Here is a 72,089-nt window from a genome sequence, read left to right as displayed (position 1 = left end):
TAGAAATTTATGTTGTACATACAGGATCATGAATTTATATTATACCGGAAAATAGAGGAACAATGCAGTAGCAAGAAAATATAAAATATGGCCGAATTTATTTATTTATTTTTTAAAACAAAAAACATTAGAGAACTGTTATCTAACTTGACAGTTCTCTATTGTAATGCAATATAGAACAGTGAAGTAGCCTAAATCATTCTTTTTCCTTCCTTAGTTTACATTTTAAAAGGGAAAAGAGAACAGTTGTGACTAACAACCATTCTCTATTAGTTGGTATATAAAACGCCTCACTAACCCATTCTCTATACTTAATAGATCGCTTAGCAGAAGAACGCCTTTAAGGTGATCTATAAAGCCTATTATAACAGTTCTCTAAGGCCTTTTTTGTAGTAGTGATAATTCGCAAAGAACAGAGATCAAAGGTTGAAGATGCCCATAAACTGGCAAAGATGGCTGCTACAAGTGTTATAGTCTCAAGACCTGCTACACCTTTGTTCCTTAGTAATATAGATTACGTTAGTTTATTTTATCTGCTTTAGCCTGTGTCAAATATATATATATATATATATATATTTATATATAGCTCAATCTAAATGTTATGTCTTGCTATTCAATTTCATATGTTCAACATGAGAGAGCGTCAGCACATTATTTCTTTCATATCAAATTAAACTTCAGGTTTCCATAACGGGAATTTATTAAACCCCAGGTGGCCTAATTTTTAATTATCACATTCAATCACTTTTCCTTTAGTATTTAAATTATGGTCAGTTTTATAATACTGGTGATCACCTTATTAGATATACTTTGTGCATGGCCATGAGTATGATGTGATATAAATACACCAATATGTTTCTTTCGACAATTGGCAAGACAATTAACTAATACTCAATTTATTGTAATCTTGATACATGCTAATCTTGTTGGACAATACTTTATACTCTTTTGGAGTACTTTATATAATCATAACATATTTTAATGTACTAGAAATGATCTCATCAAGAGATCCATCAAAATGTGTCACTTTCTCAAATTTGTCATTGTCAATTATTGCTCCTTTCCTCTTATAAGGATTCTTATTGTTGTAACCCTTTGGATTACCACATTTTAGGTGTACTAGTTTCATTAGCAACTGCTCTTGTCCTTCTCAGACATCAACTTAATATGTACATTTATAGCTAGTTGTAGACACCCATTTGTGTCTCCCCAAAACCAAACCCAGTGATGAGTACCTTTCACGTCGAATCATAATCGAATGAAGTGAAAGTGTGGAAATTTTAGTGTTGCGGATAGTTTTAATTTCTTTTCTCTTCTCTCTGTTTTTGAAAACCTATTTTTAGAAAACAGCCAATCCAGTTTTGTTGGTCCATGATATGGGTCCAATAGTAGTGTAGTTGGATAGGGCTTGAAAAGAGCTTTCCAACGATATATTATAAGCCCAATTTCGATGAATATTGAGGAAGTTATGGCCACATTACTGAACTGGGTCCGGTTTGAGCCTTATATGCGGCCCAATGATCTAGAGGAGGGCCTAATATGGATTTATCATTCCTAATGCAATTAGGAATGGTTTTAGTCTTCTAGATTCTTCTAGAAGGTTCTTTTCATTTCTAATTCAATTAGCATTTATAAATTGACTTTTTGTTGACTTTTTAGAGTTTTAATCAGAATCAAAGAACGTTTTTTTAGGAAAATACGATTTTATCCTCCTGTACATACGGCAATTTCTATCTGATTTTTAGAAAACGCGTGAATTTCTGAGTCAACGCCAAACGCCAGCTGTAGCGCATGACGCTACGCTTGGCGCCTGGCGCTCTGGCGCTAAGGTCAGCGTTTGGCGCTAACCTGGCTTTATGCATCAGAACTCTGTTTTTGATGTTTTATCTTTTTGGCTGATTTTCTCTATAAATAACGTGCTAAAAACCCCGTTTTCATTCACCAACTCTCATCAAGATTCTTCTTGATTACTCTCTCTCTCTCTTTTCTAAACTAGCCTTCTGTCAAATATAAAAATTCCGCATTCATTAGATTTAGATACACCTAGCCATATTCGAAGTTGCCTTCGCCCTAGACGTGAAAGGTTTAATTTATGAGGTTTGGTCCCAAATCTCTCTTGTAATTATTTAATTTAATTTTTATTTATTATTTTCCTTGAAGTTACTAACATGTGTATTTTGTTATTAGAAAGAGGTACGAGGCATCAAAGTAAGTACTTTAATGGTTTTTATTGATGTTGTGATATAGAGTTCATGCTTAGGTTGTTATTATGATATTCCTAGTATCATGTCTAGGGTAAATTCAATACTAAGTATGATTGTTATGATGCCTTTTATGTTCTTCCTAATATTTATGATTGTTAGTATCATGTTAGGGCTAAATATATGATCTTTATTGTTTAGTGACATGCTAGGGTTTGTAATCACTACAAGAAAATAACCTTTTCGTAGCGATTATTTTAACCTTTAGTATCGATTGTAATTACAACAAAAAAGCTTTCCCAACGAATGGTCATTCGATACAATATCCCCCGTTGCATTAGCCTTTAGTAGTGGTTTTCAATATCGGTGGGGTTGGCCTCAATAATCGATACGAAAAACTACATCCAATCGTGGTGATTATTGTAGCGATTACAATCGCTATAAATGTTTAACTCATTTTCTTCAAAAAAAAAAAAAAAAAAAAAAAACATGCGTATGATCTTTAGAAGATTCGAACATGCAACCTCAAACTCTTATATTAAATATTTCACCAATAAGTTGTATTCTTTATCAAATAATATTTATTTATCTAGTGTTGAAAAGTCTTTTCGTATCGATTTTTAGGATTTAGTGGCGATTGTAAATGATACGATTTCTCAAAATTATATAAATGTGTAAAAATATTGTTGATATGTATTATTATGTTTTCCGTATCGATTTTATATGGGAAACCCATGGCGATTGTAAAAATGATACGACATCCTTAATTATTTCACAAACATACTTGCATATTGTAGCGAATGTACAATAGCTACGAAATAATCGCTACGAAAGTGATTTTTCTTGTAGTGTATTAATCTTGTTAGTATCATGCCTAGGATCTTACTATTATTATGCTTTAACATTATTATGATTATTTTTATGATTTATGATTATAATTTTATTATTATTTTGTTTATTATGTTGCTTGATATTTATTTTTATTGCTTGATCACGCCTTTATGCATGTTTAAAGGGAATTTGTACTTGTAATCACGCTTAATAAGATAATTAATAATCTTGTTAGGGTTAATTTGATTATAATTCAAGTGATCGCCAATAATAGATTTGTTTGTGCATTAATATTCAACCAACATAGATAAACAGGTTTAGGGTAATCCTATTGGTTGCATGTTAGTCAGAAAGCGCACATGAATACGATCTGAATAAAGTAGAGGCCTATTATTAGGGCAGGTTTAATCTCTTTTAGGTTGGATTAGTACCTTCATCCCCGAACCCTATTTGGTTCAAGACCTTATGGAGTTGACGATCTCTTGGATCGTTAAGGGGTGTAACCTTCACCTCGTGAACGGTTTACAAGATCCTAAAAAAACTTGTTGGCGACTCTTTTGCTCTATCTTCTTTCCCTTTGGACGTCACCATGCTTTAGTGTATGATCACAGTGGGGTTCAAGCTAGAGGTTAACGCTTAAAATATTCCCCACAATTTTTGGCGACTCCACTGGGGAGGATTTCTATTTTAATTCCTAAAATTTATTTTGGCAATGATTTAGAATGAGTAGATGAGACTCGAAACGTTCTAAGTATTTCATGTGCGTAATTTTGATTAACATTATTGTCATATGCATAAAAAAGATCTCATTGGAAAGACCATCCGTAGTGAGTTAAAACATAGGATTTTACACGTAGGAAATTTGAGAAATATCTTTCACAACTAGGACCAAAATAACACTGCGCGAAACTGGAAAATTTTATCGAGCACAGAAAGCTGCTGACGCATGTAGGAATTAGCGTTAGCGAACAGAATATTAGCGCCAGAATTTTAACTGTAGCGCCAGACAAAAGCTCTGTCTCCGGGCGCTACAGCTAAAACCTGGCGCCAATCTCTGTTTGCTGGCGCAAAATTCTTCCAATACCGAGCCAGAAATATGCGTTCTAATTTCGACCAGTTTTTCGCATTGTTTGCTCGATCCTACTTCCTGATTGAGTTTTTCTTACTTTTCTGAAACCCATATGTGTTCTACATATGGACTTAACCCTCTGGGAATTCATGCTCCATCTACCTGATTGAACGCTCTGAGCAACAAAGGGTACATCCGAGATTGTTGAATTCACCAAATCATGGAAGCGAGTTTTTTCTAAAACTCGCGGTGTCCCATCCACTCGCACCAACCCTTCACGGTTAGACTTCCGCGCGGTGCATCCGGACAATTAACCATGGACCCTCTATTGACTAAACCATATCCCGAACTTTAGAGAACTAGAGCCATGGTTAGGTTGCAAACTCATTGCATCATATCGTGCCTACTTGACTAATTGTGCATTATTTGTTGTGCATATACTATGTTTTCTTAACTGTTTGTTTGACTTGTGTTGAGATTAAATAAATTAATGACTTAAAGAACTTTGCCTAATTAATTAATTAATTTGAGTAAATAAAGTCTAATATTTTAATCAGAATTGACCTAGTACGACTTTAGGCATACCCCTGTTGATTAATAACACCGAAAACATTCTCAGATTGAAGCTCCAGTGATGGCGCCAAAATCTGAACTGTAGCGCCACTCTATGGAGTGTGGCGCCCGGCGACAGCTCTGTCGTCTGGCGCTACACTACAAAGAGAGGCGCCAGTCCTGTCGTTTTGACGACAGTTCGGATTATTGATCGAGTCATCATCTAGTGTCTAATTAACCAATTTGCTAATTAATTTGGTTAAATTTTGCTGTCAATAATACTTTGTTAAGTCATTAATTGAGTTTAGGCACTAAGTCCCATGGTCTTATACAAGAGTCCAAACATGTCACTTACACTCAACGCACACACCAATACACACACTTTGACCATGTCTAAGAGAGTCTTGTATGCGCATTTTTTCCGTCATTTTTTTTAGGGGGGTAAGTCGGATATTAATCCTCCAATTTAACAACTATACTTATTTCCCTAAAAATATATACATTATTTTTGCCAAAAATATGCACCCATTTTTTTTATTTTTAATTTTTCATCTTTAAAACCGTAAAGTCAAGGTCGATTTGAGTCAAGTAACTAAAACACAAAATGGTTTAAATTACAGCGCGTGGTCAAGAAAGGAAGGACGGTTAATCAAAGACAACCTTTTCGTACAAGTCTAAATTTTCGACAAACCCATAGCTCGTAAGTGGAAAGCTAGGACAGTAATGGCAACACAAGAAGAAGTCAATGAGCTTAGGAACCAACAAGTTACCGTGACTGAGGCACTGAAGCTCCTAATGCTTAAGATTGATGATCCCGTGAAACAACAACAGATGGACCTCATGCAAGAGAGTCTAAGCAAGCTATCTAGTGACTACAAGTTTCAAGGGATTAGTTCACAAGGGGTCTCGGTGGACAAAGATCTTCTTCCGTAGAAGTTCAATGCCAACGACATCCCGAAATTCAAAGCAACCGACAACCTTTATTTTCATTTAAGAGCCTTCAAGACAATAATGATTATTAAGGGTATCGATAAGAAGGTTTTCCCCTCTCTGTTCTCACTATCTCTCGAGATCGCTTGCCAACAATGGTTCTTTTCTCTCGAGAAAGAAAAAGACCTCCACCTGGGAGTCCATAGCAAACGCTTTCGTTGATAGATACAAGTGCAACATTCAAGTTGAGACTGACCATAGGGAGCTTGAAATCCTCAAGCAGAAAGAAAACGAAGGCTTCACCTCTTTCTTTAACAAATGGAGAGAAACCTCAGCTAAGATGATCGAGGTGCTGAGTGAAAAAGTGTTTGTAAGGTTAATCATAAAAAACCTTCAAGAAAAATATTCCAAGCATCTCAAGTATCAAAACAATCTCCATACCTTCAAGGCCGTCTACGACATTGGAATCAATATTGAAGACGACCTGGCTAAGTTAAAAGCTGCCAACAATAACTCCAACAGTGGCTAGAAAGGCAAGAAGAACGACAATCCTTCTTCTTCCAAAACCACCCACTCAAACAATGTTAGCACTTTTAACCTAGGGGAAGTCCTTGCTATGAATAATCAAGGACAAAAGAAACCATTTAGGAGGAACTTTACTCCTATTGGCATGAGTTATGACACCGCATTCGATTGATTAAATGCAAAAGGTCTTATAATTCCTATTGGACCATTTGGGGACCCACCAGTCGAAAAGAGGTCGGCTAATTGGAACCCCAATACACACTGCAAGTATCACCAAGGTAGGGGCCATCTTACCGAAAACTGTTGGAAGCTTAAGGAAGCTATCCAAGACTTAATCGAAAACAACAAGTTGTCGTTGCCCCCTACCAGTAAGAAGCCAAGTATTGATAATGCACCTCTCGCTCATGCCTTGGCTATCTCTGATGAGGAAAACGAGGTTGACCCCTCGTCTTTCATTAAACCTGTCAAAGAAATCCATGCCATCAAAGAAGAGGAGGAGATCTTCTTCGACGCCATGGATAGCCTTCCAGAACCAGCAAGTAAAGAAGACATACAATCACTCACACTGTCTATGATGGAAGGATCGCATTTGCTACGTGAAACTTTCAAGGCAATAAAGGAACTTTAGCAGAAATATGACGAGGTTCCACCCTCGAAAAGTAAACCCAAGAGAGAATTCACACCCATGGGAACGACTTATAAGGCAAAGCGTTTTCCTCTACAAGTCACCGAAAAGCCCAAGAAGAGTAATAGACTCTACACTCCAATTGGGATCCCATATGTACAAATGTTCGAAATTCTCTCCAAGAGTGGCGAGATCAAACCTCTCGAACCGAGACCATTGGAATCATTGAAAAGGACAGATAGATATTACTGTCAATATCATCAATCAGGGGGTCACACTATCGAAAACTGTTTTAAATTTAAGGATTTAATTCAGAAAATGATTGATGAAAAGAAACTAGTCCAAGTTCCACAAGAAGAGGATGCAAATATTAATAGAGTTTAAGACAGTGATGAAGAAGACGTCTACTTAAAAGACATAGTAGGATCTCCACCTTCCGTGTCATACGTCATGGATGACTTTTGGGCTGAAGAAGATTCATCGATAGACTTCCTCACAAGATTCGGGAGAATGCAACCTCCCGTTTCAACACAACCCATGCCAACCACACAGCAAGTTCCCATACCTATCATTGAAGACAATGATATCGTCAAGCAGTTTAAGAAAACAAAAGTTGAAATGAACGTATGGAAACTTTTGGCGACATCTCGAGAACATAGGTTGGCTGTAATGAATGCCTTAGACAAAATAGGGATAGATTCTGACACCACTCCTAAGGGGTTGGCTAACTTCCTCACGAGTGATCTTCCTAGTCCAATCAATTTGATCACCTTTTCTGACAAGGATTTACCTTCAGAAGGTGACAAACATTACAAGGCATTAAACCTCACAGTAGTTTGCAAGAGAATGAGCGTCCCTATGACTCTTGTAGACAATGGATCGGCCATTAATGTCTGTCCACTTAGAACTGCGAGGATGCTAGGCATAAGGGATGAAGATTTAACTCCGCCAACACAAGGAATAAGGGCCTACGACAACACTGGTCGTCAAGCTCTTGGTAAAATTACCATGAATATAACGGCGGGAGCAATAGAACATGCTACTACTTTCCAAGTAGTAGACATTAAAGCTTCATTCAATTTGCTGTTAGGACGCCCTTGGCTTCATGACCTAAAGGTCGTCCCCTCATCTCTCCACCAACAAGTAAAAGCTATAGTTGGGGGAATTCCTATCACCATCGATGCTGATTTATGGGGCACGGCGAGGATGATGAAGATTTATGGGGCTTTAACGAAGAGGTCTCCTTAATCCAGGAGGATGAAAGGACCCCTCTTTGCCATGACCCCATTCCAACATGATTGTAAACGCTATTCTAAAGAAACAAGGACATTTTCCTGGGATGACCCTAGGAAAGAAGAAGGGAATAGCAAAATCGCTGGAGTCACCTGACCTTCCTAAGTTAGACACTTTCGGACTTGGTTTCGAACCGACTAGGAAAGATCTCAAGCGAGCCCAGGAAAAATCAAAGGCACGTAGAGACGCTCACACTCAAAAGAAAGCAATCCCAATGGATCAGTACTCTCTTACACTTAATGGTCAATTTATAAAAGAAGGAGAGGACTATCCATGCCATGAATTTCCCGAGCCATTTGTTGTAAACGGCATAAGGCAACCGGGATTTGAGATTTTCTTGGATTGTTATTTCACAGATGAAATCCCACCTCCTGTCCATAAGGAGAAAGCACCCCTGTGCTTTGACTTTAACGTCATGGGATTATTATTTGGGCGAGAAAAGAATGATCCAACTTACAAAGAAGATAACTCCTCGCTCATTCAAATAGTCCTACAAAGCAAAAGCTTCGATCCCTCGAAGCTAATCACTCCAGCGGAAGGATCACTACAAGGGTGGCGCAAGACTGTCAAGGTGACAACTCCAAGTGCAAGGAAGATATCTATCACGACAGGGCAAGGACCAATGTTTGAAGAGTCGTCTGAGTCAGAGTCTGAGTCGGAGTCTCTCCCTATAGAGTCATCTAGGTCTTTAGTAGTAGCACCTTCCGCTTCTATTTCTTCTCCTAGAATAGTTAGTGATTAAGTCCCAGAGGACATATCACTCTTTTATGTAATGATCTCAGAATACAATAATATTTCTTATTCTCCTTATTTCTTGTGTTCTTCTCTAACCCAAGATGACGAGCATTGCTTAACTAACAATGAAAAAGACAAAGAACTTATTAAAGCAATGGAAACACTCGAAAAGAAAACACCGGTAATTGAAGAAACTGAGACGGTTGATATCTCAAAAGATTCAACCAATAAAAGAGAAGTTAAAATCGGACTAACACTTAATGAACAAGAAAGAACCAATTTAATTAACTTACTTAAACAGTTTATCGATGTATTTGTTTGGTCATACGAAGATACGCCAGGCATTAATAGAGAAATAGCTCAACACACTATACCACTAATTCCAGGAATGAAACTTGTAAAACAAAAGTTACGTCGAATGAAACCCGACGTAGCTCTTAAAATAAAAGAAGAAGTTTAAAAACAAATAACTGCAGGTTTCATCAAGGTATCCAAATACCCTGAATGGGTCGCCAACGCCATCCCAGTTCCGAAAAAAGATGGAAGGGTAAGAATGTGTGTCGACTATCGAGATCTAAATAAGGAAAGTCCAAAGGAAGACTTCCCTTTACCACACATCGATATTCTGGTAGATAACACAGTAAATCACGTGCTTCTCTCGTTCATGGACGGATACGCAGGTTACAATTAGATTCTCATGGCAGAAGAAGACATGGAGAAAACAACCTTTATAACACCATGGGGCACTTACTGCTACACGGTAATGCCATTCGGGTTGAAAAACGCGGGTGCTACTTACCAACGTGCAGCAACAGCCTTACTCTATGACATGATGCATAAAGAGGTCGAAGTATATGTCGACGACATGATTGTAAAATCAAAAGACAGTCCAGGCCATCAAGTAGCCTTAAGGAAATTCTCCGAGAGGCTAAGAAAATATAATATGAGGTTGAACCCCTCTAAGTGTGCTTTTGGAGTCAACTCAGGCAAGATTTTGGGTTATGTCATAAGCTCTAGAGGAATAGAGATAGACCCAAACAAGATCAAAGCAATCATGTCAATGCCACCGCCCAAAACCGAGAAACAGATTCGAGGATTTATTGGCGGGTTGCAATACATAAGTAGGTTCATATCAAAGTTGACGACGATATGTGAACCAATCTTCAAAAATCTCAAGAAGAATGTACCAGTGATATGGGATGACGAGTGTCAAAAAGCCTTTGAAAAGATCAAAGCCTATCTCGCAAATCATCCCGTATTAGCACCAGCACTTCCCGGAGTACCTCTTAGGTTGTATTTGACAGTCACCAAAGAGACATTGGGAGCTATGCTAGCACAACAAGTAGAAGGCAAAGAAAACGCAATCTACTATCTAAGTAAGAAAATGCTCGAATATGAAGCACGTTACACACCACTTGAGAAATTGTGCCTTGCCTTAGTGTGGGCCACAACCAAGCTAAGACATTACATGCTAGTGCATACCGTCTTCATAGTCTCCCGATTAGATCCACTCAAGTATCTATTCAAGAAATTTACACTCAATGGACGCATATCGAGATGGATAGTCAATTTAGCCCAGTTTGGTGTAAGGTTTATACCGCAAAGAGCTATCAAAGGATTTGTGGTGTCAGACTTTCTAGCAGACTTTCCAATAGAAGACTCGACGCCAATACAAGACAATGAATTTCCAGATGAAGACTTAATGGTTACTGAAGATGATACTTGGACCTTGTACTTCGACGAAGCCTCAAACCAAAAGGGATGTGGCGTTGGAGTATTACTAGTGTCACCTAAAGAAGAGCATGTCCCAATCTCCATAAAGCTTGACTTCGACGTTACCAACAACGCTGCTGAATACGAAGCATGCGTGGTAGGCCTTGAAACAGCTTTGGCATTGGGAGTAAAAAAGTTAAGGATATTCGGAGACTCTTCATTAATCATCAATCAAATATCTAAAAGGTGGAAAGTAAGGAGTGAAAGTCTAGCCCCTTACCAAACCTATCTGGAAACTCTTACTGATCAGTTAGAGAAGGTAGAATATTTATATCTACCTAGGGAAGAAAATCAATTTGCTGATGCCTTGGCAAGACTAGCCTCGATGGTTAGGATTCCCACGAAAATCGAGCAAAGGCCTCTAACTATTGAGAAAAGGCAAAAACCAGCATACATCCAGGCTATAGAAGATGACGAAGTAGTCCAAGACGAAGAAGAAGAAGAAGAATTGTGGTACACGGATATACTCAATTATGTCACCAAAGGAGAATACCCTCCCCATGCTGACAAAAAAGCTAAACGAGCATTAAGACTCTTGGCTTCCCAATATGTACTCATAGACAACGAGCTACATAAAAGGGTACCTAAGGGTCGAGCTCTCTTATGTGTAGGAAAAAAGGATGCACAAAGAGCAATGAGGATAGTCCACAAAGGAATTTGTGGCACTCACATAAATGGCAAAATGTTAGTCCAAAAAATAATGCGAGAAGGATATTATTGGACTACAATGAATAGGGATTGCCATCAATACGTAAAAAGATGCCCTAAATGCCAAATCTAAGCCAATTTACAACATGTTCCTCCATCCTTGCTCTACACCTACACGTCGCCATGGCCATTCTCTACATGGGGAATTGACATCATCGGCAAAATCACTCCCCCAGGAATAGGAGGCCACGAATATATCCTAGTAGCAATTGATTACTTCACAAAGTGGGTCGAAGCGCAATCATACGCTAAACTCATTGCAAAACATGTAGCACTCTTTATCGAGAGAAATATTATTTGTCGATACGGAGTCCCACATGAAATGATAAGTGACAATGGAACTCACTTTCAAGCCGAATGTGAAGAATTGCTACAAAAATATGGCATTTAACACCATCATTCTTCCCCTTATAGTTCTCAAGCAAATGGAGCAGTCGAGGCAGCTAATAAAAATCTAAAGACTATCATCGAGAAAATGACGGAAAATTATAAGGATTGGCCTAACAAACTTCACTTCGCATTGTGGGGTTACCGCACGTCAATTCGCACATCGACAGGTTATACGCCATTTTCCTTGGTATATGGAATGGATGTCGTACAACCTGTCGAATTAGAGATTCCGTATCTACGCATTGCATTAGAGAGCAAACTCGATGAAGTTGAATGGACTAGGGCAAGATACGAAGAGCTAATTCTACTCGATGAAAAACGACTAGAAGCTCTACATCACACTCAGTGTTACCAAACTCGTATGGATAAACATTTTAATAAGAAGGTCAAGACAAGAAACATCAAAGTAGGAGATTTAGTGTTAAAAGCATTAAGGAAAAATGTTTTAGATCCAAGGGGAAAATTTAGACCTAACTGGTCTGGACCCTACATTGTCAAAACAATCCTGTCATGAGGTGCAGCAAAATTAACTGATATGGATGGCAATGAGTTTTCAAACATGACAAATCTTAACCAACTTAAGAAATACTACCCATAACTACTTGAGTAGGATACTCAAGAGAGCTATGTTCGGCCTGATTCCTTAAGAAAGGATACGTAGGCAACCCTTTACGGCTGCGGCCACTTTATTTTTTAAAATCTCGCATCCCAGAAATAATTAAAAATTCGACAGAAGATCGACAGAACATCGGCGTCACAGAAAAAACCCTGGCGCCAGACGATGACCATCAGCGCCAGACGACAGCGTCCGTCGCCTGACGCCAGACTGCCGCAGACGGCGCCAGTCTCGCAACCGTGGTGCCAATTAACAGTTTAAGTTCTAGGAATGTTTTGGTGTTTTTCGGAAAATTTTCGACTTCCCTACTCGAAAAATTTTTGGAAAATTAATTTTTTTTTTTTTTGTTTTCATTGCTTTAATAAAATAAATTTAAAGTACATAATTTAATTAAAAGCTGAAATTTCATTAATAAAATAACATTACATTATTGATGGAATTTAAATAAAGCTTAAATAAATTAACTTTAAATAAAAAAAATAAACGAAGTCTAATAATTGAAAATTAAGCAATGCTCTTAATCTTCTTTTTCTTTCTTAGCCCTTTTCCAATTTCTGTCTGCTTCTTCCTCCTCATCCATAACCTTAGCTAGTAGGCATCCTTTAGAGGACCTACATTCAATTTTGGAGTAGATAGTTTCCCCTTCAGCTAGGACTCCATGCTTCTTTTCTACCCAAGCTTTTTTCTCTGTGGTGTCAGCTTTCCTTTTTCCCTTATCTTTTGTAGTACTTTTCTTCCTAGGCATTGCAGGTGTTTTGAACTCAATTCTTTCACCTAAGCGTTCCCTAACAGGAACCACCTTGTCACCTAGACAACTCTTCACATTAGTTTTACCCTGATTTTTCTTCAAGTCCTTTGAAGGTTTCTTCAGCAGCCACTTCTTCACATCATTGGGAAAGGAAGGAGGAACCTTTTGGGTAATTACTTCCCACAAAGGTCTGGCACTCCAATAAGCATCAAATTTGTCTACTTCCTAGGAGACAGGGAACACGTAGGGAGGACGAAGATCTTTGGAAGGAATAGTCTGAAGTAGGTCGTATTGTCTTTTTACCCTGCAGGGATAATAATAGGTCATACGGCACAAGCTGGGAAGACGGCAGAATGGTTGCTTGTTGACACCAACCATCCTTTCTATTTTCCACCAAGGGATGACCCACTTGATGGCAAAATTGCGAGATTCGAAGACCCTCTTCCATTCGTGGCGCCCCATCTTAGAGAAGCGTTTCTTCCTCCTCACAAAGAAATTTGGAGTATACTTCTCAATGTTGTCTGGAGGGGCTAATTAATTCCAGCCTTTTCATTAGCCACATCTGTAAAAAAAAAAAAACAAAAAAAAATACAATGCAAATAAATTATTATTACTATACAAAAATATATTTTTGATTTCTGTAATAAAAAATATTATTTTTCTACCTGTAATAAAATTGGAGAGCCCCGAAAAGGTGCTTTTGGATTCCTCTTCAATTCATCTAGACTAATCATAGTCTCTCCAACTATCAATGGCATTGGATTTCTCCCTGATTCAATTTGTTCTAACACGGTGGTTATAATTGATTGACCCTCATTATTTTTACCACTAGTGAGAAAAAATTGATTAAGCATACAAAATAAGAAAGCCCTTCTTCTATAAATATGAAAAGATTCGGAGTAAGGTTTATCAAAATAATGGCGAGCAAATTCTTTCAAATTAACTATGTTGCCATCTACTATTTTTGCCGGAGGAATTTCATCATACCCTATTCTAAAGCAATGAGTATCTACATCCCAATATTCTAGAGCGGTATGAATAAAATCTAAGTCAAGATCTACCCCTTTGATACCATAAATACCCCCCAAGTGAAACACATCTAATTCTTTTCTTTCTTTGGCATTAAGAGACCGACACCATTCATGGGTGTAGTTGGTAAAAGTCTTGGTGACTAGAGACATGATATTATTTTATTATTTTTCCAAAGCTAAGAATTATTTTAGTTGCTGAAATTATGAAGAGAATCGGCTGGACAGGGGGCTATTTATGCACGAAATCGGAGCAGTTTTAATCTGGGAAGGATACGGAGTCAGCGCTCTTTAGCGCCAGACGCTACTATTGGCGCCTGATGCCAGAGCCTTGCGCCAAACGCTAAGTGTAGCGCCTGGCGCTACACCAAAACGCGTGGCGCCAGCTAGCGCCAATTTGCCTCGTCGTACGCGCTTTCTAAAACCGCGTTTTTGACTTAATTCGAGTCTGCTAATGACTTTACGGCTTCCTTATCTTTTTCTAAATATTCATTTATTTCTTTTTTTAATTAATATACCTATTATATTAATTATATTATTTTTGGATTTTATTTAGAAAAAATCCCAAGTTTTTATAAATCCAATTTTTTATTTGGCTTTTTCCTTTTTTCATTTTTTCTTTTTGGGGGAGAAAGTCGAATACCCTCCATCAATAATAAAAATGACGGAATTTTTGCGCAAAATTATTTGTTACATTTTCTTGCACACACAAACATACACATAATAATAATAATAATAATAATAATAATAATAATAATAATAATAATAATAATAATAATAATAATAAATGAAAAATAAAACATGATAAATAAAATAAACTCATAATAGTATGTATATACACAATATGTCTAAAAAATGAGTCTAAACTAAAAGACAAAGTTCTATACAAAGTCAAATAAATAAATAAAAAGCACAGGTATAAGCTACGGCGCCGGGGAACGTAAACCCATCATCGCGTAAAACTCCGTGGTACGAGGAGTAACCTCTCCACCAGCTCCGGCTCCAGCTCCAGTCTCCGCAGGAGGAGGAAAGCTCAATGTAGGACCAGTCCACCCGAGATCAACCTGAGGCTGAGGCTGCGGAGGCTGCTGCGATGACGAGCCAACCTCGTACATCCCACCACCTCTAAGAGTCGAGGTAGCCTCTCCCTGGCCTACCGGCGCAGCATGTGCACCCTCAGAGGAAGAACCTGATCCCTCTACCACATCAGTACGGGCAGCCTCAGAGCGACCGCCTCTACCTCCTGAAGTAGTGCGGCGACGTCTCGAGCTAGACCTCGCCGGATCCCTTCGCACCTTAGGTCTCGTGCGGGTACGAGAAGGAATGGGATGACCCTGCAAAAGAAATCAAAATCAGAAACAGGCAAACTCGATGCGGTAATACAAAGACATATGAAAGGAAGACTACCTCCTGAACGGCGTCGTCCCGACGGCAGGTAGCCACGTTCCTCATCCGGACAAGCTGGCTCCGGAAGGCATCTATACATCGTGCCATCGCCGAAACCACCTCGCGCGAGAACTGTCAAAGAAATCAGTCAGTAAACATGCATAATATATATGGACAAAAGTTGCAAATAAACAAGCTTACCCGAGTCTGGTGGCGAGGAATCGACCGCTCTACGAAGCGCTCGTCCTCAGGAGCCGGAGGAATCATCTCCTCAATCGGCCCATATGTCCCCTGGTAATGGATAAACATACGGGGTGGCACGAACTCAGCAGCATTGTCCTGATAAACCAAAACAAAGTCAGTGAAGCATCACTCGGGGGCTACTTAACGAAAGGTAAAAGCTGAAAAATCATACCGCCACATCCTCAACCGGTACAGGAACAGGAGCTAACAACGGCAATAGCTCCTCCGCATAACATCGCCCAGGGAACGTGTAAGATCGCCAAGGGGTACCAGATCCCTCTGACATGCTCAACAACCTCGCGGCGTTAAACATATGGCGTGGGGGAGGAGGAGGAACGACAAAAATATCAGAGGAATGCTGTCTAGCAACCCTTTCTCCAAGATATGCAATCGCTCCATAGGCCCCAAGAAATAGCGACGCTCAGCAGAATACTGCGCGGCTAACCCAGGGACTGCCAAATCGACCCATGGTCGGTACAGCACCTCAGGCTCCTGCAAAGAGCGTCAATCAGGCAAGAGTCTATCTAAAGCATCTCAAAATGTCAAATAAGACTAGAATCATACCGAGATAATCCAACTCGGACATATGCAGTGGACATCCCCACACGGCGGCTGCCCAAGGAAGCACTAACTGGAAACCTGCGCGGCGACGGTCTCGCCGGCGCAGCAGAAGGGAAGTACTCGTAGAACCAGATCTACAAGAAGCTAAAATTATCAGTAAATGCTAGCTAAAATGTAGAGCTAAACTTTATAGGGAATAAGGTTTACCTCTACGACCCTCCAAAAGCTGGACAAAGCCACATTCGTCCCAAAGGACCGATGTCGACACGAGTCCCTCGGCGCTCGAATGAAATCAGCATAGGTCAGGCTGGCCCAGTCATAAGTCCCGATCCGGTGCAGATCACGGACGGCAGGAAGGTAGTAAAGCAGCGCCCTACTACCCTTGTCAGGGGAGAACGTCCCTGACAACAAGATGAGTGCAAAGATGCGCACCCGCTGCTCTCGGGCACCATCGTCCAAAGCCGCTGCTAGAGTCGAGCGGCGAATCCCCCTAGCGTTGAACTGAGACGACTCTACCTCAGCTCGAGCCCGAATAGCAATCGGACCCAACAGCTCCTTCACCTTAGGGGAAAAGACGTCAATCCCGCTGTCGAACGGCAGTGGCACGGAACTAAATCCAGTCCTGTGATGAGACTGAAGTCGATAGGAGTGACCATCATCTCACCCCAAGGGAAGTGGAAAGTGTTGGTGGTGTCCCAAAAGAACTCCACCAGGGCACGAACTACATGGTGACCCCCGTTGGAGGCAACCATTGCCTCGGAGGTCTCGTACAGCGCAGTAAGACCGCAAGACTCCCATAGAAGTCTCGTCTGATCATTTCTGGCGATGTACATCTTGTACAAATCGCCCAAGCCGTCACAGCCGAAACCATGACAGCGCGTCCTCCCAACAGTGATGCCCCGTCTCACCCTCTCAGAAATGTGGTGGAGGGGAGAAAAGTACAGGGTCCGCTCATCCCACTCGGGGAGTCGACCAAGCGAAGTGGACGGCTCGGCATCGTCCTCCACGGGCTCATGCTCCCGTCGAACATCTCGGGACCGTGAACCAAAACCTCGCTGTTTAGCCATGCTACATTGTACAAAATTATCATAAATTAAGGTTCTATAGTATCTAAGGTTCGCCTAGCCCATGATACTATGTTCATAATAAACAGAGTACGTAGTACTAAAACAAAGCACAAGTTCAAATTGAGCATAACGGCATTTTTCAAGCAATCAAACAATTTCTTGCAATACTATAGTAATTATTGTGACAAATTGAACAAGAATTGCTAGCAAAAACATCATGAACGAGCCACATTGTATTCCCGACCTTAAGAGGTTCAACAATGGCAATTCGTTCATTTCTTCACCAAATTGAGTCAAACAAGTCTCAAATTACTCCCAAGGAAATATATAAACATAATCAAGCAATTTCATGGCATAAAATTTGATAAACAAAGAGAATTAAGCATTCTAAATTTCGAATTTTCATGAAATCCGAGACTATGCACATGCAAAATTCATAAAAACCGGTGTGAGTTTGAAGAAAACTTACATAGATCGGGAAAATGGATGAAATAAGCTTTGATTTGCAACAAATTTGAGCGAACTTGGTTGAGAAACGAGCAAGAACGAAGCAAATGAATTTCTGGGAATTTTCGAGCAACAAGCGCGACGAGCAGCAGCGAAAATGAGGAAGAGAAGGGTATTTAAGGAAAACCCGAATCTAGCGCCAAGCGCTAGACCTTGGCGTCAACGGATAGGCTTGGCGCCTGGCGCTAATTCCAGCGTCTGGCGCTACAGCCAGTTAATTGGCGCTGATGTTTTTTCAGCGGCGCCAGAACAGTCAGCTTTTCAGTACGGTTGTTCTAACCTTTTGCGATATATTTTGGGTTCCTTGGTACGCCAGTTAGCCCCTCTAAGCAATTTGACACGATTTTCAGTAATTGGATTGATTGCATAAAGTGATCGACCTGATAAAAGATCGTCTCACTTAGCTTAAAGCGCCTAAGAATTGGCTCATTAACAAAAAGCACCGACATACTGGTTCATTCGGAAAGTCACCGACGTATTGGTTCATTCATTCAGCAAAGGGCACCGACATACAGGTTCAAAGCAGCAAAAGCGCCGATGTATAGGCATAGCAGAAGCAAAGTTCAAGCGAACTTTTAAAGATCGACAAGCGGAGACCTTCGGTAATTTCCTTTGGAAAATTATCGCAACAAGTGAGGATAGCTTCAAGCGAAGATATCTTCGACGGCAATCCCTAGATTGTAGAAAGTTTTCAAAAACAACTGAAGGTGATTTCAAGCGAAGTTGTCTTCGATCATGTTCCCTTAGACGTGGAAGATGGTCACAAAGCAGAAGAGGTTTGTTTCAAGCGAAGCAATCTTCGATAGTGTTCCCTGGTTTGTGGAGTATTATCAAAGCGGAAGAGGATCGTTTCAAGCGAAGCAATCTTCTATATTGGAAGCAGTTACAAGCGTAGCGGTTTTCAAGCGGGGTGGCATTTTCTTGGCAGGAGGTCATCAAAACAACAGTAAAGCGGCAACAAATCGGTTACTTCCAGAGACGTGTGCTCGACGGTGCAAGATACGCGTTTCTTAACTCTTTTATCTGTTTAACTAACACTAGTTTGCAGGTATCGGCGTTACAAGAGTGATTTAGGATTGCAGAACGTTCTGAATCATTCTCCGTCCCTATCGATACTTTGACTTTTGTTTTTGAAACTTGCGTTTCTCCAAACTCAGTCAAAGTGGGGGCTTCTGTAGACACCATTTGTGTCTCCCCAAAACCAAACCCAGTGATGAGTACCTTTCACGTCGAATCATAATCGAATGAAGTGAAAGTGTGGAAAGTTTAGTGTTGCAGATAGTTTTAATTTCTTTTCTCTTCTCTCTATTTTTGAAAACCTATTTTTAGAAAACAGCCAATCCAGTTTGGTTGGTCCATGATATGGGTCCAATAGTAGTGTAGTTGGATGGGGTTTGAAAAGAGCTTTCTAACGATATATTATAAGCTCAATTCCGATGAATATTGAGGAAGTTATGGCCACATTACTGAACTGGGCCCGGTTTGAGCCTTATATGCGGCCCAATGATCTAGAGGAGGGCCTAATATGGATTTATCATTCCTAATGCAATTAGGAATGGTTTTAGTTTTCTAGATTCTTCTAGAAGGTTCTTTTCATTCCTAATTCAATTAGCATTGATAAATTGACTTCTTGTTGACTTTTTAGAGTTTTAATCAGAATCAAATAACTTTTTTGAGGAAAATACGATTTTATCCTCCTGTACGGCAATTTCTATCTGATTTTAAGAAAATGCGTGAATTTTTGAGTCAGCGCCACACGCCAACTGCAGCGCCTGGCGCTAGCCTTAGCGTCTGGTGCTAAGTCAGCGTTTGGCGCTAACCTGGTTTTTTGCGTCAGAACTCTGTTTTTGATGTTTTATCTTTTTGGCTGATTTTCTCTATAAATAACGTGCTGAAAACTTCGTTTTCATTCACCAACTCTCATCAAGATTCTTCTTGATTACTCTCTCTCTCTCTTTTCTAAACTAGCCTTCTCTCAAATATAAAAATTCCGCATTCATTAGATTTAGATACACCTAGCCATATTCGAAGTTGCCTTCGCCCTAGACGTTAAAGGTTTAATTTCTGAGGGTTTGGTCCCAAATCTCTCTTTCAATTATTTAATTTAATTTTTATTTATTATTTTCCTTGAAGTTACTAACGTGTGTATTTTGTTATTATAAAGAAGTACGAGGCATCAAAGTAAGTACTTTAATGGTTCGTTTTTATTGATGTTGTGATATAGAGTTCATGCTTAGGTTGTTATTATGATATTCCTAGTATCACGTCTAGGGTAAATTTAATACTAAGTATGATTGTTATGATGCCTTTTATGTTCTTCATAATATTTATGATTGTTAGTATCATGTTAGGGCTAAATATATGATCTTTATTGTTTAGTGACATGCTAGGGTTTGTTATTAATCTTGTTAGTATCATGCCTAGGATCTTACTATTATTATGCTTTAACATTATTATGATTATTTTTATGATTTATGATTATAATTTTATTATTATTTTGTTTATTATGTTGCTTGATATTTATTTTTATTGCTTGATCACGCCTTTATGCATGTTTAAAGGGAATTTGTACTTGTAATCACGCTTAATAAGATAATTAATAATCTTGTTAGGGTTAATTTGATTATAATTCAAGTGATCGCCAATAATAGATTTGTTTGTGCATTAATATTCAACCAACATAGATAAACAGGTTTAGGGTAATCCTATTGGTTGCATGTTAGTCAGAAAGCGCACATGAATACGATCTGAATAAAGTAGAGGCCTATTATTAGGGCAGGTTCAATCTCTTTTAGGTTGGATTAGTACCTTCATCCCCGAACCCTATTTGGTTCAAGACCTTATGGAGTTAACGATCTCTTGGATCGTTAAGGGGTGTAACCTTCACCTCGTGAACGGTTTACAAGTTCCTAAAAAAACTTGTTGGCGACTCTTTTGCTCTATCTTCTTTCCCTTTGGACGCCACCATGCTTTAGTGTATGATCACAGTGGGGTTCAAGCTAGGGGTTAACGCTTGAAATATTCCCTACTCTAGTATATAGGTAATGACATTTATTCATATCCATTTTTTGCATGGTTCATTCTAAATATTTAATTATTCATGTGCAAGGATTACATAAAAACAATGGAATAAACACTATCTCCCCATAATCCTTGCACATGGGGGTATAAAAATAGTCCAATAATCTTGAATTCCCTTGCTTCTTTTAAGCCATAAATTCTTTTGCATTGCATGTATCAAACAAAGCAAAGTTATTCATTTCCTCTTGCCCAATTATATGAATCTTTATATTGAAAATTCTGTAAACCATAGGCATAATAAATACATTTTACGATTGATCGAGTTTCCCACAGTGTCATGCTCAATTACTTAAACTTATAATTTTTTTCTCATGCATGTTTACAATTCTTATGAATTTTTCATGAATATTATACAATTAAGAAAACATCATACAAATGTGTTTGCAGTTATTTTAATAATTTACTTTCTCATTCACTTCTGGGAATGAGCTAGTAAATTTAATTAATTATCTACGAATAAGTAATTCTCAACCTATCTATGGTATCAAGAATTTTCACTCAAAAGGCAATATATCTAGTACTAAAAAAAACTTTGTATACCACCTCCGTTAATTGTTTTGTGCAACTTTGAGGGGGTTTTCGGTTACCAATGCAAAATTTGAGGGGTATAGATTAAGGGTTGATTTGTAAAAGTAATTAAAGTTGGGAGGAGAGATAATGGTAGGCCACCCCCATGTGTTTTGGTGGGGAAATCAGTCCCTTTTAGAGGGAATCACTTTCCCACCGAAATTTTCAGCCAAAATTCAAAAGGTTTGAATTTTTGGGTGGGATTTGAATTCCCTCCAACAGATTTAAAAAAAAAAAAACACATTGTCATTCAAATTTCATTAGAGGTTCCACATTCCATTCATTGTTTTAGAGGCTTATAAATACTAGCCCCCAACTACCAAAAGCCAATAAATGTTCCACCATTAATTACAAACATTATGTTTTCCAAATCATGAAATTGTTTGCCAAAAGTTAGCACTAAGCACCCTAAATTAGCCCATAATTAGTCAAAAAATTTAATTAGTGCTGCACAAAATCTTCACATAAATCCGTCATCATCTTGCTTTATCTACACAAAAGGAAGGGTTGATTCATCTCCTCAAAAACCATCATCAGCTAGCCCATCAACAGCAACAGCAATCTGCAAACACACAAGGACAAAACCAGCCATGGCAGAGTTTGATGAATCTCTGTTTTATGATGTTGACCACTTATTGACAGAGGAAGAGTTGGCAGAATTATACTTTGATGTAGAGGAGGAGATGCAAGATGAAGACATAGAGCAATACGATTCTGAAAATGAAAATATGCAGCAAGAGGATGATACAGAAATTGGGACTCATGTATCAGAACCAGAACCTGAAGTTCAGGGCATGCAAGATGACCAACAAGGCACTCAGAGCATTAACAGAAAACAACTAACAATGCAACAAAGAAGACAGATTGTTGATGCAATGTTGTGTAAAATGCAAGATGGTAATTTTCCAAGAGGTTATAAAGTGCAACTTTCAGTTCAATTCCATGTTCACAAATCAACAATCACAAGGATATTCACTGAAATTAAAAAATAGATGGCTCAGGGAAATTTGATTGATGGCATGTCTAAGAAAATAGGCAGAACAGGTCCAAAACCAAGGGAATTCACAGATGAATTTCTACAGTCAGTGCCCCTTCATTTAAGGCAGACTGAAAGGTCTTATGCATCAGCACTGAAGATATCTCATGTCACTCTTCATTATTTGAAGAAAAAGGGGAGGCTCAGAACACATACTGCAAGTAACAAGCCAGCACTTTCATCTGACCATAAAGTAGCAAGAATGAAGTGGGTTCTATCTCATATTAATCCTGTCTTAGGAAATGAGGACCCAACATTTGAAGATATGGACAGAGTAATACACATTGATGAGAAATGGTTCTACTTGAACCCAGACAAGAGGAGATTTTATCTCCTTCCAAGTGAAGAAGATCCATACATGGCACAACAATCAAGAAGGTTTAAGTTAAAGGCCATGTTCATGGCACTAATTGGGAAGCCACTGTATGGGCCTAATGGGGAACTCATTCATGATGGGAAATATGGAATATTCCCTTTTATAGTTCAAGAGAGGGCTAAGAAATCAAGTAAAAACAGAGCAGCAGGAACAATGGTGACAAAGGCACTCCAAAATGTAAACAGAGAAGTAATTAGAGAAATGTTGCTCAACAAAGTTATACCAGCTATAATTGCTAAGTGGCCTGAAAGTCAGCCTAAGAATGTAATCATTCAGTGGGATAATGCAAGACCACATCAAATACCTACAGATGATGAGTTTATTGCAGCAACAACAGCAAATGGATTCAACATACATTTTGTCTTCCAGCCAGCACAATCACCAGATTTAAATGTGTTGGATTTAGGATTGTTTAGGTCTATTCAATCTTTACAGTACCAGTCCTTTCCCAAAAATCTTGATGAACTTGTTGAAAAAGTTATTGACTCATATAACACCTTCAAACCAGAAGTGAACAAGTACATTTGGGTCACTTTATAGAGATGCATGATCAAGATACTGAAAGCACAAGGAGGTAACAAGTACAAAATCCCACACATGAACAAGAAAAAGCTAGAAAATCTGGGAACTCTGCCAAATGTTGTGCAGGTTCAGAAGGAAGTAGTAATTGAGGCTGTGGAGTATCTAAACACAATGTTTAGGCCAGCACCTCAAGGTAATCATGATGCAGAGGAGGACATGGAGGTGGATGCAGACTAAGTCAAGGAAAGAAACAGACTCAGAACATCAACATGTACTGCCACACATAACCATCTACAGTGTGTAGTTCTTTTTTTGGTCATTTAATTTTTATTAGTCTTGTTTATGACTAGGTGGTTAGGTGTATTTTGTTTTGTATAATGTGATAGACCACTAAGGCAGTGATATGTTAGTTCTTCTGTAATAGGCTTTTTGTAGCCACATTTTGAATGGAATGAAAGGAATGAATGCATTATGAGGTATGAAAAACAATCCATCAGAAGAATACTTGAATCTTGAATACAGCAAATCAAACAAGTTTACCTCAACAACCATCCCATTATTGTGATAGTTGGAGCAAATAACTTGTTCAATTTGTAATTCAATGGAGTCCCTTCATCATATGGACTTCAATTAAAACAAGGTACTCAGAGTAATATTGGGACTCCCTACTGAGTAATACACAAGCAGCAAAGGGGGACTCAACATGTACCACTGTTCTCTACACAATTGATCATTGAGAACAAGACATAAAAATCAGAAGTTTACCACAAAAAAGCAGTAACTAGGTAGCATCATCATTCATCAATCAAATTCCCTTTTCAAGCCAAAAGTAATTCATGCCAAATAAACCAACAACAACAACTGTCCAAACAATCAACCAATATCATAAATAAACAAAGATATACATACTCCACCCACAAAATAGCCAACACAACAATAGAGACCAGCATCATCAGCAAACCACCATCAACAACAAGGTAATCAACTAACCATCAACACAGGACAGTCCAAGAATATAACTAGGGTCAACAAATTTCCAATACTTTTCAGAGTAGAGAAGAGCAACCAATCAACCAACAACAATTATCCATATACAATTAACCAACAACAACAATAATTAACCATATTCAATTAACCAACAACAACAATTAACCAGTCCAAACAATCCACCAACAACTATTAACCACTCCAAACAATCCACCAACAACTATTAACCACTCCAAACAATCCAACAACAACATAAATAACCAGCCCAAACAATCCACCAACATCACCAATAACTCAAAAAATCCGCCAACATCATCAGGTTCAATTAACCAACAACAACAATTAATCATGTTCAAACCAATTACCCAGCACATAATCACAAGTAAATAACCAATATAGCATAGAATCAAGTAAAAGGGACTCATAAATTTAAAATAAAGAAATTAGGGTTAGGAATCGTTACTAGAGCAGTTAATCGGAGGGTTGAACCCTAGGGTTCAGCCGCCTCACAGAGCAGTGCACAACAGGGACAGAACTAGAGTCAGATTCCGGTTCAAGGGACAGAGGTGCCTCATCAGCCTCCTCATCAGATGAAAGGACGATGAGTTCCTCATCAGGAAGCCCACGCATCCTTCTCAACGCTACACGCGCCGCCTTTCGAGTAGCACGCACCTTAAAGGGAGGCCTTTCCCTCTTAGATCTAGGTTTTTTTGGAGGAGCCGCACTCCCCTCTCCAGTTTCCGCCACCATTTCCACTGGAATCTCAGAAAAATCAAGGGACTTCCTACGGGACTCACCCTCTCCCTCCTCCCTCTTTTTTTTTTCATCCTCATCAACACTTTTCAGCACTTGACCCAGAGCCCGATACGTGTATAACGTACAATAGGGACCCGTTTCGCTGGACTCGTAGAAAGCACGAGGGAAGGGTGAACCAGTCTCAAAGCAGTGTATGAGATGCTGGATCAAGTTCTCTTCACCCTTGTCGTCGGTGGCCATGTAAGCATCTTTCAACGGATCAAGGTTAATCATGGTTGACAGGGGACGTGAGGTTGAAAAAGAGAGAAGGAGAGAGGTTTAGATCTGGAGAGAGGAAGTGGGAAATCGAAGAAGAAGAGGAGAGAGAAAACCCCAAATGATGAACTAGGGTTCATCAGTAGAAATATCCAGAAGAAATAGAGGAGGCAAATCATCGTAATTAATTTTAGGTGGTTGGGGATGTGAGTGAATGAAGAGGTTTGTGGGAATTGGGGTAATAAATGGAGGGAGTCATTAGTTTAGGGAATCTGATTAGATTAGAGTAGATGTAAGGTTAGTGTAATTAAGTTAGACTAAGGGTAACAATTATAAAATAAAAAGGGACTAAGTAAGGGTAAATAAGTAATTTTCACCTTTTTTTTTACTAAAAATAGTAAGAAAATGGAAAGTTGCACATAACTCCGATCATCTCGAAATGGCAAAAGTTGCACAAAACAATTAACGGAGGTAGTATTATACATGACATTGTGTAAATTAAGGGACTTCCAGTCCATATATATACAAGGATTTGAAACATTATTCAAATAATCTGATTTTATTTAGACATATAGCTAGTATCAAATATATACATTTGGATTCAATCGCTTATCAATCACCATGACAACATGTTTCATATTTCACTATCAACAATTAGCTAATAATTTGACCATGATGCAAAGTTCATGTCAATTGTAATTGTAATTCATGTACCTGAATCAACTTGATCATTCTGTTCTCATCTAAGTAACAAATTAAGAGATTGTTCTCAAATCAATTTTTAAACAATGGTGTATGATTTTTTCCAAAATGTATAAATATTTATTGGAATACAATAATAAACACTAGCCAATAAATAATTCAAAATGGGTAAAATCAATATTAAAAAGATTAGATACATCCCTAATATTACTGGAAATAAACTTTAACTTTCTTATTTCATAGTTAATTAACTAAGAATGTAGTATAAAAAGATAGATCTACTTATAGATATACCAAGGGAATATAATGACATATTATATTCTATCAATATCAACTTATTCTCAAAGTCAACCTAAACTGATTAATCCAAAGATCATTATCTTAGAGAAATTAGTATGAGTAGCTTGCATAAGTTTACCTAAAATGCAAATATGACTAATGCAATGGCCACAAGCCCACAATAGTTTATTCTCCGTTATTCATATGAACAAATGACAAATCATATCATACTATCAGTAGTTCACAAGGAACTTATCATAAAACGAGAAAATAAATAAAACACTTTTCCTCCTTCTCCAAGTCAAATAGTCTAACTAATTTGTCACTTTCCGATGGAAGCAATCAAATCTAAAAATAAATTCCAAATAAAAATTGATTTCAATTGTGAAAACGGAAATTAATAATAATAATAATAATAATAATAATAATAATAATAATAATAATAATAATAATACGGAAATTAATAATAATAATAATAATAATAATAATAATAATAATAATAATAAAATAAAATAAATAATCATAAACCTGTTATCCAAAATAAATACTAGGATTACTAGAAGAAGTAATAATGTGAGTTGAAATTTAAATTAAACAAAAATATAAGAATTCATTCATACTTATACAGATTATTAAAACCTTGCCGACAACTTGGAGCAAAGAATTTGTAAAAAGTTTAGGCCGGCCTTTTGATGATGCTTTTAGAAGTTTATCAACAATTATAGTATATCACTAATATTGAAGAAGTAATGTAATATCTAAATAATCAAAGCCATTCCATGCAATATAACTTTGTTTACAAAATTACTAGTGTAAAAGAAATAATGGTAACCAATATTTAAAGTCTGAAAGAGATGCTATATTTTTTATCTAACTCCAATTCAATGAAAGGCATGACTCAATAACATTTCTATACTATTGAACTCTAAATCGTTAAGCAATTTATATCAAGAGATGCTAAATGTGAAGGAAATAATTTTTTCATATAAGCCAATAACTCATGAACAAAAGTAATAGGGAGACATGAACATGATTGATACTTACAAAACTATGTCGACAATTGCTCTATTAATCTGCTCAGTTGGCTAAAGTTTGGTGCTGATAACGTATTATTATAAAATACATAAAATTAAAGGAAGAATAAAAGAAAGATGTAGAGAGTAATTTTCATTGTCATATCTCATCTTTTATTTTAGGCCATGCCCATACATATATATATATACACATGTGAGTAGTAACCTCTCAAAGGGAGTGTAAAGTAAAGATAAGGATTTAAGAAGTAAAGACAAAAGGGGTTACAATTACAAAGGAAGTAAAGGCCTAAGGAGGTTACAAAGGAAACTAATAAAAATAGGAAGTTACAAAGATATAATGGACATACATAACTCTATTTCATAAGAGCAACTCCAATGGCAAGCTAATTTGACAATTATCTTGGCATGCCACATAAGCTTTTAAGCTAATTATCATTGTAGTTATTATGAACTCCAATGACTAGCTATTAGCTTACAATTTAAATGAATTTCACCTCCTTAATTAACTTTTTATATTTCATTTTATTGATTGTATTTTAATTTTTTGTTTGATAAGTTTTTCTCCAATCAAATTAGCTTTAGCCAAGCTAATTGCATTTCCTAACTCCAATACAGTGGCGGAGGGAGGGGGGTACAAGGGGGGACAGCTGTCCCCCACTTGAAAAGAAAAATAAAAAATTTAGGTTTTTTTAAAAAAAATATATATATATATTTTTTAATTATTTTTTTCTAATTTGTATTTTTATTATTATTATTATTTTTTTTTTTTTTTTTGCAATCATTAGTTAGTTAACTACTATATAAAACTCATAGTATATTTTCTACAATAATAATATGGAGTAATTTCTAATTGTTTGAATGATAAGGATTCACATAATTGAAACTAATATAAGACAACATGAAAACAACTTAATTTTTGAAAATTCCTACTAGAAAGAATGAAATCCGAAGGAAATCATCATTTTTTCCGACTACTTAATAACTATTTATATGTCAAGTATTTAACAACCTGAATTTCAGCTATTTAATTATTTTGGTGTCAATTTTTTTCCGTAACATTTTTGTCACATCATGCGATGTCTTCCATTGTCCCCCCCCCCCTTAAATTTCCTGGTTCTGCCACTGCTCCAATGGTCAAACTAATAGCTAGGGATTATTAAATATTGCAAGCAAGTCCCTAACTACAACCATTAGAGCAACTCCAACAGTGTAAAATTAGGACTAGCTTGCAATTTATGAAACTAATAAATAATTAGCTTAACCATTGGAATTGCATTACCAAATTAGCTGGGCAAAGCTATTCGCTTAGCTAAGCTAATTAGCTTAGCAAATTGTGGGAATTAAAAAAAATTATTAAAAATTAGCTTAACCATTGTGGGATTAATTAGCTACAAGGTAGATTAGCTTTGCAATCCTAGGTGGCATGGCAAGCTAATTTCACAATTAGCTTACCATTGGAGTTGCTCTTAGAATTGTCCTAACAACCAAAAAACCACAACACCAAACGAATCTTAAGAGCAATTCCAATGGTTGTAGTTAGGGACTTGCTTGCAATATTAAATAGTCTCTAGGTACTAGCTTAACCATTGGAGCTTGGAAATGCAATTAGCTTGGTTAAGTCAAGCTAATTTGCTTAGAAAAAAACTTGCTAAAATAAAATAAATTAGAATAAATAAAATAAAATTTATCAATGTAAATTAAGGAGGTGTGGTCCATTTAAATAATAAACTATTAGCTAACCATTGGAACTAAAATAACAATTAGCTAACCATTGGAACTAAAATAACAATTAGCTAACCATTGGAACTAAAATAACAATTAGCTTGCATGATTGGTTACAACTTACCAGTCTTTCCATGAAACACGTTTATTTCCATTTTTTTTTTTTCATTTTTTTTTTTAACATAATATGCTAGTACTGCTACCCGCCTATCCCTATAAAAGTGCTCTCATAAATGCATTTCACGGTTTCACCCCCTCAAACCTCAATCTTTCCATATCTAAATTTTTATTTTACAAAAAAAAAAAAAAAAATGGAGGAAAATCAAAAGAAAACACCACTTATAAATGGAGATAAAGAAGGTGGTGATATTGAAAGTCAAAATTGGAAAAAGGCAGCAATTGAAGAAGTGAAGAAACAAGTATGGTTGGCAGGACCATTAATTTCAGTAAATTTGATGCTATTCAGTTTGCAGTTGATTTCTATTATGTTTGTTGGTCATCTTGGTGAGTTATCACTTGCTGGTTCCTCAATGGCTACTTCCTTTGCTACTGTCACCGGTTTTAGCTTGTTGGTATGTTCCATATTGACTATCAATTTCATTTTCGTCTTTTAACTATGGATATCTTTATGTTGATTTGATATTATATAACTACACATTGATTGACACATATCCAATGATATATATTAAATTACTTTAACTCCAATTTTTATTCTTAATGTATAGAAAACAAGTAATTTTATATAATAAGTTCGTTGATGGATTAGTTATAACTTACATTTTCATAATACTAGCATTTTACAATTTCAATTAACAAAAATAAAATAGAGTTCATACTAATGATCAAAGTAATGTATCCGCAAATAATCTCAATATCTCAAGGAAACATTAATTGAGGACAAGAATGAAAAATACATTATCACTTCTTAGACCTCTCCCAGTCTAGCTACCTTAAGAGGCTTAGACAAGTCAAAATTTTCTTTTGTTTGTGCTTAATAATTATTTATGGCAGCATAATTGTCTAGGGGACAAATTTTATGTGTGTGGTTGAGATAACAACCGTGTTTTCACCATCTAATTAGAATTTAATTTATTGGATTTTAATTCTTAAAATAATTGCTCCCAATCAGTGAGTATATGTGGTCAGATTGATTTCTATGACAGAGATTTTTACTTTCCATAAATTTTAACTCTTTATACTTCGTAACTTAATATATTAATTGTTTAAGTCATTGACTTAGTAAACATAAAAGTCATAGTGAACAACAAAAAAAAATGGTGAGATACGGAGTAACATTTGCAGTTATGGTTCTAAGCAATTTCTGGTAAATATTTTCTAAGAGACAAACATATAATATTATACTTTGACTTGGACAAATATTTAATTTATGTTGACGGTAATAGTGCGAATTAAGAGATTAAAATCAAAATTATATTGAGACTATAATGCTTCATATAAGTAGTTAATAAGGGAACATTGATATAAGCGTTAACTGTTGTCAAAAAAAAAAAAAAAAAAAAGATATAAGCGTTAACTACACTAATCTATGCTTGTTTATGCTTTAAATTTTATTGTTGTATTTGTTCTATTTAGTCACTGATTAATACTTGCAAAACTCATTTTTAATGAATGAAATCGATATTTACTTATGTTTACTGACCAAAACGGATTTTTACCAAATATTTTTTGTAAATAGGAGGTCTACATTGTTCATCAAATATAAGTTGTATTTGGGGGAATTTTTTAATTTTTTTCTAGTTCACGTGACTAACACGTGAAAGTCAATACGGATCGGAATTCCGGCATTGACCACCAAGAAAACTCACCCAATAACCCCCTAAAAACATAATACAACTTAAAATGTTCTTTTCACAACTTTTCACTTTAAAAGGTCCTTTTACAAAAAGTCGACTACTTAAAAGTTCTTTTTCACAAATTTCTCTTATTTTTATTATAAAAGAAATCTAGTTTTTGTAAAACTTATTTTTACTGAACTTAACTTGATTTGTTGTGTGGTGATTGACCTATGCATTTACCTATTCACCTTCTAATTTGATTGCAATATGCTCATGTAATGTGTTTTAAAGCAAACAATAATATCATCTGCCCTGTTTGACAGATGGGAATGTCAAGTGCCTTAGACACCTTCTGTGGACAATCATACGGGGCAAAACAGTATCATATGTTAGGAATACACTTACAACGGGCCGTGATCATCCTTGTTGTTGCAAGCATTCCCCTGGCTCTTATATGGGCAAATTCAAAATCACTATTAATAGCAGTTGGTCAAGATCATCAGATAGCAACTGAGGCCGGACACTACGCTCTGTTCCTGATCCCTGGTCTCTTTGCTTATGGCATTCTTTACTCAATTCTAAGATTTTTACAAACCCAGAACATCGTTTTCCCTATGATGCTAAGCACAGGGATTGCCACACTACTACATTTGCCAATCTGCTGGATTCTGGTTTTCAAATCTGGCCTTGGAAACCGAGGTGCTGCCCTTGCAACTGGTGTGTCCTATTGGATTAATGCAATATTGCTAGCACTCTATGTCAAGTTTTCTTCCTCGTGCACAAAAACGTGGACTGGTTTTTCCAGTGAAGCTCTTCATAATTTACCTTCATTTGTTAAACTTAGTATTCCTTCTGCTTGTATGGTATGGTAAGTTCCCGGAACCAGCAGCTCCATTGCAAAATCAATTGTGATTGAGTTGAGATTTAACTTCTTATCTTACATGTAATGATGTATGGTATTGATATTTGATCTTTTTTCTTTCTACAGCTTAGAAATGTGGTCATTCGAACTGATGGTTCTCTTAGCTGGTCTTCTTCCCAACCCAACATTAGAAACATCCGCACTCTCTATCAGGTACTTACATTGGAGCATCACATAATCATATGTAAGTCACGTTGCATAAGAAACATCCTTAATATTCCATCCAAAATTAGTTGGCAAATTCTCTCCTTCATCCCTATAATTAGATAAATGCTGGTTAGCATATTAGTTAGGAATTATAATCATGAAGCATTTATTTATGCAAATAATCATAAAACACTCCAAATTTGCAATGATAGCAAAATTGCTCACTTTTTTTGGACATCCTAAACTAGTACTATGTATGTAGCTCTATACCACTATTAATTCTGAGCTGATATATGTTTAACTTTCAATATATGAGCTTATACAAAAAAATTATGCTGATGGAGTTATACCCTAACAAAGTATTTGCTTCTGTATATCGACTTCTGACCCTCTTTTATATGCAGTCTCAATACAGCTGCAGTTGTGTGGATGATCCCCTTTGGTCTTAGCGGTGCAGTGAGGTCGGTCTGTTTGATTTTTATTATTATGATGATCTAACATTTGTAATAGACTTATTACCTGATATGCCTCTTGAAGTGAACTAAAATATATATCTGTAGCTCCTGATATGTTTTCTGTATTATTTGGGTAGTACTCGAGTTTCCAATGAGTTAGGAGCTGGGCAACCTCAAGCAGCGAAACTAGCAGTATCGGTTGTTCTATTCCTAGCCATTAGCGAGGGTATATTCATCGGAATGATACTTATCTTGATCCGCAACATTTGGGGCTATGCTTATAGCAATGAAGAAGAAGTGGTCAGATATGTAGCTGTAATGATGCCTATACTTGCAATATCTAACCTCCTAGATGGAATTCAATCTGTTCTTTCTGGTAAATATTATACTCAACCTTACATGGTGCTCATTTTCAATTTATCTCCTACCGGTTTGCTTAACAGCTATTGGTCCCTATTGTTATAAAACTTCAAGGAATTGTTAGAGGGTGTGGGCGACAGAAAATTGGAGCATTTATCAATCTAGGATCCTATTATATCGTTGGCATTCCGTTTGCTGTCCTGCTAGCTTTCGTATTACACGTTGGAGGGAAGGTAAGCATCTCCTTCACTCTGCCAACACTAGTTACGTACCACTTGTAAAGTTTACTTATTCATGCTCTCTCAACTGCATCTTTGTTTTGTTCAACACAGGGACTTTGGCTGGGAATAATCTGTGCACTGGTTGTACAAGTCGTGTCTCTTTTCATCCTCACGATTAAAACAGACTGGGAGCAAGAAGTAAAGATCTTCAAATCTCCACACATTTATTTTATGAGTATATTGTCCATCTCTTTTTCTATAATAACTAAACTAAGCTTCTGGTCATGTGTTAGGCAAAGACGGCAAGAGAAAGAGTGTATGAAGCAGTCATCCCTGTTGAATCAGTGTCGTGATTCATCAGCTTGAAATCCAGAGTTCAAGAGGCAAACATGTGAAGTATTTTCCAATCAATAAGGCTTTCAAACACTATTGATCTAGTTTCTCTATACCTTTGACAAAGAATTTGTTCCGCTTGAATGAGGCGAAGAATTTTGAACAACATATAATCCTAGAGTACTGCTGATGATGAAATTTATACTGGATAATAGGTCTTGCTCTTGCTGTAATTACATTACAATTAATATTGGAGATCTGCTGCTATTACATGAGAGTTACAAAAAAAGATATACGAAAGAACTACCATGAGCAACAATTTTTAGTTATTTAATCCCTTGTGCCATATTACGTGCAACACTTCAGCTACAACACTCGTTAAAATACAACTTTGACCATAAATATATAACTATCTATTTGTAAGATTGATAAGGTTGATGTCTTAAAACATACTTAAAATTAACCTAATCAAAAACATGTTCTTAGAGAGTTAGGTAAATAATGCAAAAAAAAGTCAAATTGTTGCGACTTACGAGTATTATAAGATGGAAAGAACATTTGTTTTAACCATAAAGCATTAAAATTGCCAGAACAGTTTAGATCCTGGAGCTCAGGGTAACTGGCTTAAGGATTCACCAGTGCAAAAGTAAAGTGGACCGTTTTAACTTCCAGATATAAAGCATTGCCCAGATTGGAGTGAAACACCCATAATTGTGCCCATTACTATCTTCCCATCTCCAGGAAGACATTAGAAAGGGAAGCCTCTGAAACAATGAAGAAGCAAATTTGGAAAATGGTCAAAATTTTCAAAAGAAAGCATTGCCGTCATCATGATAACTTAACTTAAACAATCGACATCATACACGAAGATTGTTTACAACAATTGAATAACTCTCAACATCTGGAGAGACAACTGGTAACTTCTGCAAACAAAAAATAAATATATATAAAAACAATAAAATCCCTAATCACTCATCACCAGTTAGGCTGTTACAATAATTCACTCAGTTCTACATCGCGCACAATACCTTACATAACAAAATTTAGAAGCTATAAAAAAATTGTTCAACCAATGTTCCCCATCAAATTTTCAAGGATTGTCGAGGGGTTGCAGGGAAATGATAAAGCTCGATTTATTTGCTCCTACCTTCTACCAATCCTCTCAAACAGCTCTACAGATATTCAACCATCATCAGACTCCCACTGCAGGTTTTTTCGTTAATAAACGGCCTGCAACAGCCAATAGCCCAAAAGTTAACTCACAAAAACTCACATACTTGAATACAAACAGAAACTAAGAGGGATAAAAACAATGGAGCAATTGATAGTCAATCAAGCCATACCTGGTTTAATTTGTGCATTCAGAGAAAACACAGAGAAAAACACTTGGTATCAGTATTCAGCTTATTCAGGCATCTGGAATTCAAGATCTAATTTGCGCTTTAGATGTGTCCTATCAGCACTGCCAGAGAAAAAAATTAAAGTTTAGCAGAAGAAAACCATTTTAGACTCAACATTTTATTCTAAAATATTTTACGTGTTTCTAGATCACATTCATAGCACAGGCTTCTACACAAGCCCATTATACTACAATTCTACCATACCATGCTACACCATAACCTTTGAGTAGTCATCCAAAACATTAGAGTAGGAGACAGTAATGGTCAAAACTGAAGCACAAGCAATGAAAAACAAGTTTAGCCATACAAAAAATTCTGTTTGGGGTTTTTATTAGATTTAAATTTAAGATTGGATATGAGTTTCAACATTATTAGATTGGTAATAAGAACTTTGTATACAGTTCCTGTAATAATATGTCAGATGAATTATCAACCTGTTCTTAAAAGACAAATATATCCGAATAAGTATAAAAGCCAGGTCAAACCCAATTTCAAATTGCAGGAGAGAAGCGAGGGGAAGACGATAAGATAAGATAATAACTCTTGGTCATTATTCTCTTTTCCCTGCTTTAAGCTCTACATTATTGTGTCCTAACAGGCACCAACACATTCAAGCGGCGAATTTGTCGAGCATTCTTTTAATATAAATAAAACTAATGCACTACATTAAGCTTCTTCCAGAAGATACTATATCAACCATAAGGGTGGGCATAATTTTTTTCATTTTTATAATAACTAACATATATTTGTGTGTTTAAAAAATAATTTTGTAGCGAGCAAGAAAAAAAAAAGAAAAGAAATTCCAATAAATTTGATAAGGACCAAGCCCCATAAAGCTTCCAGGTCAAACTATAAACTGTAACCAAGCTAGACACCCAACTTGGAAATTACTATCTTTTCATCCAAAAGACCAAAACACAGCAAAAAAATGCTGATTACTTTGATGTTTCAAATAAGAGACTTATCACTCTGTAACAGTAGTCCACCCAGCTAAACCTGAAAGATGTTACAGATCCCAGCAGATAGTATCATGAGTAAACAGAAAGGCTGTTTGTGATGGATCAATCAATATAGACCAATTCAGGATATAGGATAGGAAATCATGACTGCGGCAAAACAAAACTTAATGGTAAGGCAATGGACTAGGGGTATAGTAACTGCCAATTGGACCCTTGTAAATAAATGATATTAATTCAATGTGGCAGGATTTTTCATAACTAGAAGACTTGCACATCATTTCCACTGGCTATATCAGGATTCTTTTGAGGCTTGGTGCGTAAGATAGCTTATTAATGACTCGGTCACTAAGTACTTCCTCCATTTCTAATACATGCAACAACTTGACTTTATAATACATGATTAAAAGTTAACGTGTTGCATGTATTGAGAAACGGACGGATATATTTGATGTGTTATATTTTAGACGTTTGACTTTGACTGAGAATTTCTCCAAGTAAAATACAATCACAGAAATACTAATAAATAAATTATTTTCTATCCTGTTGGGTGATGAATTAACTCACTTTTACATATGGAAAAGAACAAATTATACCTTTACTCAAGAAGCATGTGCAGAAAAGAAGACTTTAAAGTTGGTCTACAATGAAAATTTTATAAAATTAAAAAAAAAAAAAATGAAATAAAGGTGTTCTAATACAAAACCTTGTTTATGTTTGTTTTAAACTAATTTACAAAGATATGGCTACCAATGCCTGACATTTGTACATTGTCCAGGTATCTGAATCGCCGATGCTGTAAAAAAAAGTTCCATGATTTTGGTATACAATGAAGTGTCCAATTGTCCTACTACTCAAGTTTCATGGGTATATTTGAGGTGAATGAAAATTCCGAGTAACATAGATTATAAAGACAAAATAGAGCTATCCAACAGTAAAGGGCACAAAAATAAGAATTAATCCAGTATGAAAGCTGAAGAGTCCTCCTAACACATCAAGGAACCACTTCAAAAGGTATTAATGATTATGCTTCAGGTTAAATATTAATTAGAGACAGATAACATGAAAAAAAATGTTAAGTTTACTTTTAATCTAACAGAAAGACCCAAAAAGAAGAAAGGAATGCCTTCAATGTCATTAAAGAAAATGCGTTTGCTTCAATATAAAAATAAAAAATATTTTTTTGTAAGAAAAAGAAAGAAAATATTTTGAGAATGAAGAGAAAAAGATTGTAGTAACAGGAACCTTGAAGAAAGAAAGGTGCCTTAAATATGATGAAATTTCCAAGCGAAAGAAAGGTATAGATAGTACGTGACAAATTGCTGTCCAATATGTGAATTCGTACTTCAATTATGGAAATTCTCAATGAAGGTGCCTCAAATCTGATTTCAGGAAGAACACTTCAAGTTTTTTCAAGAAAAAGGAGACATAATTGGGAGAAACAGCATGGAACCAATAAACACGTTCATCAATGATTTGGTATTACAGTTTCTTACCTCTCCCAAATACAGTTCAAAGGCTATAGCAAGTTTTATACAAGCATGCTTAGCACCTAAGGAAATGAGCTTGATTAGGGCTGAAGCTAATTGGTAAATAAGTAAATGTTAATATTCAGAATTTGGTGAGTTTTCTTTCAGGCTTTCAAATATAAAAATTCATACATACATACCTAGCCAGATATTACCAACGGTCAATAAAGTGCACAAGGAACCTAAGTTCCTCTAGCCCTCTCAGCATCCCAAGACTAATATAGTTGTTATGTAAGAAACTTATCTTAAGATTACAATATTACATTCCACATTTTATATAAAGCTATGTCCACTTCGAGTTCAGAGGTCCCAAGTTGAATCCATTCTAGCAGATCAATTGACTTAGTTTCCTTATTTAAGAAGAACACTACCCTATTGAGATGGATAATATCATGTATTATTCAGAACTATGATAATGTTCGGACATTCAACTCTCGTGTTTGTCTCTTAAGCTCTCTATAAGCTTCTAAGAAGCTAGCTAGCATTTATGACTTGTGAACACTTAACTAATCAACCTAATAACCCAGTTGCTTTAGAAGTTGTGGTGAGTCGATTCTTTATAAACCTCTGCTTAAGAATCAGAACTTTGTTTTTGAGATTAGGTTAAATGAATTACAAGGGAGAAGTCTAAGTTGGAATTATACCTGGGGTGTCAGTTAAAAGAGTTAAGGATGACGGCAAGTCTGCATGGCCCTGTTGCATCAAATAGTGTAGTCTATGCCAAAACCAGGGAGCCATCTAAAACAGCAAGGACATGTTACTGGTAGCTGCCACACAAAACTCACATGTCTAGGGCACTGGCATTCAAAAATAGGATAAAAAGACTCTACATGCCTGACCACCACACTGGAGAGGTAGCTAAACTCCATCAACTACCATTTAGGGGTTGTTTAGTCCAACGAACTAGAGTAGAATGGATTGGTTCCCCCATTAAAAATAGCCCTCCTTAATAATCATGTTGAATACATGCCTTAGTTCCACAAGTAGAAAAAAAAAATGATAGAAAATCAATATAATGGAAAAATCAATGTTCTGTCACAAGTTCTCCATCCATTGGGAGTCATAGCTAATAATTACTCCCTCTGTCCCAAAATGATTCCACGTTTTTTTTTCCTTTATAATTCACAACATTGAGGATTTAACGGTTCCCAATGCACATTTAAATATATCAAGTTTTGTTGTAGTAAAAATTAAAAGAGTTAATTATATGCAAGTGTATTTCGAGATGAATCTAACAAGATCCCACATAACTTATTTTTCCTAACATATAAATCAGAACAGACGATCAAAGGAGTGTGTGTGAATAGTGCAAAAATTCAAACGTTGCGATTAAAAAATAAATAAATAAATAGAGGACGTATAGTGTATACTTCATATTGCACAGTTTTCCAGATGCACCTGTGATTATCAACATATTTAATTACGTACTAAAATATTATTTAATTGAAAAAAAAAAAAAAAGAAGAAGAAGAAGAAGAATTGATGAGAAGCTGACATGCAGACAAATATGATGTCACTGGCTTTTGTTTTAGTACTAGTTATTGATTAGGGTCAGTTTTCGCATTCATCAATGATAGTAAGTTACTAGATGTCATAAAATAAAATTACCTGTTAATAGTTGGTCTAGGAGGAGGTCTAGATCCAAACACAGAAAAATCTATTGACATTGGTATTGTATCAGTTCTGCTTGAGCTTGGGCCAGTTGTTAATCTACTCCCACTGACATGATCATCTAACTTTTCAGCGTTGTGAACATTTTCTTCACCCCCATCATTTCTATTGGGCATTACTCTTCTCATTTTTCTAGGTGGAGACAACACAGTAGGTCCTTCATTTGGATTAGACTCAGGAACTTTTGCGTTATTATCGCCTTTATGTGAAGGTCGTGGTAAAGAAGCTGGATTTGTAGCAGCTGGTGGTGATGTAAAGTATCTGTACGGTTAGCACAAATAGATCAAGATAAAAGGATAAATGCAATAATCGTTGGATGCACCAAATAAAGCACAGTAGCACACCAATTCCCCACCACAATTATATATGGAAGATATAACCTGAAACCAAATTGGAAATAAAGATTACAAACTGTCGAGAGTCTCAAGACATACCTGTGCTCCAAGGCCTGCTGCGCGGAAATTCGAGCTTTTGGATCGTAAGCGAACATCTTAGACAACAAGTCCAAAGCATCATCACTTGCCATTGGGAACAATGTACGTAAAGGAGGTGCCGGCACATATTGGTATTCTACATAATCAGGAAGGTATACCATATCAGGCCACTGAGCAGGCTTTGGTGTCCCAAAGGCTGCAAAAATTTTGCCAAGTTGATCAATGTCACTTGAACCCTGCATAAAAAGGGAGGTCAACTAATCAGCTCATACAAAAATCAGCAACAAAAAATATTAAAAATAACAAAAAAAAAAATTTTTAAAAAAAAGGGGGAATTATGAGATCTTATACAATTAGTCAAGACATCCAATTCAAAACATTTTCCACATTGAAAACAGTAGAGCAAGATAGGCACACCATACAATCAAGTCATAAATTACAGTTCTGTAATGTTGGGTGATTAATTGATGGAGGATAACAGCTCGTAGCACAAACAAGAGAAGATACAATGACAAACTAAGGCATGTCGAAATGTTACAAGAGCTTTCCTTTAAAGAACATTATATACATATGGTGCTTTGGTAGTATAGGACTATGTTACCCGCCAAGTGCCAGCTCATGTCCAACACTCCAACATACTCCAATCAAAATTGATATGAGTACTTGGGTTTGATCTTTGAGAAAATAAAGCACACTATATTCATATAAGATATTCTTAATGAGTCCAACGCTGGTTAAAAATCCAAGTAACAGATACTTTAGAAGAAAGCATGCAGGCTCATAGGTCCAATGAATGTGGTACAGAAATTTAAATTCAGCTTAACAACGAAATGGCTGCAATTGTTAGCTGGACCCAGACTCTTTGACACAACAAATTTATCATGAGATGCCAAGAGAGGTTGTGTCAAAGAATCTGGTGAGCTAAAAATTGATTTTCAATGTCAAGGATACGTATCGAGATGTGTCAACGAATGAAAGGACATGTGGAGGGTTGACAAAAGATTTCCCTATTACAATTGGATAGCACCAAGGGTCTGCATTAAGCCCTTTTCCTTTTGCAACGGTTTTAGTCCTTCTAGATGAAGTAACTAGTAGATGAGGTTCCATGATGAATGCTGTTTGTGGATGATATCGTTTTGGTGGATGAAACTAAAGATGGGATTAATGCCAAGTTAGAGCAATGGAGGCAAAGGTTGGAATCTAGAGGGTTTAAGTTGGTATGTCGCTTTGGTACTCACAAGGAAAAGCGAAGTGGTGAATTTGGATGGTAAGGATTTGACCATGAGTGATTTTAAATATCTTAGGTCGATCATCCAGAAAAATTGTGACATTGACCAAGACCTGGCCTTACAGGATTAAGTCGGGTCAGCTTAAATGGAGAGCGGCCACGGGAGTGTTACGTGACAGTTAGGGAAAAGTTTAGAGGACTGTCATAAAACCAGTGTTTCTCTATGGTACAAAACGATGGGCTTCTAAGAAGGAGCACATTAAAAAGATGGAGGCTATGGAAATGCGCATGTTAAGGTGGATGTATGGGAACAATAAAAAAGATAGAATTAGATTTGAGGTTATTCGCAAGAAAGTAGGTGTGGCAAGCATTATTAAAAAAATAAGGGAAAATCGTTTGCGTTGGTTTGGGCATGTAAAACGGACACCCGAGGGTGCACCGGTTTAAAGAGTGGAAGAGTAGGACCATGAAGGAGTTAAAAAGGGAGAAATAGATCGAAAATGAATTGATCAGAAGGAGTTAGGAAGGATATGAAGTATATGGATTTGCATGAGGAAGAAGCATTGGATTGTAAGGGATGTAGCAGCATAACTACACGGAATAATCAAATTTGTTTCATGTAACCGGCCCCGCTTATGGGATTAAGGTTTAATTGATTGATTGAATATCACACGTGAACCCATTGTCAAACATTGAGCATATTATGATTCAACTATATATATATAAAGTGTAAGTTACCCTTTGTCTCAATGGCTTTGACGACTTGAACTTTCTAATACTTCTTCTGTTTCAAAAATATTACAACACTTTCACTAAAATGTGTGATTTTTTTAGGCAAAGTGTTGCAATTTTATGAAACATAGGAAGTATACAACAAATGATCACGAGAAAAAAGTGGATGAAAGGTTTCATAGCCTTAACAACTTTCACCAATCTAGTTCTTACTGGTCCAAACAAAAGGATTTGGACGGTAGACACCTCAGAGTTATCCCACTTTGCCCAATTTAATAATCCTAACTTTGCCCAATTTAATAATCCCAACTTTGCCCAATTTACTTTAAATAATCTCAACTATCGATTATTCTGTATTAATCCCAACTTTGTTGTGCGTTTTCTTCAAACAATCCCAAACCGGTCAACAAAAGTCAACAACCTATTATTGTAGGTTGCCTAACTAACACGTGTCTACACGTGATTGATCCAAAAAGATTAAAACTAAATAAAAATAAATATTAAAAGAAACAGAAAAAAAAAATTACAAAAATTAAACCAGCTGCCACCAGCCACCTATGGTGGCCACCTTTCTTCCCAGCCTAACCAATCACCCCCTCCAGCCCCGCCAATTTCCGACCCCTCCTCCCTTACCCCAACACCGAAAATCGGTCCCCCACTCCAACCACAGCCCAAAAACCGCCTGAATATTCACCTAGAAAACGCCCAAAACCACCAGAATACAGCCACCGAACAACAGCCACCTGAAACCCTTTAAAGACGCCTAAAAACTACACCTGAAACAGCACCAATATCGCACCAAAAAACTGAGATAAATGCCTGAAAATACGCCTGTAAAGTCCCCCAAATACGTCTGAAACCGGCAGAAATACAGACGTCACCAGAAACTTGAACACGCCTATGCCGTCGCTGGGAAACCACAGCCTAAACCCCAGATAATTCGCCCAAAAATTGCAACCTAATAGCCGAGAAAACTAGACCTTCGCCGTCAAACCTTCGTTGGACCGATTTCGAATCAGGGGGGTTATGTTTCGGGGTTAGGTTGGGTAGGGAGAAGGGAGGGGAAAAGAAAGGAGGTACTAGGGGCCGGAAAATCGTGGCCACCGACGGTGGTCATGGCTGTGTTTTGGCTGAGTTAGGTAGGTTTTGGCCACCGACGGTAGTCATGGCTGTGTATTGGCTTTGGGGTTGATTTTTTTTTTTTTAATTTATTAAAATCTTTATTTTTTATTTTATTTTTCTTTTTTTGAACAAATAAACGTGTGACACATGGCAGTTTCATTTTTTATAAAAAATACTAACCCTTTCTTCAGGGGGACTGAAGAAAGAAAACGAGGTAAAAGTTGGGATTATTACATAATATTCAAAAGTAGGGATTATTTAAAGTAAATTGGACAAAGTTGGGATTATTAAAGTGTATTTTTCCAAATATTTACTATAATTATCATTTACTGCTCACACTAAAACAAAACAAACAAAAGGAACATGTTGCAGAAATAAAAGATTGCATGGTCCTGTGCCCTAATGATGATGTAAAGAGGAACACAAATAAGCTCACTTTCCTACATCATCCTTTTATTTGAAAGATATAATAGAGGGTCCCTAGTCTTTCATGGAAAAGCATGTTTTGTCATCCACTTTCATCCGCAATACTTTATGTTAGAGAAAATGGAATCATCATAACTTGAAAGGTGAGGATACTTTAGAATATTTAGGGGTGTTTGGTTCACGGAATATAGGTATGAGGTATGGGTTTAGAATGACTAAAACCCATACCATATGTTTAGTTGTCAAAAGTATGAATTTTAAATAAAAACCCTTGGGGGGAAGGTGGGTTTGGCCCATTCCATTCCCTTAGGTATCAAATAAAAGGAGGAAATAGTGAGAGATTCCATTCTAGAAGCAAACACATGGTATTAAGTATCAAGTTCCAACCCAATACCACCTTAACCTCATTCCTGATTCCAAACTCATACCACTATGTGAACCAAATACCCCCTTATCTTTTTCAAAAAATTGAAAGCATTTGGATGGAACACATGAATAGTGTGTCCAGAAAGTGCAAGTGGTTCGGTTGGCTTAACCATTTGGAAATCAAGCATTGAGAATAGAACATTTCAAAATGACAAAAAGAAACAAATAAAACGTTTTGTGTTTTATGTTCTTTGTTTTCTTCAACAGTTCAACTCCTCCAATGCATGAGCAGGAAAAAAAATATATAACAGGTCTCTTCAAGTGCATTGAATAACAATATAATGCCATTAGTATTGTCATGAATGTAAGGATTTAGAGAAATTTAACGTAATATCCATGTACTCCTGGCTTTTCCATTTAAGGTTGCCAGGTGGCTATTCCATTTTAGGGTGGCCAGGTATATATCTATTACATTCAAGCCACTGCATATCATGCAGTATTTTAGTAATCTCGCTATATATTTAAAAGCATTTTAGTGAATTCATTGAACATAATTTTCTAGGCAGACAAATGTTGAACATTTAAGAGCCAATGTAGTACGTGTTGAAACCAAATGTTGTACATAAAAAAGTCAAAAGTTGAGAGAGAGAGAAGGGGACCTTAAAAATTATTTACAAATTTGTCGTTGATGATATATACAATTGCAAGATTTTCCCTATTCATTTGATACACAAAAAAAAAAAATTGCACACATGGTAAATTTCAACTTACAAAAGTCAAAATGAAAAGGGAAAAAAAAAATTACAATTATTTACACATTTACCATTGATATATACAAATAAATTTTAGAAAATTTCCTAGTACACAAAAAAGGAAAAATTGCTTTAAATAATCCAACCTTTGCCCCATTCTCCTAAAATAAACCAACCTTTGGATTATTCCAGAATAATCCAACCTTTCACCCCCATCTTCCCATATCAACCCATGAGGTGACCAAACCGGTATAACAAGTTGCCTTGCCTACGTGTCATTTTCTTATTGGTTTATTTTTTATTTACAATTATATTTAAAAAAAAAAAAAAAAAAAAAAAAAAAAAAAAAAAAAAAAAACTCCCCACTTCTTTCTCTCTCCTCTCTCTTTCTCCATGACCACCTCCTTAGCCACCACATACTCCCTTTAACCACCACCAACACCAATTCCTTTCTCTCTCCTCCCCTTCCTTGGCTAACCTCCAATATTAACACCATCTTCCTCAATTAGTATTTACCTCATCTCCCCTCCTTACCGACCAATAAGAACACCACGAACCCAAAACCTCACCACCCCCACTCACCAAGAACCACCACCACCACCACGAACCTCGCCATCACCGAATTTAATCACTCCCACACACCAAGAATCACCACAAATTAAAAACACCGAACCCCGAAAAACCCTAATCCATTATTTTTGGGCGGGCTGATTTTATGGATGTCGTACTTATTCAGTAGGTGGGGCTGATTTTTGTAAGTGAGGGGTTGTTTGTGGGTTTGGGTAGGGGGCTGATTTTGTGTGGCCTTGTGGGGGTGGGGGTTGCTTATTGTGGTGAGGGGTTGTTTAAGGACAATTTTTCTAGGTGAAGTGTAGTTTTGGTGTTGGTGTTGGTGGGTGATTGGGTGCGGTTTAGATGTTAGTGTTGCTGGTGCGGTTTTAGCGTTAGTGGTGGTTATTTTCAGTGCTTGTGGTCGGTGGTGTTGTTAGTCATGGAGGAAAGATGAAGGAGTTGGTCATCATGAGGGTGGACCGGTAGAGCTTTTGGGGTGGTGGTAATGAAGGAAGATGGTGGGATGGAGGAGAAAGTAAGGGATGACCGGTTGTATAGGTAACTGGTCATTTGGGTTCATTATGGAAAGAACGGGTATAAAGGTTAAGGTTGGACTATTCTGGAATAATCTAAAGGTTAGTTTATTTTGGGAGAATGGAGCAAAAGTTGGATTATTTAAAGTAATTTTTTCCACAAAAAATAACTTTGCAGTTTGCACAATGGTAACTATCAACTTTTTATTCACAATCTGCGTTTAGCACCACCTACCTGTTTTCTTCACTCCCTTCTTCCATTAGAGCATTCCCTAGCAACTACCATAAATTAGTAAAATGACCCTTGGGATGAATTATAAAAAAAATGTCATGAAATTTAGCTCTCTTAGATTATAGTATATCACTTTTCCCTTTGAAAGGCAATGATTGGTCATAAATGAAGGTTTTGAAGAAAGAAAAGAAAGGATCAAGCTCTAAGTTTACGAACAATAATATCCCAATTCAGCTATTCAACTGAATAGACAAAATACAAAGGCCTTATTTGGTTGCAGTGGGACTTAACTTCACCCAGTAATTTACAATTTATGGGAAATAATTTCTCTTACCTGATCCCCAAGAATTCGCTTTAGTTTGTTTGGTAGGTATTAAGGAAATTACAATTCCTAGGAAATTTGAATTACCGAAAGAAGGTGGGTAAATTAATTCCCATTTGGCACTTTTTTGGTTAACCAAACAACATACTTTTAGTTTTAAGTGTACTTCTTAGGAATTTGAGTGCCTATAAGAAATCAGCCAAACAAGACCTAAGTCTTGGTTTTAAAAGTTGAGGGGCAACACAAGAAATGCCCCAAAACAAAGACGTAGGATGCAAAGACTTTCCTAATACCGCGCGGGAAAACATGTACTCTCAAACCTCAAACAATCTGTCAAGAGAAATGCCACTATCACATTATAAAAACAGTTTTGCCATCCTTACTCTCCTAAAAAAACTTCCCTTCAGTACAATACATAAGTCCTCACTGACCACCCTTCAGTACAATACATAAGTCCTCACTGACCACCCTTATACATTTTAGCCTTGTGAAATTACTCTAAAATATATATATATACTAGTTTTGTGCCCCGGGCGATGCCCGGGTTGTCTATGGACTTTTAAGATAAAATTATATTATGATTCAATTTAATTGAAAATAGAATTCTAAATTAACCTTTTTTTTGCAACAAAGTCCATCTATATTTATTCAACATGGTACGACACTTGGTGCGTGAAAAATTAAAACGCTAAATGATGTTATCTTGTGGCCTAATTATAAGTTTATTATTTGGTATTTTATCGAAAATAAAACTCTAAACTAACAATCTTATTCTAAACTAACTTTTTATCTTATAAAGTCTATCCAAATATATCCAAGGTGGTGCGACACTTGGCGATTTTTACGTATGAAGTCTATTAAAATCTATCCAAGGTGGCGTGACACTTGGCGAAAAGTTGGAATGTCAAGTGTTGCTATTTCGTGACCTGGCTAAAAGTTTAGCTATATATATATATATATATATTCACTGACCACCCTAATACATTTCAGCCTTGTGAAATTACTCTAATTCATAAAAAAATTAAAAAATAAAAAATAAAAAAAAACACTTAAGGGGGGCGTTTGGTTCCAGGATATTCAGGTAAGATAAGAGAATCAAATTTCCTTTGTTGATGTTTATCGACATTTAGGACATTCCATTTGTCCTCCCTATTAACCCAAAGTCTACTACATTGATTCCCCCAACCCCAACCCCAACCCCCCCCCCCCCCAACATATTTCCAATTTCTTTTCATAGCCGCCACCGCACCACAACCACCACTTCCATGTATTCCACCATCACCAACTTATTACTGCCAATGACCCACCACTACCACCCTAACCACCACTGCTTATTTACTACAAAACCCACTTAATCTTAGAGAAATTTACCCAAGCACCACCTTAATCTAACAACCCACCACTACCACCCTCACCACCACTGCGTCACCAATCCACTACAAAACAAACCTTATTTCTACAAACCCTTCTAAACTACACCCCAATCTAACAACCCACTCACAACCCCACCAGAAAACCCACCTCGACCCTTAAAATCCATCAAAATCCCATCCGAAAACCTACCCTCACCATCAAATGCCCACCCTCATCCTAGAAAAAAACTAGATCTAAGAGGGGGAAAAACAAAAGAGACTAAAAGATAAATGGAAGGTACTCCAATAAGATATGGTGGTACAAGAGTGAGGCAGTGCTCCGATGAGAAAGAAGGTGGGGTTTGGTTGTGGAGGTTGAGATGGGGTTCAGAAAAAAGAAAGACGATGAGCTATGGTGGTTTTTTTAAAAGACAAATGTAACGGTTCTAATTTCCTTTCACCTCCTTTCCCTTTCTTGAAGGCATACCCTTTCCCTTTGTTTTACGACACCCCATTGATCCTTTTAGAGCCTCCCATTCCAAACAAAATTTACTGAAAACGTACTTCATCCAAGTGAAATCACTCAATTTCGTGAAATAACTTTGATCTTTCAAAAGAACTCCAAGGAGCAAAGTCTCCATAGACCCAAGAAGGTTGGCATGAAATAGTAAACACATCATGTATGTTAAGCACAGATTTATAATAGTAATTGCAGATAAAGAGATATACAACCAAATCAAAAGAAAACAAAAACCTATAATACAACATCCAATACACTCACCTAAGAGACCCAACACGCTTGTGAAATATACATGCAATCTATGTTCACCGGACTCGGCCGAAATCCCGAAGTGTCTGTGTCGACACGACACGACGCGAACACGGACACGAAATTCGTGTCAGATTTGGCAGTGTGCACTCGGACACTTCAGAGAGAGGCTGAAACTCCATTGTTGCCAACTTGAAATCGTGAGTTGGTATAAATTTTTTGCAGACTCCATTGTTTCCGACATGAGTTGATCGATATTAGCAAGAGAAAATGAAAATTTTGGTATTTACTCTGATATAAGTGAGGAAAAGATGGAAAAGTGGGACAGTTGTTAATTAATAAGGGTGGAAAAGTGGGACAGCTGTGTCGTAGCTTTTGAATTTAGTTACTTTATTTGTCCTTTGACTTTTGACCACTCATCCTCTCTCTTTTATACCAGTACATTCTTTTACAGTACAAAAAAAACAAAAAAACAAAAAAAATTATTACTACACATACTACAGTACACTTATTACTACGTACGGAGTACTTACTTTTACTACAAGTATTTTTTAATCTATATTGTCTGTCATGCTACTATATATTTAAATTAGTCCATTTTAAATTATTTTAAAATAATATTATATTTTAATTTCCTAGGTATTAGACAAAGAAAATTAATGAAATATTTAAATAATTTGTAATGTATATTTTTTTTGCAAAATATGAAAGTGTCGTGTCCCCGCACCCGTGACCAAATATAGGACAGAGTCCCCGTGTCCTAAAATTTTGAAAATTGACGGACACTCGGACACGTATCCGTGTCCGACACACGTACCCGAGTCCATGTAACATAGCATGCAATATAAATTATAATAACGCACAGAAAAAGAAAGCCAGAATTCTATATCCAAGTTTATTTCCAAAGGCCATATGGTTCATAGTAGATGCATATGGATGGCCTTGTACACATGCTATAAACACTTGACACAAGGCCATCTGTAGATCTTGTACGAATATCATCAATCATATAATTAAATTAAGACCATTCCAATACATAAAGAGTGTTTTGTAAGGGATTCTCGGTAGTAATTGATACTTCATATCATGAATTATAGCAGTGTGGGATTCTATTTCTATGGAATTAAATTTCAGATGTTTCAATAGTCCAATACTAACCAGAACTTGAACTTTGACTTGCCGCATTAGAGCTTTAGAAAAAATAATTCCATTACGTAAATAATTAGTTTACATATTAATTACTTCATCCACTCCCCTAATATTGCACCAACTAGACATTTGACATTACTCGCACTCCTCTATGATTACATATTGTGACCAATGTGATGTATACACAAGGAAAAATATAGTTATACATGGTCTTATTAGAAAAGTCTTAGTATATACTTTCATGATATCAAATTTTTTACTTTTATTAAACTACAGAAATTTAAGGCTACAAATGAGCATTAGGATGCACAAATCAACCCCCCTCTCCCCCCCCCCCCCCCCCCACCCCCACCCCCCCAAAATGTTGCAATAACAAATACCCTCTCTATCTATTCACTTCTATCAATGATTGTATGCTCCTCTAAACCCAACTTCTTGCATCAAGCTTAGCAAATAATCAGTAATATGACAATCAACATATATAGGTCTTCCGGGCAATCACCTTGCCAAATTTTAAGGTTAGTGTGATCCCAACTTTCAAAATCAGACAAAACAGAGAAATAGAGGTTAACTTTCGATATATAACTAACAAATGGTTTCTATATTCATGATTTTGATAACCCACAAGAGGTCAAATAAATACACATCCTAAATAAATAAACAAAATTTGTAAAGTACAACAAGCTTACCTGTAAAAAAGGTCTTCTCAATAGTAGTTCTGCAAACACACAAGCAGCACCCCAGACATCCACTGCAGGACCATATTGCTTAGTGCCAAATAGCAGCTCAGGTGCTCTATACCATCTAGCAAAAACCTATGAAAAATATATTAGAGCCTAACACAGATTGAGCAGAACGTAAGCTATTTAACAAAATTTTGTCACCCTCACAACAATTATATGACAAAATACTAGAAAAGACTATGAGAGGCAGATTTGTTAGTCAGAATTAGCACCTTGATCCTTCAGCTTCACCACAAGCATTTCCGCAAAAAAATAAATAAATAAATAAATAAAGGCACATACTTCTACTCAGTTTATTCTTTGGTACATGACTAAAAACGCTAATGACCCAAACTAGTTCAGCAGAGATACATCCTCATTCAGGTCACCCAGATCTATCCAATACTACTGTGCACACAAGCACAATGGCCTAATTGTGTAAGTACATTAAGAGAATCTAAACTTCTTGTTTATGGCCTCTCCCTGACCTCCGTAAGAGGGAATACCTATAAATGTTCTGTGTAGTTGTCTAGTTGATCTTCTACTAACACACTTTGTACCAATAGATACGAAATAAAGTTAGTGTTGTAAAAAATAAAAAGTTAGAGATGTGCTCATGATCAGCTGGTACTTTCACAGATAAAACTGTTGGCATAATATGGTATAGCTCAAAAGCATATTTATATTCATTCCTAGCTCAACACTTAGAAACTCGTGATCTTGGTCATGGTGACAATTATAGTGATGATCATAAGGTCAACATAACATGTGCCAGACAAAACCAACCACAGCTGGCTCAGTGTATGCTGAAATGAAATATCAGAACTTATTAACTTCATAGTTCCAATCAAGTGACTAAAAGCTATACTTCTACAAGCACCTTCCAACGGATAATCTTTTTATGAAAAGTGTATTTGACTTAAGGAGTTCCCTAACACTTCCAATAACAACAGTTTAAGGGCTTGTTTATATATGAACATAATGGGCCTGATGATATTAACAAATAGTAACAAATAAGACCATAGCACGACCTGTAGCATATACTATTACCTGCGATATGAATTGAAAACCCCAAGTTTATGGCAACATATTGTGCAACAAGTAGCAAGATCCTAGACATAACATAAAATAGCATTCTTTACACAAGCATTTCATCATGCTCCCCACAAGCATGATGAAATCGTTTAAAATTTAAACGCTTACCAATATCAAAGAGAACAAGAATTAAAATTATAACTCAGATGTACTTTAAGAAATTTCAATAAGTTATCAATAAGTAAGCCAACTACAGATAAAAGTGAAAAAACAAGGTAAGATTTCCAAGGTGCAAAGATGTAGACAGCTCAAGGACACAGTAATAAACCAACAGAAAGTTCAAACAAAATACAACAGGAATCTACATCTCTAAGATATGCAAGCAACACAAGGTCACAGCAATCAACCAACAGAAAGTTGAAACAAAAGAAAACAAAAATTTCAATCTATAAGATATGCTAGCAACACAATCAAGTTGTCATCATCTGAACAGAAATTGTTCATTCAAAAGTTACCTAAAGAAAATAACATGAAGAGATTCTACAGAGATTAGAGAAAGAACTCTGGCCCTGATCTTAGCATTGTTTGCATCATCTCAGATTCAGCGGCTTAATTCCAAACCACGATTTCAATAAATTTAAAAGCAGTTGCCACAGAATCCAGAAACTCAATCATGGAACACAGTATGAAATAACAATATGGTTTTATTTTACAAAAGGATAGTTTTATTTTGTTTCATTATATTCATATTCCTATTGTAGATGTCAAATAAGTTTCAATGAATAAAAAAGAGGGGGGGGGACTCCCATTGGTAGCCATGTAAAATTGCACATTCTCAATGGTAACAATTTTTTTTTACAAATTTCCAAATAGCATTACTTTTGATAAGTATCCCTAACATGACAATATATTTGTAATTAACAACTAATTAGCTTAGATAAACAAAAATTATTTTAATAATTAACAACAAAAATATAATAAAAATATAAAAATAAAAAAACCCAGCCACCCTGCCCCCACCCCGGCCACCCCCCGCCGGCGCCGTAGTACCCCTGCAAACGCGCGCCGGCGACACCCCACCTAGACCTCACCCCTAAACCACCCCCTGAACCACCTTCCCCTCTCCCTAAAACCCCTTCCCCTCCCCTAGGAAAACTCTCCCTCCTCATCGGCCGGCGCCAAAATCCTCTCCTCGCCGACAAACACGATTCCCCCCACCCTTTGTCGTCTCCACTCCCTTTCCCCCTTTGATCTCCACCCCAATACCCTACCACCCAAATCGAAACCCTAGATTTTTTATTTGGGGGTTTAAGGGTTTCGAGTGGTGGTTAAATGGGGAAAGGGAGTGGAGATGACAAGGGATAGGGTGAATAATGTTGGCCAGCGGCCGATGAGGAGGGAGATTTTTCCGAGGGGAGGGGTAGGGGTTTTAGGGAGAGGGGAAGGGGAGGGTGGTGGTGCGATGTTACCGGCGCACGCTTTTAGGGGTAGTACGGCGCCGGCGAGGGTGGCCGGAGTGGGGAGCAAGGTGGCGAGGGTTGGCAGGGTGGCTGGTTTTTTTATTTTTGTTAATTATTAAGTAAATTTTTGCTTAATTAAGCCAATTACCAATAAATTGTCATGTTAGGGAAACTTGTCAAAAGCAATGTTATTTGGGAGAATTTGTAAAAAAATTTGTTACCATTGAAATGTGTAATTTTACATGGGCTACTAATGAGAATTTCCCCAAACAAAATTTAGTTTAAGAAAAAATTAATTAAAAATTTAAAAAGTCTAAGAATGCATACTGATAGAGTAATTCAAATTTATTTGAAACAAGTTAGGTATACTCAGCATGCACTAGAAAGAGGAATAAAAATAGAGTAGTAACCCAAGAGGGAAACTTGTCAATCTAAAGTGTCTAAAGAGATACACCTCTATATAGAATTTAAATTAGCAACAAGCAATCAGAGGACATAAATGAAATCCAAAACTACTTAATACTCACTTGATGGGTAAACCTGCGATCTGGACTGCCAAATATACGTGCTAAACCAAAATCCCCAAGTTTGAGCTGTCCATCAGCTGCTAACAACAGGTTGTTTGGCTTCATATCCCTGTTAAAGACACAGAGTTAGTCAGCACATATATCAAATCACTCTCAGCCAACAGCACTCCAGTGATTTTGAGTTGTAAGAAGCACCTGTGAAGGACCCACTTCTTGTGACAAAAAGCTAGTGCTTTCAAGGTCATTTGTAGATAAGATTTTGTGTCAGCAGGAGAGAGTACAATATTCCTATCCCGAATGACAGCTTCAAGATCACTCTCCATGAACTCAAACACAAGATGCAAGTTTCCCTTATGGGGGAAGGCATCTATCAACGCTATTATGTTAGGATCTTTAAGCTCTTTTAACAGTTTAATTTCTCTCAGGGCAGTGAAATTTACACCTTCCTTCTGCTTTCCAAGACGAATTTTCTTGATTGCAACAGTTTGATTTGTCTGCATATAGCAGCGAATGAATTTTTAAACCAAAGCTATCACTAAAACAAGAACATCATAGGGTCACACATATACAATTAAAAATTTTTAAACCAAGAATTTAAGATCACCAATTCCTCAGACATATCCTATGTGAATCATACTAAAATGCATATGGTGCTACAAGAGTAAACTCCCAAAAATCTATGACTATCACTACTTCAAGTGCTGGGCACACGACATATCTCCAAATAAGCAAGCTTACTTTTGACCCTTTCTATGCAAGGCCACTATTCTTTCTGACCAAAGATGAGCTATATATAATTCACAATAAACATAAGTACATGACAGAGCAAGCAAAACAAAATTACACAGAAACTACTAGGAAAAACATGTTAAGTAAGATCGTTTATATATTTTTATAAGGAGAAAAATTCATATTCCCACCAAACTCATCACAAAAACCACCGTGACAAAATTTTCGCCTACCAACAATATAAGATGCACATACATATAAAGAAAATTTTCGCCTATCACCAAAAAAAGATGCATACATAAAAGGCAAAGGAGATATTATCATAGAGATTAGTAAAATTTTACCAATAAACAAGGTTTCATCTAAACCACGGATTTGCATTTATATTCCTATTTCCATCTTAATTGAAAACAAAACTAATACTAATCTATATAATAATTTCAAAGTTTTCTTCATAAAAAAAATATAATAATTTCAAAGTCAATTTTACAACTTCTCACCGTAACCTTTTAAACTCTTAATCCTCAAATGTTGTTAACTTCACTATTTCTTTTATCTTTTAAAACAAAAAAAAAAATAGTAATTTCCATCATAACTTCCAATATCATCCCCACATCATATCACTTCCTCTAAATTCAATAACTCCCCTAATCATATTAACAAAAATAAATTAATAATACCATAGCTACAGTACTATGAACAAACACAAGTAAGAATATGATTAAACAACATATCAACATTCAAAAGCTAGTTTATGAAACTAACACACACAAGTAAGAATATGTAGCATCAACAACAACAATTCTACATTAAATTAATCCACCCCTTAAACTGCGTAATACTACTAAGCATATAATAATATGATATGAACGAAAATGTAGTAAACAATTGCAAATTTAGAAACCCATCTATCATACAAGAACAAAAAAAATGAACGAAAAAGAATCAAAAAGTTAAACCTGGGTATCGATGGCCTTGTAGACAACACCATAGGTACCTTCACCAAGAACTTCACGCTTAAAGTAGCGATCAGCAACTTTCTTTGTAATCAAACTATCCAAATCCGACATTGCAAATTAAAAAGAAAAAAAATAATAATCCCCTTTTCTGAAAGGGGGAAATTCCAGAAATTGACAAAAAAAAACCCTAATTTTTTTGTGATTATGAAGAAAATTAAGCGTTATACAAATTAATTTGATGGGATTGAGATGAAGACATTGAAGAAGTTATGCATATTAGCTGGTGGAAGGGTCTGAACTCTGTGAAGTGGAGATACAGAGAAAAAGAAAAAGAAAAGGGAAATCTTTTTTGTTGTTATGAGTGTAAAAATTATGTTGTGAATTGCTGTAGTTTGAATTGTGACGGGGTTTCTTTTTGGCAATTAAAAAGGTGAAGGTGAAGGTGGTGAAGGTGAAGGTGTGAAGGTGAGGGAGGTTTTAGTTAAATAACATAATTTGATTATAACACCACAAAAATCTACACAGTATAATATATAATAGGATCAATTAGAAATAATAATCCCAACTTTGTCTAATTTATATAGAATAATCTCAACTTTCGTTAATAATGGAATAATCCGAACTTTGGGGGGTCTTCTTTTTCTTCAATCCCAAACCGGTCAACAAAAGTCAATGACCTGTTGTAACAGGTTATGTGCCACATGTCAAGCTACAATTGGTCCAAAAAAACAAAAAGAAAAAATTAAATTTAAAAACAAAAAACTCTTCATTCTGTACCTGACAATCGTAAACCCCACCACTACCACAACCTGCCACCGCCGGCCGCGCCAACTCCTCCCTTCCCCTGCCCCAACTGTGCGCCGCTTTCCCCCCTAACGCCCTGTGCCGGAGTTGCAACCCACATCCACCCACAATTCCCTCATTTTCCAGTCGAAACTCCCTTTGAAACCCTCCCCCACCGTTGAAAACCCCCAACAACCTATTTCTCACCGTCGAAAACCCTAGCGGCTTGGGTTTTCGATGGTGGGGGAAGGATATTTCATATTTGGGGGTTTTCGAGTGGGGCTGGAGGTTTAGAGGGGTTTTCGAGTGGGGCTGGTTGTTTTGAGGGATTTTTCGAGGATGGATTGCTGGTTTTTGGGATTTTCGGGAGTGGGGCTAGTGGTGGCAAGGGAGTTTCGGGGAAGGGATGGTGGTTTGGTCGGAGCGGCGACCTGGTGGTGGGGGGAGACGACCGGCTACGAGGGAGGTGGCTAGGCTGACGGTTTGCCGGATTTTTAGGGTGGTTGGGGTTTAGCTGGGTGGTTTTTTCTTTTTTAATTTTGGTTTTTTTTATTTATATTTTTTAACCAATTAATTTTTGACACGTGTCATTTTAACAAAAAAAAAAACATTCAACCGGTAACCAGTATTTGGGATTGAAGAAAAAGAAGATCCCCCAAAGTTCGTATTATTCCAGAATAATCCAAAGTTGGGATTATTCTACATAAATTAGACAAAGTTATTGGGATTATTATATCTAATTTTTCCTTTATAATATATAATCTAATCATATATATAACTAATATATAAAACTAAACTTTTAGCCCGGCCACAAGACAACGACACTTGGCATTCCAACTTTTTGCCAAGTGTTGCGCCACCTTAGATAGATCTTGTAGGATAGAAAAGTTAATTTAAATTTTATTTTCAATCAATTTTGGATATAATCTTAAAATAAAATTGTTAGTTTAAATTGTTATTTTTGATAAAATACCAACATTTGTCCAAATTGAATTGTAATTTTATTCAACAAAATGTTAGATTATAACTCTCAATAATTATCATCTAAATTTATTATTTGTATCATAATATGTTTTGGAGTGAAGGAAGTAGTTCAAAACGTACAACACACATTTATATATAATATTATCTTATCGACTTAAATAATATACTTCTATATTTTTATTACTGCATGTAGACTTGTCAATCGGGTCAGATCATGAGTCATTACAGATCGGGTCAACCTAATGTGCTTAGAACAATATTTTTTATGTATTTAATTGAACATTTTCACCAATATTATTATTAGTTATTACATATTTACTACATAGTTTAAATCATCACAAAAGTACATCAATTCCTAACTAATTTTGAATCAATAAAGATATATTTTAAAATTTGACATATAGATTAAAAAATTATTCTTAAAAATCAATAAAAAAAATTCGTGCATCGCACGAGGCACAAAACTAGTATATATATATAAAGAGGAGTTTTTTTCCGAGTTTTTAGAGAGCCATAAAAGATTTAATTTTCTTAATGTGCCACATAGGATTATAAAATTTAAATTGTAGCCTATAAAATAAGAGATTATTAATTTCTTTTAAAATAAAATAATTCAAATGCCATGTAAGCAAAATTGTCAAATGAGATTTTTAAGTTTAAATTAATTAAATATAAATTAATATATGTTGATATTATGAATTTTATCTAAATATATAACTGTAGACACCCATTTGTGTCTCCCCAAAACCAAACCCAGTGATGAGTACCTTTCACGTCAAATCATAATCGAATGAAGTGAAAGTGTGGAAAGTCTAGCGTTGCGGATAATTTTATTTCTTTTCTCTTCTCTCTGTTTTTGAAAACTTATTTTAAGAAAACAACCAATCCAGTTTGGTTGGTCCATGATATGGGTCCAATAGTAGTGTAGTTGGATGGGGCTTGACAAGAGCTTTCCAACGATATATTATAAGCCCAATTCCGATGAATATTGAGGAAATTATGGCCAATTTACTAAATTGGGCCCGGTTTGAGCTTTATATACGGCCCAATGATCTTGGGGAGGGCCTAGTATGATTTATCATTCCTAATGCAATTAGGAATGGTTTTAGTTTTCTAGAATCTTCTAGAAGGTTCTTTTCATTCCTAATTCAATTAGCATTGATAAATTGACTTTTGACTTTTCAGAGTTTTAATTAAGATCAAATAGCATTTTCGAGGAAATTATATGATTTTATCCTCCAGTACGGTAAACTTATCGAATTTTCGAAAACGCGTTGGAAATAAGTCTGGCGCCTAACCCCAGGCCTTGGCGCCTGAACCAGGCCTGGCGCCTGGCGCTAGCCATTGGTGCCTGGCGCCAGTTAGCCAAGGGTGGCGCCAGCTCTGTTTTCTGTGCGTCAGACTCTGTTTTGTTTATTTTATATTTTTGGCTAATTTTCTCTATAAATATCGTATTAAAAACTCCGTTTTCATTCATCATCTACATCCATCATTGATCAATATTCACCAATTTTCACCAATTCTCATCAAGATTTTCTTGATTATTCTCTCTCTTTCTTTCTCTTTTCTAAACTTTGTTTTCACATACAAAATTCCGCATTCGCAAGATCTAGAAACACCTAGCCATATTCGAAGTTGCCTTCGCCCTAGACGTGAAAGGTTTTAATTTATGAGGTTTTATTTTCCTTGAAGTTACTAACGTGTGTATTTTGTTATTAGAAAGAGGTACGAGGCATCAAAGTAAGTGCTTTATTGGTTTTTATTAATATTATGATGTAGAAATCATGTTTAGATTGTTATTATGATTCCTAATATCATGTTTAGGAAAAAGGTTATAATATCAAATATGTTTATCATGATTCCTGCGATGCTTCCTATGTTCTTCCTAATATTTATGATTGTTAGTATCATGTTAGGGTTAAAGATTTGATTTTTATTGCTTAGTGACATGCTAGGGTTTGTTATTAATCTTGTTAGTATCATGCCTAGGATCTTGCTATTTTTTATGCTTTAATATTAACATGAACACGATAATTATTATAATTGTTATAATTTATGATGATTATGAATATTATTACTATTATTTTGATGATGATTATTTTATTTATGATTATTATATGATTATTATTATGATTATAATTTTATTATCATGATATTCATTATTATTATGTTGCTTGGTACATTATTTATTGTTATTGCTTGATCACACCTTTATGCATGTTAAAGGGAATTGGTACTTGTCATCATGCTTAATAAGATAATTAATAGTCTTGTTTAGGGTTAATTGTGATTATAATTCAAGTGATCGCCAATAATAGATTTGTTTGTGCATTAATATTCAACTAACAAAGATTAAACAGGTTTAGGGTTAATCCTAATGATTGTATGTTAATTAAAAAGCGCACATGAATACGATCTGAATAAAGTAGAGGCCTATTATTAGGGCAGGTTCAATCTCTTTTAGGTTGGATTCGTACCATCATCCCCGAACCCTTATTTGGTTCTAGACCTTATGGAGTTGACGATCTCTTGGATCGTTAAGGGGTGTAACCTTCATCCTATGAACGGTTTACAAGTTCCTCAAAAACTTGTTGGCGACTCTTTTGCTCTATCTTCTTCCCTTTTGGACGCCACCGTACTTTAGTGTATGATCTCAGTGGGGTTCAAGCTAGTGGGTTTAGGCTTGAAATTATTCCCTACAGTTTTTGGCGACTCTGCTGGGAGGATTTCTATTTTAATTCCTGAATTTGTTTCGGCAATGATTTAGAATGAGTGGATGAGACTCGAAAAGTTCTAAGTATTTCATGTGCGTAATTTTGATTAACATTATTGTCATATGCATAAAAAAGATCTCATTAGAAAGACCATCCGTAATGAGTTAAAAACATAGAATTTTACACGTAGGAAATTTGAGAAATATCTTTCACAACTAGAACCGAAATAACACCGCGCGAAACTGGAAAATTTTATCGAGTACAGAAAGCTGTTGAGGCATGTGGGAAGTAGCGTCAGGGGCCAGAGCTTGGCGCCAGTATTTTAGTTGTAGCGCCAGACGCTAGTATTGGCGCCAGACGCTATAGTTAAAATCTGGCGCCAGTCTCTGATTGCTGGCGCCAATTTCCCCCAATACCGAGCCAGAAATATGCGTTCTAATTTCGACTGGTTTTTCGTATTGTTTGCTCGATCCTACTTCCTGATTGAATTTTTTCTCACTTTTCTGAAACCCATATGTGTTCTACATATGGACATAACCCTCTGGGAATTCATGCTCCATCTACCCGATTGAACTCTCCGTGCAACAAAGGGTACATCCGAGATGTTGAATTCACCAAACCATGGAAGCGAGTTTTTTCTAAAACTCGCGGTGTCCCATCCACTCGCGCCAACCCTTCACGGTTAGGCTTCCGTGCGGTGCATCCGGACAATTAACCATGGACCCTCTATTGACTAAACCATATCCCGAACTTTAGAGAACTAGAGCCATGGTTAGGTTGCAAACGCATTGCATCATATTGTGCCTACTTGACTAATTGTGCATTATTTGTTGTGCATATATATTCTATGTTTCTCTTAACCGTTTGTTGACTTGTGTTGAGACTACATAAATTAATGACTTAAAGAACTTTGCCTAATTAATTAATTAATTAATTAATTTGAGTCAATAAAGTCTAATATTTTAATCGGAATTGACCTAGTACGACTTTAGGCATACCCCAGTTGACTAATAACACCGAAAACAGTCCCAGACCGAAGCTCCAATATTGGCGCCAAGGTCTGAGCTGTATCGCCACATTATGGAGTGTAGCGCCTGACGACAGTTCTGTCGCCTGGTGCCAAGCTCCACAGTGCGACGCCAGTTCTGTTGCTTGGCCGACAGTTCAGATTATTGGTCGAGAAATCACCTAGGGTCTAATTAATCAGTCTTCTGTTTAATTCGGTTAATTTTGCTGTCAATAGTATTTAATTGAGTCAATGATCGAGTTTAGGCACTAAGTCCCATGGTCTTACACAAGAGTCCGAGCATGTCACTTACACTCAACGCACACACCAATACACATACTTTGACCATGATTAAGAACGTCTTGGGTGCGCGTTTTTTCCGTCATTTTTTTTAGGGGGGTAAGTCGGATATTAATCCTCTAAAAAAAAAAAAAACTATACCTAGTTCCCTAAAAATATGTACATTATTTTTGCCAAAAAAATATGCACCCTTTTCCCTTTTCTTTTTCTTCCTTAAAATAAACCGTAAAGTCAAGTTGATTCGAGTCGAGTAATTAAAACGCAAAATGGTTTATTTACAGCGAGTGGTCAAGAAAGGAAGGACGATTAATCAAAGACAACCTCATCGTACAAGTCCAACTTTTCGACAAATCCATAGCTCGTAAGAGGAAAGCTAAGGTTATAATGGCAACACAAGAAGAAGTCAATGATCTTAAGAACCAACTGGCTACCGTGACTGAGACACTGAAGCTTCTCGCACTTAGGATCGATGATCCCGTGAAACAACAACAAATGGACCTCATGCAAGAGAGTTTAAGCAAGTTGTCTAGCGACTACAAGTTTCAAGAGCTTACATCACAAGGGGTCTCGGTGGACAAAGATCTTCTTCCGCAGAAGTTCAACGCCAACGACATCCCGAAATTCAGAGCAACTGACAACCCATACTTTCATTTAAGAGCATTCGAAACCATAATGAGTATTAAGGGTATCGATAAGAAAGTCTTCCCCTCTCTGTTCTCACTATCTCTCGAGACCGTTTGCCAACAATGGTTCTTTTCTCTCGAGAAGGAAAAGACCTCTACCTGGGAGTCGATAGCAAACGCTTTCGTTGATATGTACAAGTGCAACATTCAAGTCGAGACTGATCATAGGGAACTTGAAATCCTCAAACAGAAAGAAAATGAAGGCTTCACCTCTTTCTTTAACAAGTGGAGAGAAACCTCAGCTAAGATGATTGAGGTGCCAAGTGAAAAAGAATCTGTGAGACTGTTCATCAAAATCTCCAAGAAAAATATTCCAAGCATCTCAAATATCAAAATAATCTCCATACTTTCAAGGCCGTTTATGACATTGGGATCAATATTGAAGATGACTTGGCTAAATTAAAAGCTGCCAACAATAACTCCAATAGTGGCTGGAAAGGAAAGAAGAACGACAATCCTTCTTCTTCCAAAACCGCCCACTCAAACAATGTGAGCACCTTTAATTTAGGAGAAGTCCTTGCTATGAACAACCAAGGACAGAAGAAACCATTTAGGAGGAACTTCACTCCTATTGGTATGAGTTATGACACCGCATTTGATCAATTAAATGTAAAGGGTCTTATAACTCCTATTGGACCATTTGGGGACCCACCAGTTGAGAAGAGGTCAGCTAATTGGAACCCCAATGCACACTGCAAGTACCACCAAGGTAGGGGTCATCTTACTGAAAATTGTTGGAAGCTTAAGGAAGCTATCCAAGACTTGATCGACAACAACAAACTGCCGTTGCCCCCTGCCAGTAAGAAGCCAAGCATTGACAATGCACCTCTAGCTCATACACTGGCTATCTCCGATGAGGAAAACGAGGTTGACCCCTCATCTCTCATTAGACCTGTCAAAGAAATCAGTGCCATAGAAAAAGAAGAGGAGATCTTTTTCGATGTCAAGGATAACCTTCCAGAACCGGCGAATAAAGATGATATACAATTGCTCACACTGTCTATGAGGGAGGTATCGCAATTACTACGTGAAGCTCTCAAAGTTATGAACGAACTCCATAAGAAATATGATGAGCTTCCACTTCCGAAAGATGAACCTAAAAGAGAATCCACACCAGTGAGAACGACTTATGAGGCAAAATATTTTCCCTTACAAGTCACTAAGAGACCCAAGAAGAGCAATAGAATCTACACTCCAATCGGGATCCCATATGCGCAAATGTTCGAAATGCTCTCCGAGAGTGGCAAGATCAAACCTCTCGAACCGAGACCATTCGAATCATTGAAAAGGACATATAGGTATTACTGTCAGTATCATCAATCAGGGGGTCACACTATAGAAAATTGTTTCAAGTTCAAGGATTTGGTACAGAAAATGATTGATGAAAAGAAACTAGTCCAAGTCCAACAAGAAGAAGATGCAACCATTAATGGAGTTTGGGACAGTGATGAAGAAGATGTCTATCTAAAGGACTTAGTAGAACTTTCGCCTTCTGTGTCATACACCACATATGACATTTGGGCTGAAGAAGACTCATCAATAGACGTCCTCACAAGATCTGGGAGAATGCAACCTCCCGTTTCAACACAACCTATACCAACCACACAACAAGTTCCCATACCTATCCTTGAAGACAATGACATCGTTAAGCAGTTTAAGAAGACAAAAGTTGAGATGAATGTATGGAAACTTCTGGCAACATCTCGAGAAAATAGGTTAGCTGTAATGAATGCCTTGGACAAAATCGGGATAGACTCTAACACTACTCCCGAGGGATTAGCCAACTTCCTCACAAGTGACCTTCCAAGCCCGATTAATTTGATCACCTTCTCTGACAAAGATTTACCTCCAGAAGGTGACAACCACTACAAGGCATTAAACCTCATAGTAGTTTGCAAGAGGATGAATGTTCCTATGAATCTCGTAGACAATGGCTCAGCCATCAACGTTTGTCCACTTAGAACCGCAAGGATGCTCGGCATAAGGGACGAATATTTAACTCCGTCTACACAAGGAATAAGGGCCTACGACAACACTCGTCGTCAAGCTCTTGGTAAGATTACCCTAAATGTAACGGCAGGAGCAATAGAACATGCTACTACTTTCCAAGTAGTAGACATCAAAGCTTCATTCAACTTATTGTTGGGACGCCCTTGGCTTCATGATCTGAAGGCCGCCCCTTCATCTCTCCACCAACAAGTGAAAGCTATATTTGGAGGAATTCCAATCACCATCGATGCTTCACCAATGAGAATCAAATCTATAGAAAATCCAATTATTAATGTGGAACACGACGAGGATGATGAAGACTTATGGGGCTTTAACGAAGAAGTCTCCTTACTCCAGGAGGATGAAAGGACCCCTCTTTGCCACGACCCCCATTAAAACATGATTGTCAATACCATGCTGAAGAAACAAGGACACTTTCCTGGGATGACCCTAGGGAAGAAGAAAGGAATGGCAAAACCGCTGGAGTTACCTGGCCTCCCTAAGTTAGACACTTTCGGACTTGGTTTCGAACCGACTCGGAAAGATCTCAAGCGAGCCCAGGAAAAGTCGAAAGCACGTAGGGACACTCGCATTCAAAAGAAAGCAATTCCAATGGATCAGTACCCCCTTACGCTTAATGGTCAGTTCATAAAAGAAGGAGAGGACTATCCATGCCATGAATTTCCCGAGCCATTTGTTGTAAACGACATACGACAACCGGGATTCGAGATTTTCTTGGATTTCTACTTCACTGATGAAATCCCAACTCCCGTCCACAAGGAGAAAGCACCCCCATGCTTTGACTTTAACGTCATGGGATTATTGTTTGGGCGAGAAAAAAATGGGCCAACTTATAAAGAGGATAACTCCTCGCTCATTCAAAAAGTCCTACAGAGTGAAAGCTTTGATCCCTCGAAGCTAATTACTCCAGCTGAAGGATTACTACAAGGGTGGCGCAAGACTATCAAGGTGACTACTCCAAGCGGAAGGAAGATATCCATCGCGACAGGACAAGGACCGATGTTTGAAGAGTCGTCTGAGTCAGAGTCCGATTCAGAGTCTTTCCCTTTAGAAACTTCTAAGTCTTTAGTAGTAACACCTCCCCCTCCTATTGCTTCTCCTAGGATAGTTAGTGATCCAGTCCCTGAGGACATATCACTCTTTGATGTAATGATCTCAGAGTACAATAATATTTCTCATTCTTCTTACTTCTCGTGTTCTTCTCTAACCCAAGATGACGAGCATTGCTTAACTAACAATGAAAAAGACAAAGAAATTATTAAAGCAATGGAAACACTCGAAAAGAAAACACCGGTAATTGAAGAGACTGAAACAGTTGATATATCGAATGATTCAACTCATAAAAGAGAAGTTAAAATCGGATTAACATTGAATAAACAAGAAAGAACCGATTTAATTAACTTACTTAAAGAATTTATCGATGTATTTGCTTGGTCATATGAAGATATGCCAGGCATTAACAGAGAAATAGCTCAACACACTATACCATTAATTCCAGGAATGAAACCTGTAAAACAAAAGTTGCGTCGAATGAAACCCGACGTAGCACTTAAAATAAAAGAAGAAGTTCAAAAACAAATAACTGCAGGTTTCATCAAGGTATCCAAATACCCCGAATGGGTCGCCAACGTCATCCCAGTTCCGAAGAAAGATGGAAGGGTAAGGATGTGTGTCGACTATCGAGATCTAAATAAGGCAAGTCCAAAGGACGACTTCCCTTTGCCACACATCGACATTCTAGTAGATAACATGACAAATCACGCGCTTCTCTCGTTCATGGATGGGTACGCAGGTTACAACCAGATTCTCATGGCAGTAGAAGACATGGAGAAAACAACCTTTATAACGCCATGGGGCACTTACTGCTACACGGTAATGCCATTCGGATTGAAAAACGCGGGTGCTACTTACCAACGTGCAGCAACTGCCTTACTCCATGACATGATGCATAAAGAAGTTGAAGTATATGTCGACGACATGATTGTAAAATCAAAAGACCGTCCAAGACATCAACTAGCCTTAAGGAAATTTTTCGAAAGGCTAAGAAAATATAACATGAGGTTGAATCCATCAAAATGTGCTTTTGGAGTCACCTCAGGCAAGCTCTTGGGATACGTCATAAGCTCTAGAGGAATAGAGGTAGACCCAACCAAGATTAAAGCAATCATGTCAATGCCACCGCCCAAGACTGAGAAACAGATTCGAGGATTTATTGGCCGATTGCAGTACATAAGTAGGTTCATATCAAAACTGACGACAATATGTGAACCAATCTTTAAGAAGCTCAAAAAGAATGTACCAGTAATATGGGATGACGAGTGTCAAAAAGCCTTTGAAAAGATCAAAGCCTATCTCGCAAATCCTCCCGTATTAGCGCCAGCACTTCCCAGAATACCTCTTAGGTTATATTTGACGGTTACCAAAGAGACAATGGGAGCCATGCTAGCACAAGAAGTAGAAGGCAAAGAGAACGCAATCTATTACCTAAGTAAAAAGATGCTCGAATACGAAACACGCTATACACCGCTCGAGAAATTGTGCCTCGCCTTGGTGTGGGCCACAACTAAGTTAAGACATTACATGTTGATGCATACCGTTTTCGTAGTCTCCCGATTAGATCCACTCAAGTATCTATTCGAGAAATCTACACTCAATGGACGCATATCAAGATGGATAGTCAATCTAGCCCAGCTCGATGTAAGGTTTATGCCACAAAAAGCTATTAAAGGATCCGTGGTGTCAGACTTTCCAGCAGATTTTCCAATTGAAGACTCGACGTCAATACAGGACAATGAATTTCCAGATGAAGACTTAATGGTTACTGAGGATGATACTTGGATTTTGTATTTTGACGGAGCCTCAAACCAAAAGGGATGTGGCGTTGGAGTACTACTAGTATCACCTAAAGAAGAGCACGTTCCAATCTCAATAAAGCTTGATTTCGACATTACCAACAATGCTGCTGAATATGAAGCATGCGTGGTAGGCCTTGAAACAGCTTTGGCATTGGGAGTAAAGAAGTTAAGGATATTCGGAGACTCTTCTTTGATCATCAATCAGATATCTAAAAGGTGGAAAGTAAGGAGCGAAAGTCTAGCCCCTTATCAAACCTATCTAGAAACTCTTACTGATCAATTAGACAAGGTAGAATATACGTATCTACCTAGAAAGGAAAACCAATTTGCCGATGCTTTGGCAAGATTAGCCTCAATGGTTAGGATTCCCACGGAAATCGAGCAAATGCCTCTAACTATAGAAAAAAGGCACAAACCAGCATATATCCAGGCTATAGAAGACAACGACTTAGTCCTAGAAGAAGAAGAAGAAAAAGAAGAACCGTGGTACACGGACATACTCAATTATGTCACCAATGGAGAATACCCTCCTCATGCTGACAAAAGAGCAAAACGAGCATTAAGACTTTTGGCTTCCCAATACGTACTCATAGATAACGAGCTACATAAAAGGGTACCTAAAGGTCGAGCTCTCTTATGTGTAGGAAAGATGGATGCACAAAGAGCAATGAGAACAGTTCACGAAGGAATCTGTGACACTCATGTAAATGGCAAAATGTTAGTCTAGAAAATATTGCGAGAAGGATATTATTGGACTACAATGAATAGGGATTGCCATCAATATGTAAAAAGATGCCCTAAATGCCAAATTTACGCCAATTTACAACATGTCCATCCATCTCTGCTCTATACTTACACATCGCCATGGCCATTCTCTACATGGGGAATTGACATCATTGGCAAAATCACTCCCCCAGGAACAGGAGGCCACGAGTTTATTTTAGTAGCAATTGATTACTTCACAAAGTGGGTCGAAGCGCAATCATACGCTAAACTCACTGCAAAACATGTAGCACTCTTTATCGAGAGAAATATTATTTGTCGATACGGAGTCCCACATGAAATGATAAGTGACAATGGAACTCACTTTCAAGCCGAATGTGAAGAATTGCTACAAAAATATGGCATTTAACACCATCATTCTTCCCCTTATAGGCCTCAAGCAAATGGAGCAGTCGAGGCAGCTAATAAAAATTTAAAGACTATCATCGAGAAAATGACAGAAAATTATAAAGATTGGCCTGACAAACTTCACTTCGCATTGTGGGGTTACCGCACGTCAATCCGTACATCAACAGGAAATACGCCATTTTCTTTGGTATATGGAATGGATGCCGTACAATCTGTCGAACTAGAAATACCATCTCTACGCATCGCGTTAGAGAGTAAACTCGATGAAGTTGAATGGACTAGGGCAAGATACGAAGAATTGATTCTACTCGACGAAAAACGACTAGAAGTTCTACATCACACTCAGTGTTACCAAACTCGTATGGCTAGGCATTTTAATAAGAAGGTCAAGACAAGAAATATCAAAGTAGGAGACTTGGTGTTAAAAGCACTAAGGAAAAATGCTTTAGACCCAAGGGGTAAATTTAGACCTAATTGGTCTGGACCCTACATTGTCAAAACAATCCTGTCAGGAGGTGCAGCAAAACTAACTGATATGGATGGCAATGAATTCTCAAACATGACAAATCTTGACCAACTTTAGAAATACTACCCATAAGTACTTGAGTAGGATACTCAAGAGAGCTACGTTCGGCCTGATTCCTTAAGAAAGGATACGTAGGCAACCCTTTACGGGTGCGGCCACTTTATTTTTCCACATCTCTGCATTCTTGAATTAATTAAAAATTCAACAGAAGATCGGCGAATTATCGGTGTCGCAGAAACGTACTTGGCGCCAGCCAAAAGTCATCAGCGCCAGCCGATGGAATTGGCGCCTGGCGCCAGACTTAAATGATAGGCGCCAAACGCCAATAACTGGCGCCAATTCGGAAATAAATTCTGGGTGAATCTCGGTGTTCTTTGGAAAATTTTCGTCTTCCGTACTCGAAGAATTTCTGGAAAATTAATTTTTTTTCGGATTTCATTGCTTTAATAAAATAAATTTAAAGTAAACAATTTAATTAAAAGCTGAAATTTCATTAATAAAATAAAATTACATTATTGATGGAATTTAAATAAGGCTGAATTAAATTAACTTTAAATAAAAAATAACAATATAAGTCTGATAAATTGAAGGATAAGCAATGCTCCTAATCTTTCTTTTCCTTTTTAGCCCTTTTCCAATTTTTGTCTGCTTCCTCCTCTTCATCCATAGCCTTAGCTAGTAGGCACCCTTTAGAGGACCTACATTCAATTTTAGAGTAGATAGTCTCCCCTTCAGCTAACACTCCATGCTTCTTTTCCACCCAAGCCTTTTTATCTGTGGTGTTAGCTTTCCTTTTCCCTTTATCTTTGGTAGCATTTTTCTTCCTAGGCATTGCAGGTGTTTTAAATTCAATTCTTGCACCTAGGCGTTCCTTGGCAGGAATCACCCTGTCACCTAGACGACTCTTCACATCAGTTTTACCCTGATTTTTATTCGAATCCTTCAAAGGTTTCTTCAACAACCACTTCTTCACATCATTGGGAAAGGAAGGAGGAACCTTTTGGGTAATCACTTCCCATAAAGGTCTAGCACCCCAGTAAGCATCAAATCTGTCTACTTCTTGAGAAATAGGGTACTCAAAGGGAGGACGAAGATCCCCGGAAGGAATATTCTGAAGCAAGCCGTATTGTCTTTTTACCCTGCAGGGATAATAATAAGTCACACGAGACAAGCTTGGAAGACGGCAGAACGGTTGCTTGTTAACACCAACCATCCTTTCTATTTTCCACCATGGGACGACCCACTTGATAGCAAAATCACGTGATTCGAAGACTTTTCTCCACCCATGACGCCCAATCTTAGGGAATCGTTTCTTCCTTCTCACAAAGCAATTGGGCGTATACTTCTCAATATCGTCCGGAGGGCTAATTAATCTTAGCCTTTCCATTAGCCACATCTGTAAAATATTGCAATGCAAATAAATTATTATTACAATACAAAAATATATTTTTTGATTTCTGTAATTAAAAATATTATTTTTCTACCTGTAATAAAATTGGAGAGCCGCGAAAAGGTGCTTTAGGGTCCCTTTTCAATTCATTATGACTAATCATAGTCTCTCCAACTATTAATGGCATTGGATTTCTCCCTGATTCAATTTTTTCTAGTATAGTGGTTATAATTGATTGACCTTCATTATTTTTACCACTACTAAGAAAAAATTGGTCAAACATGCAAAATAAGAACGCCCTTCTTCGATATATATGAAAAGATTCAGAAAGAGGTTTATCAAAATAATGGCGTGCGAATTCTTTCAAGTTAACTATGTTGCCATCCACTATTTTTGATAAATCCCTTTCTGTTAAATTAAAGAAGCGCTCAAAATCCTTATAATAGTATGCATCTACTCTAGGGATTACTACGAGGTCTATTGCAGGGAAGCCTAAAATAGCACCAAATTCCTCTGGCAAAGGGCTAATCTCATCATACCCTATTCTGAAACAATGAGTATCAACATTCCAAAATTCTAAAGCGGTATGTATGAAGTCTAGGTCAAGATCTACCCCTTTGATGCCATAAATTCCCCCCAAGTGAAATAAATCTAATTCTTTTCTGTCTCTAGCATTAAGAGATCGACACCATTCATGAGTGTATTGGGCGAAGGTTTTGGTGACTAAAGACATGATTATTGTTTTTTCTAAAGAAGAGAATTATTTTATTCGCTGGAATTATGAGAAGAATCGGCTGGGCAGGGGGCTATTTATACACAAATTACGAGGAATTTTAATCAGAATAAAATACGGTATCAGCGTCAATTGGCGTCAAAACCCCGTGATTGGCGCCAGCCGCCAGCGCTTGGCGCCACACGCTAAGTGTAGCGCCTGGTGCCACGCGCCATAGTGTGGCGCCAGCTGGCGCCAAGTTGTCACAGAAGGCACGCGTGATTAACTTGCGTTTTTAATATTAAACTCGAGTCGGTTAATGACTTTATGGCTCCGTTTATTTTTCCTAAACATCTTTTTTATCCTTTTTCTTAATTAATTAAAAATAGCTATTATTTTTAATTATTATTATTCTTTTTGGACTTTATTTTAAATTCAAAACACCCGACATTTTATTCGATTTTTTCCTTTTTTATTTTTTCTTTTTGGGGGAGAGAGTCGGATACCCTCCATCAATAATAAAAATGACGGAATTTTTGCGCAAAATTGTTTGTCACACTTTTCTTGCACAAACTAACATACACATAATAATAACAATCAAATAAACTCATAATAACATAAATATACAAAATGTGTCTATAAATAACGAGTCTAAGGCAAAGTTCTAGGAAAAGTCAAAATAAAATATACACAGGAACAAACTACGGCGCCGGAGGACGTAGGCCCATCATATCATAAAAATGCGCCGTACGAGGAGTCACCTCTCCACCAGCTCTAGTCTCCGTAGGGGGAGGAAGACTCCATGTGGGACCACTCCGGAAGGCATCTATGCATCGTGCCATCGCCGAAACCACCTCGCGTGAAAATTGTCAGAAAAATAAGTCAATAAGTATGCATGATATATGAACACAAAATTCTGAAAAAAAAAACTAGGCTTACTCGAGTCTGGTGGCGAGGAATCGACCGCTCTACGAAGCGCTCGCCCTCGGGAGCCGGAGAAATCATCTCCTCGATCGGCACGTACATCCCCTAGTAGTGGATGGACATACGGGGTGGCACGAACTCAGCAGCAACGTCCTGATAAAACGGAAAAAATCAGTAAAACATTACTTGGGGGCTACTTAATGGAAAGTAAAAGCTGAAAAAAAATCTTACCCTCACATCCTCAGCCGGTACGGGGGCTAGAGCTAACAAAGGTAGTAGCTCCTCAGCATAACACCGCCCGAGGATCACATGGGACCGCCAAGGGGTACCAGCTCCCTCAGACATGCTCGACAATCGCGCCTCGTCGAACATATGACGTGGTGGAGCAGCAGGAACGACGAAGACATCAGAGGAATGTTGTCTGGTAACCCTCTCTCCTAAGTACGCGATCGCTCTATAAGTCCCCAGAAAATAGCGACGCTCAGCAGAATACTGTGCGGCTAACCCAGGGACTGTCCAATCACCCCACGGCCGGTATACCACCTCAGGTCCCTATAAAGAGCATCAATCAGGCAAGAATATATCTAAAGCATCGCGGAAAAGCAAAATAAACAATAAAATTCGTACCGAGATGATCTAGTTCCGGACATGTGTAGTAGACATATCCACATGATGGCCGCCCCAAGAGGCGCTCACTGGAAATCCCCGGGGCGATGGTCTCGCCGGCGCAGCAGAAGGAAAGTACTCGTAGAACCAGATCTACAAGGAGTTAAAAGTGTGAGTAAACGCTAACTAATATGTAGAGCTAAACTTTATAGGGAATAATGTTTACCTCTACGACCTTCAAAAAGGCAGACAAAGCGACGTTCGTCCCAAAGGACCGGTGTCGACACGAGTCCCTCAGCGCACGAACGAAGTCAGCATAGGCCACGCTTTCCCAGTCATAAGTCCCGATCCGGTGAAGATCACGGACAGCAGGAAGATAGTAAAGCAACGCCCTACTACCTTTGTTAGGGGAGAATGTCCCTGACAACAACATCAGCGCAAAGATGCGCACCCGCTGCTCTCGAGTGGTCGCATCGTCATCAAGAGCCGCTGCCAGTGTCGAGCGGCGAATTCCCCTAGCGCTAAACTGAGTCGTCTCGACCTCAGCTCGGGCCCGAATAGTGATCGGCCCCAACAGCTTCTCGACCTCCGAAGAGAAGACGTCGATTCCACTGTCAAACGACAGTGGCACAGAAGTGAACCCCAGTCCTGTGATGAGACTGAAGTCCGTAGGGGTGACCATCATCTCGCCCTAGGGGAAATGGAAGGTGTTGGTGGTGTCCCAGAAGAACTCCACCAAAGCGCGTACTACATGGTGACCCCCGCTGGAGGCAATCATAGCCTCGGAGGTCTCGAACAGAGTAGCTAGTCCGCAAGACTCCCATAGGAGCCTCGTCTCAAGATCCCTAGCGATGTACATTCTATACAAATCGCCTAAACCATCACAGCCAGAGCCATGATGCCGCGTCCTCCCGGGCGCGATGCCCCGTCTCACCCTCTCAGAAATGTGGTGGACAGGGGCGAAGAACAGGGTCCGCTCATCCCACTCCGGAAGTCGACCAAGCAAAGTGGACGGCTCGGCGCCGTCCTCCACGGGCTCATGCTCTCGTCTAGTGTTTCGGGACCGTGAACCCGAGCCTCGTTGTCTAGCCATGCTACATTGTGCAAAATTATCATAAATTAAGGTTCTATAGTATCTAATGTTCGCCTAGCCGCATAATACTATGTTC

At 37.3% G+C, this 72,089-nt stretch overlaps 3 protein-coding genes across 4 annotated transcripts; 2 read left to right on the top strand and 1 right to left on the bottom strand.

Moving 5' to 3' along the window:
* Positions 1 to 22,428: 22,428 nt before the first annotated feature.
* Positions 22,429 to 23,607, top strand: LOC145574314 (uncharacterized). Its single transcript, XM_081632070.1, has 2 exons — positions 22,429 to 23,376; positions 23,497 to 23,607. Exons 1-2 carry the CDS (start codon positions 22,429 to 22,431, stop codon positions 23,605 to 23,607), a joined length of 1,059 nt encoding a protein of 352 aa, XP_081488196.1.
* A 5,616-nt stretch (positions 23,608 to 29,223) lies between these two features.
* LOC145599350 (protein DETOXIFICATION 16-like) lies at positions 29,224 to 33,648 on the top strand. Of its 2 annotated transcripts, XM_081655747.1 has the most exons (8): positions 29,245 to 29,677; positions 31,225 to 31,769; positions 31,890 to 31,976; positions 32,375 to 32,431; positions 32,563 to 32,801; positions 32,900 to 33,018; positions 33,118 to 33,204; positions 33,300 to 33,648. In XM_081655747.1, exons 1-8 carry the CDS (start codon positions 29,339 to 29,341, stop codon positions 33,357 to 33,359), a joined length of 1,533 nt encoding a protein of 510 aa, XP_081511873.1. In that variant the 5' UTR covers positions 29,245 to 29,338; the 3' UTR covers positions 33,360 to 33,648. The 2 variants fall into 2 exon arrangements, 1 of the variants encoding a protein (XP_081511873.1); XR_014103739.1 differs by lacking the exon at positions 33,300 to 33,648 and having other exon boundaries at positions 29,224 to 29,677; positions 32,910 to 33,018.
* A 628-nt stretch (positions 33,649 to 34,276) lies between these two features.
* LOC145599365 (cyclin-dependent kinase D-1-like) lies at positions 34,277 to 54,713 on the bottom strand. Its single transcript, XM_081655759.1, has 8 exons — positions 54,297 to 54,713; positions 52,804 to 53,102; positions 52,609 to 52,717; positions 49,554 to 49,679; positions 39,330 to 39,565; positions 38,833 to 39,156; positions 34,683 to 34,801; positions 34,277 to 34,569 (listed from the first exon to the last, which is right to left on the bottom strand). Exons 1-7 carry the CDS (start codon positions 54,405 to 54,407, stop codon positions 34,744 to 34,746), a joined length of 1,263 nt encoding a protein of 420 aa, XP_081511885.1. The 5' UTR covers positions 54,408 to 54,713; the 3' UTR covers positions 34,277 to 34,569; positions 34,683 to 34,743.
* Between the last annotated feature and the right edge of the window lie 17,376 nt (positions 54,714 to 72,089).

Source organism: Chenopodium album, chromosome 2 (assembly GCF_948465745.1).
Source record: "Chenopodium album chromosome 2, dcCheAlbu1.1, whole genome shotgun sequence".
NCBI classification, from domain to species: Eukaryota; Viridiplantae; Streptophyta; class Magnoliopsida; order Caryophyllales; family Amaranthaceae; genus Chenopodium; species Chenopodium album.
Note: the sequence above shows the minus strand (reverse complement) of the source record. Positions and strands in the feature narration are given on the sequence as shown.

Excerpts from the sequence above, each read along its gene's own strand:
- LOC145599365 (XM_081655759.1), bottom strand. The coding sequence starts at position 54,407 with ATGTCGGATTTGGATAGTTTGATTACAAAGAAAGTTGCTGATCGCTAC. Across the intron at positions 52,718-52,803 it reads AAGAAGTGGGTCCTTCACAG|GGATATGAAGCCAAACAACC; the intron begins GTGCTTCTTACA and ends TGTCTTTAACAG. Across the intron at positions 34,802-38,832 it reads CCTAGACCAACTATTAACAG|TGCTGATAGGACACATCTAA; the intron begins GTAATTTTATTT and ends TTTCTCTGGCAG.
- LOC145599350 (XM_081655747.1), top strand. The coding sequence starts at position 29,339 with ATGCATTTCACGGTTTCACCCCCTCAAACCTCAATCTTTCCATATCTA. Across the intron at positions 32,432-32,562 it reads GGTCTTAGCGGTGCAGTGAG|TACTCGAGTTTCCAATGAGT; the intron begins GTCGGTCTGTTT and ends TTATTTGGGTAG. Across the intron at positions 32,802-32,899 it reads AATTCAATCTGTTCTTTCTG|GAATTGTTAGAGGGTGTGGG; the intron begins GTAAATATTATA and ends TAAAACTTCAAG.
- LOC145574314 (XM_081632070.1), top strand. The coding sequence starts at position 22,429 with ATGGCTCAGGGAAATTTGATTGATGGCATGTCTAAGAAAATAGGCAGA. Across the intron at positions 23,377-23,496 it reads AAGTGAACAAGTACATTTGG|GTTCAGAAGGAAGTAGTAAT; the intron begins GTCACTTTATAG and ends AATGTTGTGCAG.